This window comes from Mytilus galloprovincialis, chromosome 13 (assembly GCF_965363235.1).
Source record: "Mytilus galloprovincialis chromosome 13, xbMytGall1.hap1.1, whole genome shotgun sequence".
NCBI classification, from domain to species: Eukaryota; Metazoa; Mollusca; class Bivalvia; order Mytilida; family Mytilidae; genus Mytilus; species Mytilus galloprovincialis.
The window spans coordinates 76294-148382 of NC_134850.1; the positions used below are offsets into that span (position 1 = coordinate 76294).

At 33.0% G+C, this 72089-nt stretch overlaps 1 protein-coding gene across 1 annotated transcript; it reads right to left on the bottom strand.

Annotated features, from left to right (window-relative positions):
• Positions 1–6893: 6893 nt before the first annotated feature.
• LOC143056641 (high affinity cationic amino acid transporter 1-like) lies at positions 6894–56332 on the bottom strand. The gene is made up of 8 exons (XM_076229799.1): positions 56086–56332; positions 23056–23173; positions 21406–21525; positions 15163–15358; positions 13583–13697; positions 12168–12305; positions 9056–10217; positions 6894–7281 (listed from the first exon to the last, which is right to left on the bottom strand). Exons 2-8 carry the CDS (start codon positions 23171–23173, stop codon positions 7169–7171), a joined length of 1962 nt encoding a protein of 653 aa, XP_076085914.1. The 5' UTR covers positions 56086–56332; the 3' UTR covers positions 6894–7168.
• Between the last annotated feature and the right edge of the window lie 15757 nt (positions 56333–72089).

Sequence of the window (72089 nt, forward strand, 5' to 3'; positions counted from 1 at the left end):
AAGAACTATCAAAAAAGGGATTGAAGGTCCTATTTGCTTTAAAAAAAAGTAGATTTTCTAACTTTCAATCCAACCCTGTTAATTATTATGCAGACTTTTTGATGTCTTAATAAGACCTGTTTTATTAAATAATAGTGAAGTATGGTTTATGGAAGATTATTTATCCATGTTTAAATCTTTGAAACGTTCAGAACAACATGGTTCTGTTTGTGATACTTTGTCGTTAGAAGATAAATTTTGCTATGAAATGATTCATTATAAATACTGTAAATCTGTCCTACGACTTAGGAAAACTGCATGTAATATTTCAGCCAAAACAGAACTGGGCAGATTTTCTATGGCTTCATTTATTAAACCACAAGTTATGCTATATTTCTGTAGATTTCATACCCATGATATTAATCCTCTGTTAAAAGAAGCCTATGAATTAAATAAGTCCCTGCATAATGATGGTTTTCATAGTTGGTATACATTTGCTCTAAATATTTTTAAAGGATTTTTAAGGATTAAATGCTGAAGAGTTTGAAACTTATGATATACCATACAATAAAATTAAATATTCCTTAAAGATGAAGTTTAAACAGATATCACATGAATTTTATACAAAAAAGTCTTGAATAAACTTTTTTCTATAACAGACAGTTCGAAATTATTTCTATATAGTCAAATAAAAACTGAGATAAAAATTGAAAATTATTTATTAAAAGAATCAAATTTTAAAACCAGACAATTAATTTCTAAATTAAGGGTTAGTGACCATAACCTAGAAGTTGAAATGGGAAGATGTAAAAATGTACCCAGAGATCAAAGGTTATGTAAACTTTGTAATAAAATTGATGATGAATACCATTTTTTTCTATATTGCAAACTAAACTCAACTTTAAGAGATTGCTTATTTTTAAAGATTAATAATATAAATCCTGATTTTACAAATTATCAACCACTTTTAAAGCTAAAACAACTTTTAAATCCTAAATCTGAGCTTTTGACAGAAATTGGTGACTTTATAAAGCAATCTTTAGAATTGCGAAAATGAGGTCCATGTCCATCAAAGGTTACATTAATTACCATTTATAACTATGTTTTTTTTTTATGTTTATATTTGTAATTCTTCACTGTCTGTATTAAATGTTGTATTTGTGTTTGCTTGACCCATATGGGTGTATTTTGCAAATAAATTATTATTACTAAAACGGGGCCTTAATACTAGTGTAAAGAGTACGAGTTCAAAGGTAGCCAAGTTGGCAGGTAATTGTTGTTTAATGTGACAAATTATTGTGTAGTCAGTAAATAATTATGAACAGGTGACCTCTGCTATTATGTTACCACCACCCATTTAACAATTATCCTCAAATCTGTATGTGCACCGAAATTTCGGCAACACAGGTAAATAAAAAAAAATTGACGTTCACAGTTCGAACTATTTGTTCCAGTCGGTTCATTGAACACGTTTGTTTAAAACACTTTATTCTACTATCACGTGGCAATCACCAAGTTAATTATTATTCTGACATGTTGAAATGACCACATACAATATTTCTTGGTAAAATAATGTGAAACTGTGTGCTGTACATTCTATATACAATGAGGTTAGGGACCGGTCAAAATTTATCGTCACATAGGACCGGTGCAAAAAATAAAAACATTTAATAAAAGTTACAACCCTATGGCTTTCTGACTGAAAAAAAAAATTGTCATTACATGTAGTTAAAAATGCATAACTTTATTGACATTATTTTTTTAATTCAATTTATTAAAACATTAATAACATGTACAGTTATTCCAATTATGTTAATAATTCTAGTTTCATTAGATAGTTATATCTTCTTTTACATTTATATGTTATAGACTGTTATTTCAAGTTTTGTTATAATGTTAATAACAATTATTTCAAAGTAATCGTTTGAAAAAAAAACTAGTGTCCTATGGATATTATCTGTGAAAAAAGTGATGTTCCAACAAAGGCGATTCCGGAAAAAAGTATCTCTCCTACTGCACTTTCCACCGGTCATATGTGTAGATAAATTTTGACCGGTCCCTTAGATGCGTCTACCGTAATAATCCTCACTTTCCGGTCCAAACTTCTCCATTTTCCACCACATATTATCTCTATTGTTTTCTTCTTGGTACTGAACGTTTCGCATCGAATACTCATAAACCTCGGTTATACGATCAAAGTTTTAAATGCGTTCTCAACCTTTTATTTAAAAATGTAGCTAAAATAGTTTAATGTTGTTTTACGGTCATCTAAGGTAGGAACTATTTTATTTTCGTGGGAGAGGGGAGGTGGGTAAGTATTTTTTTCCGGACAAACTTTCTATTTTTAAAACAAACAATCTATTTGTTTGGCGACAAGTCGAAAACATTTTTTTTTTCTTTCAATCTTAGCATTAAATATAGTGGCAGCTGAAGGTGGTTTTTTTTTTCAGGGTAAAAACATGAAAACAAAAATAACTAGAAATGACTTGTTGATGTTGCCTTGAATATCTGTATTGTATTTTGTTTCAGGATGAAAACAGGTATACGTGCATACGTGTCACCACATTTGACACTTGAAAATCACATTGAATATGAGTTTCAAATATATAGTTTAAATGATTATCCGCATCATGAGTGGTAGCGGTTCTAAAAATCACAACAGACTTATCTTAAAACTAGACTCAGTGACCAGAATAGCCAAAGAGGGAAAAGATGAACTCTTACATACAGACCGTGACACATTAATGGACATGTTTAAGGGTTAGGGTTAGGTACTGAAGCTTCAGTGAAATCAAATGAGAATATATCTGAATATGTCTCTATTGATCGAGGAGTGAAACAAGGGGATAATATGAGTCCAAACTTATTTAATGTTTACATCACTTTGATGACAGTCTCATCAAATTCTGTTATATTTACAATGATACGTTAACTAAACAGACACAATAAATAAGATAGTCAAAATATGGGAACAGCAGTTATCATCGTGATACAATTTTATAAGGAACAATAGTCATCAAAAGTACCAGGATTTAAATTTCAGTATGTCAGACGCGCGTTTCGTCTTCATAAGACTTATCAGTGACGCTCATATAAAAAATATTTAAAAAATATTTATAACGCCAAACAAGTACAAAATTGAAGAGCATTGAGGATCCAAAATTCCAAAAAGTTTAAAAGAACACAAAAACATCTATCTACAAACACATTCAGTGATTTGCGTGTCTGACGTCAGAAAATTTCATACGTCACATATATTTGTCGTTCAATGTACATAGTTTACAAACAATTTTTAAATTTCACATAGGCAAGGTTAGCATACAGGGTTAAATATCAAAAGTATGTAAGAATAGATTTCCGAAATAGACCGAGATTTAAAATACTCCAAAAGTTATATATAGAATTTATAAGAATCCACAAATAGCTAAGCGATGGAATGGTTTTGACGTTTATGGATCAACGCATTTAGTAATTCATAATAGAAATATATCATAATGACATGAATTAGAACAATATCATACTGACGGGATCTTATAAAGTACAGAGTCACGTTATAAGAACCAAAGAAACACAAAAAGCTGCATATACAAATATGAAAGACACTTAAAACACATTGACGGGATGTATAAGAACCGAGCCACGTCAAATATTACATAAAACAATCCAACAGAAAAAAAAGTAATATTGTTGATAGATTAAATACAAATGAAAGAACAATAAAACAAGTTGTTAAGATGATAAACAACATCAGTACGCAGAATCTATACATCAAGACCATCATGTATTATTTGTGAAGTTGATACGGAATATTTATCAACAAGGTCTTTGTACCTTCCGATGCACTTTTTTAGAAAAAGGACGAGACGTTCTTTGACATACCCCTGGTTCATCAACTCTCTACTCAGACACTGATGACTTTTTACACAGTCTGAGTAGGAGCTGTAAGCTCCTGAATATCGAATAAGTTTGGAAATATATATCTCATATGCAGGTGAAGTTGGTATATTACTACATAGGTGGGGGAAATTTATTATTTCAAAATTAAAATCGTCTCGTTTGTCATCAATTCTGGTACTGAGATGACTGTAAGTCAAATTCGAGAGATATAATGGTGATTTTGTCATTCTTCTTGTATTTATAAACCTTTTCAAGCTCGTTTTTCATTGATATATAGTGTAACTCGCTTGGTATGAATTCCTTTTCCTTATGAAAATTTAAACAGACGTCAGAGCTACATGAAATAGTTGCCACTGCACGTTCAATCAATATGTATTACCCTACTGACAACTCAGATTACATTGAGGGGTTTTCCCACAGACAATTATGCATAGAATTATCTCTTTGATTGCACAATCGGAAAAGTCATACTCTTAAATGTAACGAAGGGTGTTAACCAGAACATTTTTTTCTAATTTGGTTTACTATACAATTTTAACTTCCAATGCATTGATAATGTTTTCTACTTTTATGTCCAATGCGTTAATGATCATACGCAACGTCAAACCATACTATACCAGGTATCTACTGTTGAACGCTACAGATGCGTTTTGTCCTGACCTTGCAGGAAAAATTTCCACTGGACGTTAAGCAACCAACCATTGATCAATCTAGTCCTCTTGTGCAGAGATGTCTCACAGGCAATTATACCACATCTTTTTTTAAAAGAATCCCGTAGTATATTTAGCATAAACTTGCCGATATCCAGTGTTTCTTTTTTTCCATTGACCGTCTACATTTCCTGCCCCAAGGTTGACTGGGGAATACGAAATATGGTCACTTGGGTCTTCTTCATACCGGCAGTAAAACGCTTGCTAAAGTGGGGCGTCCGTTTTCCTTTGCGGAATGTATCGTGTTTTCAGCTAAGTCCGGTCCGAATGAAGACGTTAAATCCGATGCCTCGTGTAAAGAGAGTACCACGATTTGTACACGTTAAGAAACTTTGCAACAACTCTTTGAGGGGTCCGTAGGTGGCCTGTTCCAAGGTAAAAGTTCTGTCCCTAATCTAATATACCCTGATTTTCAAGTGGCAGTCCTAATGTCCCGACCATTATCAAGGATGACCTCTATTATTACAAAACCTAACTTTTATATTTTTTGTTGACTTGTTCTCGTCCTGAATGTATGTATAATTTGCCACTACACGTTAAGCATCCGACAATTAATCACTCTTCAGTTTCTGTCCTTCATCATCTTTCGCCGGCATTACCGAATGTGTTGTAGAATCGGAGTACACCTCCGCAGGAAATGAGGTGATCATTCCCGGTTTTTTATGCCCTACCTACGATAGTAGAGGGACATTATGTTTGCTTGTATGTGCGTCCGTTTATCAGTTCGTTCGTCTGTCCCGCTTCACGTCAAAGTTTTTGGTTGAGGCAGTTTTTGATTAAGTTGAACTCAAATTAGAGTTTTGATCCCGATTTCACGGTCCCTCTAACATAGAAAATGACAATGGGAGTGGGACATCCGTGTACTTGGGACACATTCTTGTTTTTTATGTTGCATCTATTTACTTGCGAAGTGATATTAATCTCAAGTAGATTCTAAAAAGTCAAAGAAGTTCTGGATAATTCATTATCCGATTTTTCTCTGAAATTCATTTTATCAAAACCTTTTTAATCTGTCAACCACCATTCCCCAGGAAAATTGAAAAATCGGCCGAAAGAAAAATGTACAATTCTTTACAATACAAATATTCATTTGTTACTCTATGATACAATACGGGATATTTTGTAAATAAATACCTAAAAGGTGAAACATGCTACACAGAGGAACCAGTGACCAGTATCCTGGAGTTTCTTAATAACAACATATTTATTGAATTTGGTAGAGTTCTTCAACAAAGTGTCAGCATTTCTATGAGAACGAATTGTGCGACTCTCCTTGTCAAACTCTTCTTATTTTTAAACGAGTCGGAGATTCGACTGACCCTTGTGAAGAAGTAAAAGATCAAATAAGCAAAAACCTTTAATTTTACATTCAGATATATATTGATGATATTCTTTCCATGAAAGATCTATACTTTTTCTAAACGAGTTCCATTAATATTTACTCCAAAAGTAGAAATTAAAAAAAAAAAAAAAATACCAAACAACGGATTCATGTTCATTTTAGATTCATACATTGAATTTGACACAACGCCATCTCAGTACCAGAATTCATGACAAACCAGATGATTGTAATTTATTAATCCCTCCTAATAAAAAAGTTCTTCGCCTTAAGATACCAAGATCTTGTTGATACATATTCCGTATTAACGTCAAAAATAATATAAATATATACATTCTAGGTACTGACGTCGTCTATCATCTTATCAATAGACCTGTGAATTGTCAACCTTTTCTGTGTAGTCCATTTTTTTGGTAATATACTTTCGACGTGGCTCGGTACTTATTCATCCCGCCAATGTGTTGTTCTATCGTTATTTTTTTTTTTTACTTTCATGTTTCATTATCTGCTTTTCCTATAATTTATTTTGTTTTCCTTCTTGACTCATTTGTTTGAACCAATGGTGTATAACACGATGTTGACGGCTGTACCCCTATTGTAACCATTTGTTTGCTTGTCTTTGTTTTGTTTATACATTGCGGTAAAAGGAATTTTATACAAATGTACAGCAAGTGAGAGATTAGGTGTGCTATATCAGGTTTAATCCACCGTGGTTTGGATATGTTTCATAAAATAAAAGGCTAACGTTGATACAAGTATCTTGTCTAAGAGGAGGGATAAATTGTACGGCGTAAACAATGACTCAAACAAAACAATCTCTGAAACTGACATTATCAATGTATATATGTCATACAATCTAAGCTACTAACTCCCGCACTTCAGTCTTCCTCGAGACCGCCTCATTTGAATAAAATAGGGATCATTAGCAATGTAAAAGTAATATGACGACATAACAATTAGAACACGTATCAGGTTATTCATGAATTTTTATTGTTTATTTAAATATTCACACAACCATGCTCCCAACTAATGTTGTTTATTTGAATTAATTTGCTCAATCTTATTCATACTTTGTAATAAAATAAACATGAGTTCAATTTATGATAATCATAAATCATTGTTTTTCGGCTAAGGTATCATAGCTTGTTTTGGATATTTCAGAATAAATTTAAACGATGTTCTTCTTATTCTGTGACCCTTCGTCCCATCTCTGCTTATAAACGTAGAAAACTACAACTTCTAATCACTTAATTGGTGTCCTTTCTTGGTCAGTTATTTCATAAAGTACGACTTCTTGATCGTCTATTTCAATTTCTGTACTGTGTCGTATTCCATATATAAAATAAACTATTAATCCTAAAAATAAAAAGTCATGATTTAAACAAAAATGAACTATACCCGAGTCAAGAGCCTGTACTTCAGCTGAATCGAGTTTTGCGTTTTGGTCAATCTTTTTTTCATTTATTGTTTGAACATAAATCAGCCGTTAGTTTTTCTCGTTTGAATTGCTTTACATTTTTCAGGGCATTATATAGCTTGTTAGGTGGTATAGGTTTTGCTCATTGGTGAAGGTCGTACAGTGAGCTATATTGGCGAATTATTACGATATTGGTCTATGGCGGGGAGCTGGATGGGTTCAATAACTTGTGCTCTTCATTGATATTCAAAGAAAAATCAATCAATTTTGAGAGACGATCAATGTATAGCTTCACATCATGCTCTATAATTATTCGATGGAAAAACCAATGCAGAATTCTGTATTTTTCTTTCTTCAGACTGTTTAAAAATTGCAGTGTTTATTTGATAGAACGCAATAAACATTTGTGAGAAAACAATAATCATGAGTGAAATATTTAGTATTTGTACAAAAATTAACAGAAGTTAGCACGAAACTAATACATGTTATATTGCTCGAACTAAATGTACTTTTGACATTTGTTTGAAAGCAATTTTCATTAGTTAAAACGCAATGTTAACTGGCTGGGCCACGTTGCTCATTATTTAAACCGCAATTAGGTTTAGGCAATGATCATTAACTTATTAACACAATATGAAAATGAGAACATGTGGTATTATTGCCAATGAGACAACTTCCCATTAATGACCAAATGACGTAAAACAACATGTTCATTTGCTAGAACTGTTTTTCTTTAGATAAAATATTCACCAGTTAGACTGAGTTGTTTATTATCTTAGCTTTAATGTCATGTATTCTACATGTTCTAGCTGGAACGCAATGCTTATTATCTTAGCTATAACGTAATGCATTCTAGCTGGAATGCAACGTTTACTAGCTTAGCTATAATGTAATGTATTCTAGCTAAAACGTTAAATTAAAATATTACCCAACTAAAACACTAAATTATTAATTAGCTGGAATGCTAAGTTCATATGTTAAGATGCAATGATCACTAGATTGGACGCATGGTTCACTGGAAGAAACGCAAAATAAAAAGTTAAGTATTGGATCAAATACAAAGGTAACAAAGAAACAGGCCGGTAACAACCGTTGTCGGATAGTTTTTCTGCACGAGTAGTCAGGTCAAGATCCGAGGCGATAGCCGAGGACCTTGATCTGACTATAAGTGCAAAAAAACTATTCGGCTGGTTGTTACCGGCCTGTTTCTTTTGTTACCTTTGTTTTTTTTATCTGACTTGTACGACGTTTCAAGAAAGTAATAATACATTTTGCAAGACTAAACATTTGAGAAACTTAGATAGCCTTAAAGGAGTAGTAGAAATGTAAGTTATTGTAAAAACACATTTTTTTCATTTCCCTTCAAAAATAAAATCATGAATCTAATAATTTGATAAAAAAGAACCCTTTTAAGTAAAAGATGAATGTTGTACACATTTAAGACTTTTTAGAATGCAACTTCGTAAAAAAGTAATATATTAAAGAAATATTTTAGTGGTAAGTAGGATAACTTTTGATTTTTATGGATAAAACGGAAAGCGAGGAAAAAGGGAGGGGGTGATATTATTCATTTTAAAATAAACAGGCTGTGATCTTTATTTTTGATGAAAAATGCAGAATGTGGCATTCCATCCCCCTATTCCCCCTTAAAAAAAATCGTAAAAATCGCGCGTTTGTTGCCAAATATGTATCTTTATTGAGAGTTAAACTTACCAAGAAAAAGCCAAATACTGAATCGTAACCAAGCTTTATATGATAGTGATGACATCATTAACATGTTTATGAAAATCACAAGCAACGGCACAAATGGTACATACGGAGTTTTAAAAAGTAAATTGGTTTGATTTTGCGGCTGCTTAACGATGACAATAGTTGTTACAATTAATGTTATCACAGAAATTAAAAAGCAAGCAGTCGCCCACCACGAACCAGTAAACAATGAATTACTAGCAAATATTACTATGAAGGAAAAAACAGTTGTTGCTATAATGAAGACAATAAGTGCTATTGATGACGTCATTGACGTTGTATTTGAAGGTTCTATGGCAACTCCTGGAGGAACTTGAAACAGACTACTCTGACTTCCACTTGGTGTGTCGTTAATTACACTATCCATTTTGTGATACGTGCTGTCACGTGGTTTGTCGGTCATAATCAACTGATTTTTTGTATCTTTTGACAATCGGTTGTAAAATCCATTTTCGGATTTCTCAATGAAAGTTTTACTCAAGCCGTTATTAGTTTTTGGATTAAATAAAGTTGGATATACAAAATCTGTGCTCTGAAAATATTTATCTTCATTTAAGTCTTCATATTCCTGGAAAAGCCCAACGTGTATTGGTTGATAACGGACATGTAAAACACATACTGCTACACAAGTGTATGAAATCAAAGATCCCAATGCTAACATTTGTATTAACATATTCAATGTAACAAACATTGACAATATACAGGCTATTAACAGAGGAAATATTGTTAATTTAAACACTCCTCCAGTGTCGGGATTGAGTAGGCAGCACGGATATAATAAACGATCCATTTTCATAGAAAAGAGCAATCTTGGTATTCCATGTATACTGCTAATCAAGGCAGCGGTTAGGCCTAATAATCCGCCAATCGCAAAAACATAAAATGATCCATTTACTCCTTTGTCTTGATAAGCAGTAGGTATAGCAATACTGTCTTGTAAATTATACCAGGGATATGACAATGTGACAGCCAACGTCACACATAATATTATAACGAACGTCAGAATGTTGGAAGTTATGATTGCACGTGGAACAGTTTTAATTGGTTCTCTTGTCTCTTCGCTCGATGAACACATGGAGTCTATTCCAGTAAAAATACAGAAAAGTGTTCCAGCACCGGCTATTATCTGACAATAGAAAAATATTTTTAAAATATATTGTCATAATTGATTAAAATTAGATTTACATTTATAATAATCCTAACTAAAGACAATGATTAGAACGAGAGAAAAAGGACATGCTTCAATTTTATGTATGTTTATCTGGCAAGTGCTCTGTTAATGATGTTTATTTAGTACGTACAAACTTTTAACAAATATTAATCTAGAATTGGTGGACATCTGTATTGCTCATTTGAAAGCAATATTAATGTTCATGAATTTAGAAAATTCGATAAATATGACTGATCAAATTTTCCGTCGTCATAAAAATATGACCGATGCTACTAGATGAACAGAAATCAATGAATTCACCATAAGTGTTTTACAATCTAGTCGCGTTTACTACTATCTTTTTGTGATGCTTTAAATTTTGTATTCAGATATTCTTCAAAGTCTTTGTTTCTATATAATATGTTTTGATTCGATAGTATCAAAAACTGCTCAATTTCTGATACACACAAAATGTGAAGAATAAAGATTTTGAAACTAATAGCATACTCGTAGTTCGATGTTTTCTGTTCATCATAGTGTGTGCGTTGTTCAGTGTTAAGTTTTGTGTAAAATATATATTTTGTCTTTATCGTATAGTTGTAGCCTTTGTATTGTCGTTCTTTTAAAACCATCATAAAATAAGTAATACATTTCAAAGCATTAATAAAGGATTGAATAAATCCAAAACACAACGTCGTATCATTTTGTGAAATCACGTGATATTTCATCAATTATTACGTATGCCATCTTTCTTTGAAGTTATAAATTGAACCTATTTATGTATCGATCGACGTCTCTAAATTTGTTATTACACTGACATTATGTTTAAGTGAAAAATGCGTTCATTAATTATCTCTGGCAAATATAAAAATAATGAAAGCAGGGCAATGGACAGCTATTTCTTATCTTGAGAACAGCACCTATAAATCTTTACCATATTATGACATGATCTGCTCTTACTAGAATCGTTTAGCTGATTTCAACATTATCTCCTCGTAAATGTCAGGCTGTAATTTAATTAATGGATTTATTTAGTGAATCTTTTACTTTGACTGTAATGTACAAAACACGGAAGAGTTTATATCCAGTTGATATCTCAATTGATGCCGTTTACAACTACATCAGATCACGAAAAGAGTACCTAGTATGTAATAATAAAATGATTTAAAATACAAGATATACCATATGACATAAAATCATTCAAAGAATATTGATAAGCAAATTTTTAAATAATGCTAAAGTCAACTTCAGAAAACTAACACATGACACGTCATCATAGATACCGGGTTTAAATTTTATATTTACGCCAGACGCGCGTTTGGTCTACAAAAGACTCATCAGTGACACTCGAATCCAAAAAAATAAAAAAAAGGCAAATAAAGTACGAAGATGAAGAGCATTGAAATCCAAAATTTCGTCTACAAAAGACTCATCAGTAACGCTCGAATCCAAAAAAGTAAAAAAAAAAAAAAAAAAAAGCCAAATAAAGTACGAAGTTGAAGAGCATTGAGATCCAAAATTCCTGAAAGCGTTGCCAAATACAACTAGGGTAATCTATGCCTGAGGTAGAAAAGCCTTAGTATTTCAAAAAATTCAAAGTTTTGTAAACAGTAAATTTATAAATATAACAATATCAATGATAATTCATGTCAGAACAAAAAGTGCTGACTACTGGGCTTGTCATACCCTCGGGGAAATAAATCTCCACCAGCAGTGGCATCGACCCGGTGGTTGAAAATAAACTCATCATAGATACCAGAACTAATCCTTGGTCGCATGTTTCATTGTTTTGCTTTAGCATGAAACAATACCAGCAAATGAATCGTCATTTACTTACTCGAATGGCGGTCTTGAGCCTAACTTTATTGATAAATAAACATAAAGTTTGTTTTAAAAAAGTATAAATTGTAACTTTAAGATACGTACCCCTGTCAAACCAAACGGGAAAAAGCCTGGTGGGTCCGTCCAATTCTCATGTCGCACATGGAAGATACCAACACATATAATGCAAATAATGACTAATCCATTCATTGTAGTTAGGATAAAGGATAACAGTGTGGACGCCTAAAATAATAAAAGAAATGTGCATAATAAAATGTCTTGTCTCTTGATATATGAAGATGTGGTATGATTGCTTATGATACAACTCTTCAAAGATACTACAGAACTAAACAACTGTGTGTCACTGTTCATTAAGTCTCCCTAAACACCATTGATAATCTGTTTGTTTACAGAATATGTAAAAGAATGAATATAACATTCTTCGTGATCACGTACAAGAATAAAAGAGCAAAAAAGGTATATCGTTCTCTTTCACTTTTGATCTATTAGGAGTTTATGAAAGTTGTCAAGGAATAAATGAATTGTTCAAGAATCGTTTTCGTGATCAGGGTAATGTTTAAAACCAATGCGTGTCTTCCTGTTTACGCGTTTCATTTCTTGATTAGTGTAGGTGATTTTACAAGTTTCATAAATTGTGATTTAGACATTACATGACCTAACAGTAAAAGACATTTAGTAAAAAGTTAAAATCACTTAATATTTATTTTCTACTTTCTAGTTATAGTGCTTTTGGTATATGTCGCCTCTCTTTTATTATTATAAGATAATCAAAAGCAAAAATTGTAGTAATTATTCATGCATGTTGTATTTGTTTGATTATAATAAAAAAATGATTATTCTTACTAAAAAAATTTTACAGAAACTCATAACTGTAATGTATATTCATATGAACAAACTGACAAAATTAAGTGCTTTAAAAAGTGGATCAAGTGAAAAAAAACTGTTAATATTCCTGACTTGGTACAATCATTTTGCTTCGGCAATAGTCGGTTTAACCTGATTTATCGCTTGTTATACCTTCCAATTGTATGACACTTGTTTATAATTCCGTTCTGTTAACAACCTACTATAATAAACAAAGACATCTATTATATGTTAATGTGACAACCCGTGTAAACATGCATCACAGACTGATTAAAAAATATAACTAACATCGTGGATCCATTAATCGGTGGTCTTAGCTACAGTGTATTATCTAAAGATTTATATATATATGTTTTATTTTTGTCGTTTTGTATTGCCATGATGTGAATTACATTTTTTAGTTTATTGATATTCACATAATTACCAACTTTCTTGGATTGAGGAAAACTTGCTCATCAGGAATGTTTGATATCGTGATATTGTCAAAGTCTACATATACTACATTACAAAATGTGTAATTCGTTGGACACTGGAAATTGTGGTATCCAGATTATTACGAAATCCACGAAAGTTGATATCCAACGAATAATATTAATCCATAGTATCAACAAACTTTGAATACAAAATATAGTTACCTTTGCGTTACATAGGAACAGGAGTGAAGTTATAAACAAGATACCACATGGTAATATATCTGGACAGTCGGTCAAAAATTCATCTCCCGTCCATTGTAAATGATCAAGGGTATGACTGAAAGCAACAAAATAAAATATATCTTTGATGAAAAACATGTGCAACAATTCATTCCAATAAGTCTTGTTTTGTGTTGTATCATTGGTCATAATTATAAATTAACTGTTCACAAACATTTGAATTTTAGAAATACCAATGCTTGTTTGCCTCGGGAATAGATTACCTTAGCTGTATTCCACAAACATCTTAGGAAATGGTGTCGACGCTCCTCAACTTCGTATTTTATTTGGTCTTTTTAACTTCTTATTTTCGAGCTACACTGATGAGTATTTTGTAGACGAAACGCGCGTCTGGCAAAGATACAAAATTTCAATCCTGGTATCTATGATGCATTTACATCAATAATGTGGTCATTTTTATAAATTTCCTGTTTACAGAACTTTGAATTTTTCGAAAACTAAGGATTTTCTGATTCCAGGCATAAATTACCTTAGCCGTATTTGGCACAACTTTTTGAAATTTTGGATAATCAATGCTCTGCAACTTTGTACTTGTTTGGCTTTATAAATATTTTGATATGAGCGTCACTAATGAATCTCATGTAGACGTAACGCGCGTCTGGCATACTAAATTATAATCCTGGTACCTTTGATAACTTTAAAGTAATACATAGGGGTTTTCTTAAATTTTAGATGAAACAATAGTCAACACCAAAAACACCGGGTGTACATTTGTATCAAGGTAATAACATTGTGTAGTAGAGTATTCAATATGATATATGTGCGCCCGTGTGTTTTGTTCATTGTGAGTATTGTTTGATATGCTGGTAAAACTGGTAAAACTAAAACTTTAAATGTATTTGACTGCATTTATGTCTTTCTGAAGAATGTTCAGATCAAGGACTAGACTTTCCAACCTATACGCATGTTCTTATGGAAACTTGATTCGAACTACAGACGATGTCTTATTGAAATGCGATTCTAACTGCAGACGATGTCTTAATATGATAACGTAATTCGAACTGCAGACGATGTCTTCTGAAAACGTGATTCGAATTGTAGGTGATGACTCATGCAAACGAGATTCGAACGGTAGACGATGTCTTATGGAAACGTGATATAAACTGGAGACGATGTCTCATGGAAACGTGATTCGAACTACAGACAATGTCTTATGGAAACGTTATTCGACATGTACACCTCTAAACGACAATCTATTATTTGACCTGATGACCTTCAAAGTATGACTCGACCTGTAGACTTTGAACAAAAAATGATAATTCAATCGCAGCTTTGATGATATTGCAATCAATCAATTCCTAAGATTTTCTAGATTTACTAGAACCTTAATCCAGAACGCTAGTTTTATTCTATTAACAAAGGATGTTTTATTGCAAGTTCCAACTTATGTTGTTTCGGTATCAGATTACATTCTACTTTATTTAACATGACTTGATAATTAAAAAAAAGGTATCAACTCAAATTTTGATAACAATTTCGTTAATAAATGTAGTGTTACGAACCTATGTATTGTACCATTTAGTAATCCATCAAAATATTGACCCCATGCTTTAGCAGTTACTGCAGCTAAGACAATGTTCTCTAGTATCATACTCCAACCAATGACAAAGGCGGACAGCTCACCCAAGGAGGCATATACAAAAACATAGGATGACCCGGCCTGTGGTAGACGTGTGGTGAACTCTGAATAACAGAAACCTGAAATAGAAGAAATTATTTCTGTAGTTGGCTATGTAGAACGCATTCAACGACAATAGCACTCTTTCAAACATATATGATTGAATCATGCAGCTTTGCATGACTTGTACATTATAGCTATGCATGTTTTGTATTTTATTAGTATTTTTTGATTTACACATATCATAGTTAGTATCATATATACGAATTTTAAAAAGAAAACGAATAAACTGTTTATTTTTTCCATAATAACCATAGTATTGAATTGATGGAAGTATATGATTACCCATTGCGGTGGCCTAATGTCGTACATGCTTTGATGAGATATACCGCATAGTTGATTATTTTCGCGGGTGCAATACTTTATTATTTCATCAAATAAGGTATAGAAAATATTATTGCGGATTCAAAATCTTTACCAATACCTTGCATATATGCTTTTAAATTGGCTGAATTTATTTGGCGATTTTGTTCTATCTGCGAAAAGAACCCGCTGTCCAGTATTGTAAACAGCAAATGGGTTCTTGTAGTGTATGAGCTTGTATTTAATCTGGAACGCCACAGCTGTCTTATGTGGAATTCTGATGACATTACATGATGTTTTAATATAACTTTATGCCTCTGTGTCCTATAGGTACCATGCACAGTTGTCATCCATTCTTTTAATTATTCAGTTTAGGTTATTGCAGGAGAAAAACGAAAATAATGGCGTCCAGATATTGTTTTCGTCATTAGACCCATTTTTAAGTCATTGACAGGACTTCCGGATTTAAACTTAATATGAGTACTCGGGTACAGGACAATTAAATTTTATCTCCATGTATACTATGATTATACTTCTAAAATATATAGTGGGTCTGTAAAATATAGCATGACCGCCATTGAAAAGAAACTTAGAATTGACAGTTTATAGCAAATGCAATTTATTATGTTATACGTATGTTCATAGTATACATAAACGCGTAAATAATGGAATTTAACAGAAAACAAAAACATAACGGACCTCGGAAAAAAGTGAGAGGGCTGAAAGTACCTATGACTTTTAATACCTTTTCTTAAATTCTCTAGACCATTACAAAATTTTATCTAACAACAATTTTACATACTTTCAACCAAGCTCTAAATGTCCGCGATTTTGATTTCGCGGGTTTGTTCTATTGGTTATTACATAAGTACATGTATATCTTCTTATAATTCTTAACGGTTCTTTTTTTTTATCAATTGGTAAATGTAAAATAGGTATAACATGCGTTTGGATTCACGTGTTGAACAGTTCGTTTAAACATGTTTAATTAAAATTTGATCTCATCCAAGTGACTTTCTTTTTTAAAATTTTCCCAAATTCAGGAACTTGTAAAACAGCGGTTGTCGGTTGTTGTATGTCGTTTTAGTTTTTGGTTTATTGTTTTGTACGTGATAAATCAGACCACAAGTTTGCTAGTTAAGATAAATTCATCGTAATACTTGACCGTGTTAAGGTTATATATATATATATATGTTGATGTTAAACAGTCCTCCATCTGATAATATTACTAGAATACGCCATTAACCTGATTGAAGTTTTAGGCAATATTTTATTGCTCATTTTGTTGCAGCCGGAGACAACGTGACTTTAAACTATGATATATGAATTGATGGAATGCTTCGTTTATTACTGTTCACAGTCAGACTGGCGTTTAATCACCTTAAAATTTATAAATTTTCTGCAAAAGCATCCACATGTGTGTCATGCATATCCTAATGGAAAACATGTGTTTGGTTTTTAAAAGTTGACACAAAAAATGATATTTAGAGTTTTTATGTTCAAAATATTATGCATATTCATATCTGCATATTTTTTAATCAACGTAAAACAATGTAGGAATTAATAGTGTAATTTCTGAACTTGTTTCATACAACAATGGAAAAATATTTAAGGTACCACTGTTTTACGATAATAAAAAGAGAAATGTATAACTTGTTAAGAATATATAGCAACATATAACTCAACATTTAACACCATATTTCGTAATATAGTCAAAAGCGATACTGTACCCCTGACAGTGAATAGGACAAGAAATATAGTGGATATGATTTTCCTCCGACCGGTAGTAAAATCTTTTTCGGAAATGGAGCGTTCATTTGGCACTGCGGGATGTACAAGTACACAACCACATCATGTCAGAATTTGGAAGTTTAATCCGATGCCTCGTTGAATGAGAATGTCACGCTCTTTCAATGGTCCGTTGGTAGCTTTTTGTAAGGCTTAATTATATTCCCTTTCCAATACACTCTCGTTTTCACATAGAATAAATTCCCCAACTTCATTCCGGACACACTCTATTTCAGGACGTACATATTGTATCTATTGAAAATATCTTCTCGTCCTGATCATGCATTTATGGAACTTTTGACACTAGACATAAAGACATCAGCAATCAACATAAACGATACAACAAAAAACAAGTTATGAAAAGAAATCTATAAATTAGGAAGTATAAAGCTAGGGAAAATGAACAATATAGTAGTCTGGAGAATTGTCCTATTGGCAATCATACCAGATCTTCAAAATTTTAATAAATACTATAGGTTGCACTTTGTAAATACAGCTGTTTCTGACAACACGCCTCTTTTGGGGAGAAATAGAATATTCATAGAAAATTAATTTTGTTTACATACTGGTTCCCAGTTATGCTCTCTGTGTTCCATATCGCAGAGACAGAACTGGGGAATGTTACCAGTAAATAAACACGTGCATATTGTTTACATTGAAATCTGTGGTAACCTTTCATTCGAGGTAGGGGTAGTTAAGAAAATTAGTGTAAGTTTCAACTCTGAGAAGTTCGGGGCATATAAACGTTGAAAATATGCCGCACAGCCCTATATTTTTACCTTTGAAAAAAATTGTGGTGCAAATGAACTTTCAATTCTAGGATAAGATTTTTTTCAAAACTTCATAGTAAAAGTGGTACAGTTTTAGCTGTAAAAGGAGTTCCTATGGGAAATTGCATTGTCAATATTTACAGAAATGCAACCTATATAGGGTGAAAAAGGGGAACATTCAGAATTTAACCAAATTTGCTTTATTTCACAGATTTTAAAGAAATTAACTCAAATATGAAGTTTTATAAATATTTAATGAAGATTGATAGAATCCTGGGCCTTAGATATGATGACTCAGCATAAATTCACAGTTTACAGTATGCATAGTTTACTTAAAGTCCTGGATACAAAATTAATTCATAACATTTGCATATTTGTAAGTTAAATTGTTAAAAAGTGCTTATATTTACTCTTCGCAGTCATTGAAACTCATAGATCCTTCCTGAATATTATTTATGGAGTATTTGTGTCCTTTTGATAACCCAAAATTAAGCCGCAACACCTAATTCTTCTTTTTTGTCACCACGGCATAACAAATACAAGCTAGAAAAACAAAAATATCTCAAGAAAACTTACAATAGTGTGTTCTATCCTGAATATGTACTAAATATTTCAAATTGCTAGAAACAGCAGATTGATTTAGGAAATTTGAGGCCCAAGGGGCAAAAAACATAGAAAATTGCCTACCCCCTGGGTCATAAAACAAATAATTTAACTTGTAAATGCTATGATTTTCTGATTTTAAAGTTCTTGATATAGAAACAATAACTATGTTTGGAAGTTATGCAAAAATCAGATGTTAGCAGTCATCTCTACAACATTTTAAGTGAATTTATATCTCAGACTGGTATCTGCATACATACAACTATTGCAAATATGGCTTTGTTTGAACACTTCTAGTATATATAGTAGCTAAATTGTGTCAGATATATGGTTACAGATGATACTGTTGTGACAAGAATTCTAAATTGACCATTTGAGGCAGAAAATGTGTTCTTTAATTGACAAATAGGCATACAGTAAGATGTGGACTGGAGACAGAGGCTGGATTGGATACTTTATATAATCTTGAATGTTGTGATGATTGACTGCTAAACATTACATTTATAATATTATGATATGCTTTCAATATGTTATCAAAACAGTTTTTAACAGGTTTTAGGCATTTTTTATCAGAAAATATGTAAATAGGGTAAGCTGGCAATAATTAAAGTCTTGTTTTCAAATTCTTTAAAAAAATGCAACAGGGGAGGGGGTATAAAACGTATAGTAAAGAAAAACTTAGAGTATACACAGTGATTTCTTTAAGACTATAATTCTGATAAATGAGTCATAATGTGAGAAAAACTGATTTTAGAGAGTTTTCTATTTGAATAAATGTCTGTATAGGTTGCACTTTGTAAATACAGCTGTTTCTGACAACACGCCTCTTTTGGGGAGAAATAGAATATTCATAGAAAATTAATTTTGTTTACATACTGGTTCCCAGTTATGCTCTCTGTGTTCCATATCGCAGAGACAGAACTGGGGAATGTTACCAGTAAATAAACACGTGCATATTGTTTACATTGAAATCTGTGGTAACCTTTCATTCGAGGTAGGGGTAGTTAAGAAAATTAGTGTAAGTTTCAACTCTGAGAAGTTCGGGGCATATAAACGTTGAAAATATGCCGCACAGCCCTATATTTTGACCTTTGAAAAAAATTGTGGTGCAAATGAACTTTCAATTCTAGGATAAGATTTTTTTCAAAACTTCATAGTAAAAGTGGTACAGTTTTAGCTGTAAAAGGAGTTCCTATGGGAAATTGCATTGTCAATATTTACAGAAATGCAACCTATAATGGGGGAAAGGTGAATACATACAAATCTTGTGTAAATGAATTAAAATTAAGGTTGCCAGTTTTTATTGCTCGGCGTGCTCATTTTTACAATAAATTCAATTAAGGACTTGCAGAAATACAGAAGCAGCACAGAACAATGGTTCCTTCTAGAATATACTGTTAATGATTGCAATTGAACAGCCTATGTACCGATGCGCTTGTTCCTGATCTTGTGGTTCACATCTAGCAATTGAGTATCAGTTCAACCAAAATAAAACCGAGACACTTGCTCTTATTCGTACGGTGCCATTTAGGACTTTCAGTTCAACAAAACATGTACCGAGGTACTGGTAGCTAATGGAATTGTTCAACCGTGGACCTATGGTGCATTTAAGCAGCAGGAAGACACTGGTTTCTGTTTGTTTGGTAGTAATTACGGTTTACATAAGTAGCTTGAATGGTCAGATAGTGGGATCATCGGTTATAAGAAACTGCACCGTGACATTTTTCTGGTTAAATGCTTCCAACAAAGTAGTATTGATATAACTATATTGATTACCAACATAATACATACCATACATACTGTTACAGCTTTTTTTATTAATGGATAGATTGAATTATTACGCTAATAAAATTTCTCTTTGCCTATAATCAGAATATTTTACATGAACAATGCATTGCCCTGTTTTAAGCTATTTGTTTGTAAATGGTTTTCAATAAATTTATTGTTGTAACGGGACCAGAATTGATCATTTTGTGGAACAAATTTCCGGACATAATCGTATGTAATAAAACAAAATGTTGGATAATAATGTTTCACTTTTAAACTGTGCTTGCCAGTTTGTTATCATTTATTATGTGCACAACCTTTAAAATTTTGTTTTGTCTTCTTTAAAGGTAATAGTATCCTCACCATGTAAGTGAAAATAAACTAACAAATTTAATATAAATTGTTAATATATGATAACGTGTTTGCTTGGATTCGATGAAGCATTACCAGATAACAACATTTTCAACAGACAACAGTGCTGATGGACCGGCTAGATGTTTAATCACATATGATATTACTATATGCATTTCTTTCTAGATAACAACGCTAAACACCTGCTACTAAAACAGACAACACTGCTGATGAACCAGCTTGATGCTTAATCACATAAATTATTATTATATATACTACTTACCAGATAACAAAGCTTCAACACCTGCTGTTATAACAGACAACACTGAGGATGGACCGGCTTGATGTTAAATCACATATGACATTACTATATATACTACGTATCAGATAACAACGCTGCAATACCTGCTGTTATAACAGACAACACTGCGGATGGACCGGCTTGATGTTTTATCACATATGATATTAATGTATACACTACTTACCAGATAACACAGCTGCAACACCAGCTATTATAACAGACAACACTGATGATGGACCGGCTTGATGTTTAATCACATATGATATTACAATATATACTCCAATTCCTAATGAACCACCCATACCTGCAATGATTATGATATATATAAATATATATATATATATATATATGGTAGGATAGTAAAATTATACAGATCTAAATTTTCATTTTGAAAAGTATATTTTCAAACAACTTTAAAACACCGCCTTCGGTTCTGTCTTTTATTTTTATCGCAATGGTATTCATACTTTTTTTTATTTTGATTACAATGGTATTCAGTCTTTGTTTTTATTTTGAACACAAAGGAAAGCTGCAAAACGTGTTCAACCCCCCGCATTTTTGCGACTGCCCAAAGTTAGAACACTTTGTCCTTTTTTATTCTTGTATTTGTACATTGTTTTTGTCGTTCATATATCTGTTTCGGAATTTAGTGTGACGCACATTTTCACAGAACTAGTACACATATTTTTTTAGGGACATAATTTGTTTTATTTTTATTACATAATATGCAGCATATGCAGTCATTCAAAGACATATTATAAAATTTACGTGTCTCGTTCATAGTTTTTCTAACTTCTTAACAGCAATAATAATAAGTGTGTGTCATACATGTATTATAGAAGTAAATCTGGTATTTACATCACTTTAGAAGCAACCAACCGAAAACAAAGGGATATTTTTAGGCGAACTTACAGTTTTTAAGTATTTATTACAGTTTGTTTACATTTACTTAAAACCAAGTGATTTAAAATTTATGCATTTTTATTTTTATGTATATTGTTTTTTAACTTCTCTGTTACCTTTGTACTTTAATGGTTTTTATGAGAATAAACTATCAAATCATATCATTCATCAAACTGAACTCTTGTAATAACAAAAAGATTATTTATTTTTAATTTATTGTTCTTTTGTATCAAAAGAATTAAAACAAATAATAATGATCTGCTTTCAAGCACTTGCGTTCAATCTCTTCCCGGTGTTTGGTGGAATTAGTATCACTAGTCTATTGTTTTTTGTGACATGCTTATTGTTGGCACCTCGGCCTCTTACGTCAATTATCGTGTGTTTTCGATAATACACAACAAACACTTGTTTTCTGATTAGTATTTTCCTATTGTCTAATGTCATTCTGTGGGCGCTTTGGATTATTGATAAGTTTAATTCCAAATTGAATCATAGGTACTTTGTATCACACTAATAACTGTTGTATTACTTTCCCGTATTGGTAAATAAAGTCAACATAGATACTAGGATTGAAATTTTATATTTACACCAGACGCGCGTTTCGTTTACAAAAGACTCATCATTGACACTCGAATCAAAAGAAGTTAAAAAGGCCAAATAAAGTACGAAGTTGAAGAGCATTTAGGAACAAAATTCCTAAAAGTTTTGCCTAATACAGCTGAGGTAATCTATTCCTGAGGTAGAAAAGCCTTAGTATTTAATAAATTCAAACGTTTTGTAAACAGTTAATTTATAATTATGACCATATCTATGATAATTCATGTCAGCACAGTAGTGTTGACTACTTGGCAGGTGATACCCTCGGGAAATAAAAACCCCACCAGCAGTATTTACATGTAGCATTACTTAAATGATACGTTTATTTACTCACCTATTCCAATAAGGTCGAAGATATTTAAATTTCTTCTAAAACGACTGACTAACAGATTCTTTGGATCGACATTCTTCCTTCGTCCAAATGCTTGAAAAATCCTCTTACACTGTTCCATCTGAAAGATAAAGTGTTGAAATTACAATTAAAGAACATTGTTGTTATTCATATTATTTTTGTCACATTTTACAATTTACAAACTTATGAACATCCTTCGGATTCTTGGGAAAGTGTTTCGCGGCACGGACAAATTGTCAAATAATCACACTTTTTTCTTTTAAATTATTTTCAATGTGCTTGTACGAATATTATATCATTAGTTAAAAGTATGTTGTTTATAAAAAAAATATAAGAGGGATTGTCTGTAATTATTAGATCAGTTCTTTCAAGTTTTGTCTTTAATGTACAACTGAATAAGCTTAGTGGGTATAGAATTCATGATTAAAATGAATGCATTGTATGTTTCAAACGATTTCACGAGTTTTGTTTAATTTGTGTTGCCTATAATCGAGATCAACGAATATATTCTTTTGTTGTCGTACATGTCTTTATGCTTTTTTATTCTTAATTAACATATGTGTACGTTCTAATAGTGAATAATTCACCCCATCCTAATGGGAATATATTGCTTGCTTTAATTTTGTGAAGTTGCCGTTGTAGTTATTCGAGTAACCTTTCGTAGGGTTACGATTTTCCGAAAATTATCGATAGTCCTTCAAAACATTAGTTGGATTTTAAGAAAATGAAAATGAACATTGATCCAACGCTTCTGTGTCAAATATTTCTACATTATGTCCATTAGTTAACGTGTAGAAAGTTCAATTTTAGAATAACGACCAAAATTTGATCTTTTGATTTTTACGGAGGACTGTCCGTTTTGAATTTCCATCGGAATTCGGAATTTTTGTATTTTACTTTTTGCAAGAAACTTATGTGTTTTACCAGATTAAAATAACATACGTTCAATGAAGAATATGTGACGATTGTATGTTCATTTCATTGAGTCCCATCCACGTAATCAAAACATGTATAATGCATATAATAGAAGTAGTTGAATTTATAAATAGCAACACTTTAAGCAGTTAGCAGTAACAACGATATAGATACACTGAATGTTAATTGATTACAAAAACAACCAATGTATGAAGGAAAATAGAAAGAACTACGAAAAGACATGTTTGATTAGTTTCATCTTGCATACGTTGTCAATTATTGATTACTTAGGTATACACAGAGGAAATCATCAATTAAACATAAGACCTACTGTAAGATGTTATTTAATATCTCACTCATCAAGTTTATTGTTTTATAAAGTCGATTCAGTCGTAACCAGATGATCCGCAAGGCGCAGCTTTATACGACCGCAGAGGTCGAACCCTGAACGGTTGGGGCTAGTATGGACTCAACATTCAAACTGGATACAGCTCTGAATTTGGATTGTGATTAAATAGTTGACACAGCATAGGTTTCTGACACAGAATGAATGTGGTCTAATGAACTTAAAATGTTGTTGTTTTTTGTTTTTTTTTGCTTTTGAACAATTCACTATGGTGTTGAATATTAATCCTTTGATATTTGAAGAAATTTTCTTTTTCATTTCTGAAATCTGAAATAAGAAAAAATGTACCCCACCATTTTTTTTTTTTTGTTCACCTCCCCCTTTCCTTTGAAATGATCTCAATTCAAATTTCTAATGGAGTTTTCAACAATAACTACTCATTTGAATACATCATAAAATATAAAATGTCATACAGTCATGATTTAAAGTTGATTTAACTACTATTCTGGACAAAGAAAGATAACTCCAATGCAACATTTTATATTGGCAAATTTCCAATGAAGTTTATTAAACTAAAGTTTTTGGCAAATTTCCAATGGAATTTATCAATAACAAAGTTTTTGGCAAATTTCCAATATACATAGTTTAAGAGCAGTTCAGAAGCCTGTATATTCAGTGGTTGTCGTTTGTTTATGTGTTACATATTTGTTTTTCGTTCATTTTTTTTACATAAATAAGGCCGTTAGTTTTCTCGTTTGAATTGTTTTACATTGTCTTATCGGGGCCTTTTATAGCTGACTATGCGGTATGGGCTTTGCTCATTGTTGAAGACCGTACGGTGACCTATAGTTGTTAATGTCTGTGTCATTTTGGTCTTTTGTGGATATTTGTCTCATTGGCAATCATACCACATCTTCTTTTTTTATATATAGGTGAGCTATTAAAATGAGTTTTTCGATTACCAACCTTACACTGCTTTTAAATTATGTTTTGTACTTAAGTAATTGTCCATTAACCTGGAAACCCTTTCCCCCCTTTTTGCACCTTATTCCTTAACGGTTTGAGCCATAACTCCCACAAACAATTCTTACCATCCCTTTGTGATATTCCAATATCCAAAATCTAAATACATGGTTAGATTCTCCATATCAGATAACCCCAAGAATTCAATTTTTGATGAAATCAAATAAAGTTCAATTTTGAACCCTTTATACCTCAATGTGGACCAATTTGATAACCGGTCCAAAATATAAAAAATATAAATACATGATGGTTAGATTCAGCATATTGAAGAACCCATATATTGATTTTTTGTTGAAATCAAACAAAGTTTAATTTTGGACCCCGATTTGGACCAACTTGAAAACTGGGCCTATAATCAATAAACTAAGTACATGTTTAGATTCAGCATATCAAAGAACCCAAGAATTCAATTTTTGTTAAAATCAAACTAAGTTTAATTTTGGACCCTTTCGACCTTAATGTAGACCAATTTAAAAACGGGACCAAGAATTAAGAATCTAAATTCACGGTTAGATTCGGAATATCAAAGAACCCCAATAGTTCAATTTTGATGAAATCAAACAAAGTTTAATTTTGGACCCTTTTGGGCACTAATTCATTGGAATCAAAAATCCCAAAATCAATCCAAACCTTCCTTTTGTGGTCATAAACCTTGTGTTAAAATTTCATAGATTTTTATTAACTTATACTAAAGTTATTGTGCAAAAACCAGGAAAAATGCTTATTTCGGGACCTGTTTTTGGCCCCTAATTCCTAAACTGTTGGGACTTAAACTCCCAAAATCAATCCCAACCTTCCTTTTGTGGTCATAGACCTTATGTTAAAATTTCATAGATTTCTGTTTACTTATTCTAAAATAATTGTGCGATACCAAGAAAAATGCTTATTGGGGCCTTTTTGGCCCCTAATTCTTAACTGTTAGGACCAAAACATCCAAAATCAATCCCAACCTTCCTTTTGTAGGTTATAAACCTTGTGTTTAAATTTCATAGATTTCTATTTACTTTTACTAAAGTGCGAAAACCAAATGTCTTCGGACGACGACGACGTCAACGTGTTACCAATATACGACCAAAAAATTTTCAATTTTTGCGGTCGTACAAAAACGAGATCGAGTCATCGTATTGACTTACTAGTGCTTTCTACATTACCAATAACTGGATTGATTTATGTTGACAAGATACGGTCTGATTGTCTGGAGATTAATACAAACAAGGTTTAAAGTTATAGACACACATGAAGTGACAGAACAAAAGGGATTATTACATATAAGGGCTACAGTAATAGACACACATGAAATGACAGAACAATAAGGACTATTACAAGCAATGTCTACAGTTAACGACCCATATGAAGTGACAGAACAAAAGGGATTATTACAAGCAAGGTCTACAGTAATAGACACACATGAAGTGACAAAACAAAAGGGATTATTACAAGCAAGGTCTACAGTAATAGTAATAGACACACATGAAGTGACAAAACAAAAGGGATTATTACAAGAAAGGTCTACAGTAATAGGCACACATGAATTGACAAAACAAAAGGGATTATTACAAGGAAGGCCTACAGTAATAGACACACAGGAAGTGAGAGAACAAAAGGGATTATTACATGCAAAGTCTACAGTTAAAGACACACATGAAGTGACAGAACAAAAGGGATTATTACAAGCAAGGTCTACAGTAATAGACACACATCAAGTGACAGAACAATAGGAATATTATTAATAATTTAATAGCAATGTCTACAGTTAATGACACATATGAAGTGACAGAACAAAAGGGATTATTACAAGCAAGCCTACAGTAATAGACACACATGAAGTGACAGAACAAAATGGATTATTACAAGCAAGGTCTACAGTAATATTAATAGACACACATGAAGTGTCAGAACAAAAGGGATTATCACAAGCAAGGCCTACAGTAATAGACATACATCAAGTGACAGAACAAAAGGGATTATTACAAGCAAGGCCTACAGTTAAAGACACACATGAAGTGAACAGAACAAAAAGGATTATTACAAGCAAGGTCTACAGTTATAGACACACATGAAGTGACAGAACAATAGGGATTATTACAAGCATGGTCTACAGTAATAGACACACAGGAAGTGGCAGAACAAAAGGGATTATTACAAGCATGGTCTACAGTAATAGACACACATGAAGTGACAGAACAAAAGGGATTATTACAAGCAATGTCTACAGTTAACGACCCATATGAAGTGACAGAACAAACGGGATTATTACAAGCAAGGCCTACAGTAATAGACACACATTAAGTGACAAAACAAAAGGGATTATTACAAGAAAGGTCTACAGTAATAGACACACATGAAGTGACAAAACAAAAGGGATTATTACAAGCAAGGCCTACAGTAATAGACACACAGGAAGTGAGAGAACAAAAGGGATTATTACATGCAAAGTCTAAGTTAAAGACACACATGAAGTGACAGAACAAAAGGGATTATTACAAGCAAGGTCTACAGTTAACGACCCATATGAAGTGACAGAACAAACGGGATTATTACAAGCAAGGCCTACAGTAATAGACACACATGAAGTGACAAAACAAAAGGGATTATTACAAGCAAGGCCTACAGTAATAGACACACAGGAAGTGAGAGAACAAAAGGGATTATTACATGCAAAGTCTACAGTTAAAGACACACATGAAGTGACAGAACAAAAGGGATTATTACAAGCAAAGTCTACAGTAATAGACACACATCAAGTGACAGAACAATAGGAATATTATTAATAATTTAAAAGCAATGTCTACAGTTAATGACACATATGAAGTGACAGAACAAAAGGGATTATTACAAGCAAGCCTACAGTAATAGACACACATGAAGTGACAGAACAAAATGAATTATTACAAGCAAGGTCTACAGTAATAGTAATAGACACACATGAAGTGTCAGAACAAAAGGGATTATTACAAGAAAGGTCTACAGTAATAGACACACATAAAGTGACAAAACAAAAGGGTTTATCACAAGCAAGGTCTACAGTAATAGACACACATGAAGTGACAGAACAAACGGGATTATTACAAGCAAGGTCTACAGTAATAGACACACATGAAGTGACAGAACAAAAGGGATTATTACAAGCAAGGTCTACAGTAATAGACACACATGAAGTGACAGAACAAACGGGATTATTACAAGCATGGTCTACAGTAATAGACACACATGAAGTGACAGAACAATAATGAATATTACAAGCATGGTCTACAGAAGAGGTGACACATGAAGTAGCAACACAAAGGGAATTATTACAAACAACTTAAGAATGGAAATGGTTCACATTAAAACAAATTGAGTTATAAGTCATTAAATTTTCCTGAAAGTCTCTTACGATATGACTAGTTAATTTATAATTTTATTTGAATAGATTGAAATTTACGGTATTTCGCGTAGAAGACATCAATAATTTGATGTGTAATGTATTTTTTTTTTAAAAAAGGTGAAGCTACGCATGTCTATACTGTTAAGAATAAAGAGTGGGATCTGAATAAAAGAAGTAGTGAGATATTCATGAAATTCAATGTTCTAAAAATAAACAGCATCCTCCAAAAACGATGTCAATAGATAAAAATAACAACACACAATAATGTGATCACACGGATGCCTTACTCGCACTATCATAGTACACGGATGCCTTACTCTCACTATCATAGTACACGGATGCCTTACTCTCACTATCATAGTACACGGATGCCTTACTCGCACTATCATAGTACACGGATGCCTTACTCGCACTATCATAGTACACGGATGCCTTACTCTCACTATCATAGTACACGGATGCCTTACTCTCACTATCATAGTACACGGATGCCTTACTCTCACTATCATAGTACACGGATGCCTTACTCTCACTATCATAGTACACGGATGCCTTACTCGCACTATCATAGTACACGGATGCCTTACTCGCACTATCATAGTACACGGATGCCTTACTCTCACTATCATAGTACACGGATGCCTTACTCTCACTATCATAGTACACGGATGCCTTACTCGCACTATCATAGTACACGGATGCCTTACTCGCACTATCATAGTACACGGATGCCTTACTCGCACTATCATAGTACACGGATGCCTTACTCTCACTATCATAGTACACGGATGCCTTACTCTCACTATCATAGTACACGGATGCCTTACTCGCACTATCATAGTACACGGATGCCTTACTCTCACTATCATAGTACACGGATGCCTTACTCGCACTATCATAGTACACGGATGCCTTACTCGCACTATCATAGTACACGGATGCCTTACTCTCACTATCATAGTACACGGATGCCTTACTCTCACTATCATAGTACACGGATGCCTTACTCGCACTATCATAGTACACGGATGCCTTACTCTCACTATCATAGTACACGGATGCCTTACTCGCACTATCGTTGTCTATGTCCAGTGGACCATGAAATAGGGGTCAAACAAAAAACATCAGGTGAAAAAGTTAAGCCCTTAATTGCGCCTAGAATGAAAAAAAGATTAAAAGTAAAAATACTGAACTTCGAGGAAATTGAAAACGGAAAGTCACTAATCAAATAGAGAAATCAAAAGCTCAAACACATCTTTCAAATGGATAACAACTGTCATATTCCTGTGTTTGTACAGACTTTTTTAATGTAGAAAATGGGGGATTGAACCTGGTTTATAGCTAGCTCAACGTCTCAAATTCCATTATATTGACAACGATGCGTGGACAAAACAAACAGACATATAAGGTATAGGTAAAAATGTAAAACATACAGCAGCCAACATTGTGTTATAATCTTGATCACTTAAAAAACAAACAAATATGTAACAAAGAAGCACACAATGGCATATAGACCAAGCATAAAATTAAAGACAAGCATACACAACTTTACCATAGTAGAATTACACACTTACGGGATGGATAGGTACGAAGTCACTTCATACATGTAAAAAAGAATCGTAATTGATTTCTGATATAATATTGACTACCTTTACTGTTCAGTTATTATTGAAATATTTAATAAAAGGTTTCAAAATTACATAACTTTACATAGTATCTGCTTCTTATTTCACCTCGTACATTTAATTACTACCCTCAGGAACTAAGCAATGAGTTGTACATTTGTGATTATAATTACTTTCGACATCGTCCTGTTGCTTTATTACAAAAGAAGCAATAAGCAGCACGTTATTAAAAAGTAAAACCAAATAAAAGTGATACTTGACTTGTCACAGCAGCTAGGAAAATATAACCTCGGGGGAAATACAGAAGAATTATTACCTTTAACTGTTCATTAAAGTCACATAAAAAGTGAAATGAGGAATTTCCTCCAGAAATTTTATCTGTTGAGTAGGCAAATATCTCTGATAATAGTTAATTAAACGCGATAAGACATTACTAACCGGATAGGTAACATAACAGTAATAATAATAACAACATTAATATTATTAATGATTAGTTCTTTTATTTCCATATAATAACAGAGAAGTCTTTAGCGGAGTTACTTTAATTACTTTTTAAATTCAATAACGAGAGTTGATATCAAGCAATATCCAATTTGAGTTTGTATACATGTTTCTCTAACGGTAAACATCTTTGTGTCTAGCAGTAAGATTTGTGATGAAAGAAATAGCATATCTCCGTTGTCATATAGGAACTGTAACTGTATGGCCTTTGATAGGCCTATATGATCTAACAATTTGCTAATTAAAATGTCGCAATAAAATCGGAGGAATTTAGGATCGCCAAAGTATGAGTGTAGGATACGGAATACATGTAGATCATAGGTTCGCCATTGAATGTAGTATCCCTGGATCGCAGGCTCGCCAAAGGATAGCTAGTATACAGAATCGACATATGTATGCAGGAACGCTAAATCACAGGCTTGACAAACAGATGTTGGATCGCTTAGTCGCCGACTCGATAAAGGCGTGTCAGATGGCGAGGTCACAGGATCCAGAAAGGAGTATATGATCACTGTGTCACAGGCTTGACAAAGGAATGCCTGATCGGTAAGTTGAGTCGCCGACTCCACAAAGGCATGTCAGATCGCGAGGTCACAGGATCCAGAACGGAATATATGATCACTGTGTCACAAGCTTGACAAAGGAATGCCTGATCGGTAAGTTGAGTCGCCGACTCGAAAAAGGCATGTCAGATCGCGAGGTCACAGGATCCAGAAAGGAATATATGATCACTGTGTCAAATGCTTGATAACGCGAGGATTCAAACATAAAGCTGAAAGGTATCATTATTCTAGGTATAAAACAAGAGTAATAAAACGAGTTGTACCATACATTAATTACTTGCCTATTATTTTTTCAGCAGGTCGTGCATGACATATTTGCCACTGGACAGGAAACAATAATCAATCTAACTATTCCAACATTTAACTGGAGTAAATATTGGCACTTAGAATGATTAGTCATTCAATATTGGAATTGTTTATTAATATTTTTTTTAGATTCATTATATTTCTTTGTTTGTTCTCCTAGTGCCATTCTATGTTTGACTAGTGTTCTCCGATGATCAATTGCGCTTTCTGATATTAATTACTCTTTTGTGCATCTATAGAAAAGTATGTTATATGATATATTGGAAAACTATTACTTTTGTCATACGTCAATGAAATTCAATTAAACTAATAAAATATAGCTAAATCAAACTTGAAAGACACTAAATCGCTAATTGTATTGAACAATGAGTTTATATATCCGTGCCTTTGTTTCTGCTGAAATGCATATCAGATCTAAATATCAAATACAATTCATTGTACAAATATAACTCATTTGTTCAGTTTTACATAAATAGCTGAATAATTCGATTTAAAATCGATTTTGGTTTCATTTTTTCTAACAGCAATTTGAATTTCTGAAGCTCCTGAATTCTTCTCTGGATTAAAATGACATTAAAATGCAATCAACTTACAATGACATCTATATGTAACGTTCTTTATATTTATAAATTGTTTTAAAATGACTTCAAAACCAGTTCGGTAAGTGAAACGTAAAGAACGTAAAAATAAAATCTCGGGAAAATACTGGAAAAAGATACAGGAAACACAACAGTTAAACAGATAAACAAAAAAGGATCACAATAAATAGAGATGCTTTATATGTTTCAACGAGACTGCAACACAAAATTCAATCGTCTTACTGCGTAACGTTCACCTCTTTAAGATATTTTTTTATTATTCACTTATCACAAATATCACATTTTTCCTGGTGACGTCATAATCAACTACAATTGTGAAAATACTGTTGCAGTTAAAAACAATAATTGGTATAACAACTAATGGCTTTGGAAACGCATACCATTGTTAAATGTAGATTTGCTTCACTTTTGCGACATTTCTACATGTTTCCTTCATTTTTTCGAGACTTTAGAGAGAATTTAGAGAATACTGACGCTCCATTTTTACACCATCTTCTTTTCCATTACGATTGCATAAAAGTTTAACACTTTAATGTATTCTTATGACTTTAACACATTAAGTCTATAAAACTCATCCAGTTCTTTTCAGTTATAAACTAGGTAAAATTATAATAAAATAGTATTTCACAGTTTAATAGTGACTTATTTGGTTTTATTTTTGTTGTTTATCAAAACTATAAGGAAACCTTTAGTGATAAAAAAAAAGAAGTGAATTGTATTTTATTTTTGATTTTGCAGTTATCTTGTGACATTTTCATTCGTTATAAATGCATATTATAAATTCATTTTATGTTATTAATGATGTAACAATGACTACCATATGCTAAGTCAAAATGTCATTTTGTAATTATCTCTTAATTCATCGATTATTTGTTCAACGGTCATCATGTTAGAAATCCGAACCATACACGTATGATTGGACCTTATTAGTATATACGCATATCATAAACGCATATAGTCCAAATACTCATATGGCTTGGAACATAATTATGCTTGCGTTCTGTTTTTCAACGTCAGTATGAAATAAGAATAAAGCTCAAGTGTATTTATTATAATATGAACCATACAGAAAGAGAGTTGTATACGAAAGGCCACGGGAACCAAACAAAAAAAAAAACCGTATCGACAATGCAATAAAATTCGACATGCGGGTCTTCAACACTAGAATGTTGCCTTTATAGTATAGGTGTCATACCACCAATTAAAAGTCCCTATCTGTTCAACCAAATTTTGCAATTTTCACTGCTTTCTATATATTTTACCATAAGTTTAACTTCATAGAAACCAGTTATATCCTAAATCGTACATGTATCAGCTTTCTACATGCCAATTTTCAACAGATGTTTAAAGTCATATAAAAAAAGGCCTTCCGAATAGAGATACCACTAAAAATAACCCCTGGTTTTCTGGAAATCTTAAATTTCTAAACTATGGTGTGCATTAATCCTCAATTTGTAATACAAACTCATAGACAAGTAAATTTTAGCTCAAAATGGTCTTAATACATTTCTCTTTCACCAAAAGTTTCATTTCTGCCAATTTGTTGGTTAGTTTAAGTAAACAATGACATCAAATGCACTATTTTTTGTCCGAGTAGGCCTACTTTCACGTTCTAAATTTGAGGGAGTAATTTGTGGTTTGACACCTATATCTCCCTGACGTAAAAATATAGAATATCTTTACATTTAAAGAAACTTTAAAAGATATGTCAGCATCATGTAATCCCCTATCTCACAAAAATACTAAGATATGAAAAGAGACAACCATAACCTCAAGTTTTTGATATGCACATGAACATTCTCAACCCTCCGCCTCCGAATATAGTCCGGGACAATCACAACTTTCGATGTAAAACGCAACAAAACACATAAACATGTGGAATGGATTATACTTTGTTTCTCAACACGTGCTCTATATGTCATAACATGGAGTACCCAAGGGTGACTGACTAGGGAATCAAAATATGGTCTTCTTCTAACCGACAATAAAAACCCTTGCCAAAGGGGTCATCCGGTTGGCAGTGCGGGATGTATTAAGTACGCCTCGTGTAGAGAGAGTGTCACGCTCTCAGCATGTGAAGAATCATTGTAACAAGTCTTTTAAAGGGTCTATCGGAAGCCCGTTGTAAGGATGAACTTCGGTCCCTATTCAATATACCCTCGTTTTCCCGTGGCGGTCCAAATTTTCCCGACATTTAACCCAGTTGACATCTATTACCTGTCGTAACTATTGTATTTATTGTTAATTTGTTCTCGTCCTGAACATGTGTATGAAACATTTGCCACTGAACTTTAAGCAATCGACAATTAATCAATCAATCATAACATGGGTATAGGACAATTGCTTATAATTACAAGTTTAACGTTACCTGTGCTCTAAACAAATAATTTGAATTGTTAAGTGAGACATTATCTCGTATGTGTGGAGAAAATATGTCGACCAAGTTTCTATCCCGAAAAAAAGACAATAACTAGAAGTTAACAATTATTGTGAAAGTTATTTTATGTGGAATTTATTACCCAAATAGTGTATCAACTACATGAATCGTAAAAAATGGATGGCAAGAAAGGTCAGAAAAGAAGGAATTCAAAACCCGAAAACGATAGCTCGGAGAAACCAAGTAAGAAACAACAAAGTAGTACTCACGATTCAAACATGAGAAAGTAAAGAAACCGAAAAAAAGTTTAAAAAATGAAACTATCGATAAATAAATATGTCAACTTACGGACCAAATATTGATTCCCCTATCCTACCTGGAAAACCCAATATACCACACAACAAATGTCAACTCCAAACTTTACTTCACCAACGGACAACTATCCTTATGGACCCAACCTATTCCAAATATTCACCCAGTTATGCATTCAACAATGAATATGGGACACGACACAAACATCAAAATAGACAATCTTTACAGAAAGATGGAAGAAATGTTGACAAAATTATCTATGCTTGACTCTTGTGGTGAAAAAATGACAAATTTGAAAGAAGTATGCAAAATTTTCAAGCAATGTAGGAAAAATTACAGATAGAGTAGGATATATAGAAAAGAGTTTGGACTTTATAAACTCTCAGTTTGAAGTAAATAGAAGTGATCTATGCGACATGAAATCTGAAGTTACTGCTATTAGATCTGAAATCAACGAAGTGGCCGAAAACATGCAAAAAGTACAGACAAATTTTGATGAACTACAAGAAAAACACCTAGATCTTCAGATTCGGTCGATGCGTGAAAACCTAGTGTTCACAGGAATTCCTATGGCGACAGAAAATGAAGAAAGCGATACAACGGAAGGAATTTTGAAATTATTCATGAAAGAAGACATGAAAATGGAAACAGAGATTGATTTCCACAGAGCTCACCGATTCGGACAGCTGAATGAGAGAAAAATTCGAGACGGAACAACATTTAAAACAAAACCAATTGTATGCAGATTCAAGAGCTTTAAGGACAGAAAAATAGTACGCAAGTCTGCAACTTATCTTAAGGGGACGACCTTTGGTATTGCAGAACAATTCCCTAAAGAAATCAACGAAAGAAGAAAATTGTTGTGGCCTCATTATAAGGAAGCTCGAAAACAAAACAAAAAAGCTCTTACATGTATCAAACGAGACAGACATTTTATTGATGGAAAAGAAATTAAGCCTCTACCATCAGATATACATGTAGCCGAAAATACTACACGACGGGACGAAAATACTACACGACGGGAATTTCAATCACAGGGAGCACGTCCAAAGGCTAAACGACGAAACAGACGAGATGATATCACTTCGGATGAAACCGAAAGTAACGGAAGATAGGTGAAGCAAAGAGGGCAAACAAACTCAGTCAATAGTGACAATTCTAACGATTCGGATGACTTTCACGGATCAACTGGCCATACTGTGAACAAGAACTCAGATATCAAAATATTATCTCTTATAAATGTATTTGGTGTCAAGCATCGATTATTTTATCCCGAATTCCAATGTTTGGCTGACGTTATTTTGTTATAAGCCCATAGACATAATTTAGTCATGTGACCGTGACGTCATCAACGTTTTTTCGTGGTTTTCTACGGTTTAAATTGAAATTTAGCATTAAATTATAAGGAATGACTGTAATATTTTTTCTGTCTATTCGAAATAACATAAAAAATGTGGTGCACACTGTTAAATAACCCGCTACGCGCGTTATTCAGTGTGCACCAAATTTTTTATGTTATTTCTTCATAGACAGAAAAAATATTACAGTCATTCCTTAAATAAATAAATTTGATATTGTTTGTTTTCAAGAAACAACGCTTGATGATATAGACATTATTGATTGTGAAAACTTTTTTTTCAAGTATAAAAATAGAAAGAAAATTTCAAACTACAAATTTGGTGGTATTGCTATATGTTACAAAAAATATTTAGAACATTACATTACTGTACTAGAATCAGAATGCCCTTTTGTTTTCTGGTTTTCTGTTAAAAAAGAAATTTTTGATTTCTAAGAAAATGTTATATTTGGTATAACTTATATACCCCCAGAAAATGCAATTTATGCGTCAGATGAAGCCTTTTCGGAAATTGAATTTGAGTTTCAAAATTTTAGTAAGAATAATGATTACATGTGTTTACTTAGCGATTTCAATAGTCGAACTGCAACACTAAACGATTTCCATGAAATCGAAGATGATGATGATACTCAATTTAATGATATATCAAATATAAATGTATTTTGAGATATATGTATACTATCAAGGTGTAGAAAAAATCCAGACACTATTGTAAATAAGTATGGTAGAAAACTTTATTGAATTTTGTAAATGTTTATCCTAATGGTAGATTTGGGAAAGATAGTATTGGCAGAAGGACTTGTAAAAATAAAAGTGTAGTTGATTATATAATATGTACATGTAATTATCTCGAGAATATACTCGACTTTGAAGTACAAGAGTTTTGTAGACTTTTTTCAGATGTTCACTCATCTCTCTCACTTACTTTGAGCTGTAAAAATAAGAAGCATTCAGATTTGGAGACAAATAATTTTACACCAAATATTGGTAAATGGAAATGTGAAAACACTTTGGATTTTAGAGATAATTAAGATGGAAAAATGATTGAGAAATTATTTTTCAAGATAAATCTTTACAAAATGCAAAAGAAAACGCACGAAAACCGGAAGTAGATGAAGTAGTTTTTGATCTTTGTAATATTTTATTGAAATCGGCAGAAACTACTTTCGATCTCACAGGTTACAAAGCACACAGACATTCAAAAAAGCAATTGTTTGATCTGGAATGGTTGAAAGCAAAAAAAGAATTCAGAAAATCGAAAAGACTGTGTAAAAATATGGTTCAATTATATTTAAAGAAAGATTAAGGATGAGTGAACTTTCCTATAAGAAAACTATGGATAATGCTCTTGTGAGATTTAATACTGATTTTCGAAACAAATTGAAAAACATGAGAACAAAAAATTCAAAAGAATTTTGAAAACTTTTTCATTGTAATAGGCAAAGAGATACCTTTGCAAACTTTGGTTGACTTTTTTAAAGATTTAACTACAAACAAAGATCATTCAGACGATTTTGTTATTACAAACGAGATAAATTCAGACGAAGTAAATGAGATGATTAACAAGGAAATAACTGCAGATGAAATAAGAAAAGCAGTAAAAAAAAAAGCGAAAAATAACAAGTCTCCAGGTGATGATTTAATTATTAATGAATACATGTCATCTTCATTGGATTCTATGATTGACATAATTTTATATGTTTATTTATGCAATTTAATTTTGATACAGGTATTGTACCAGAGTCGTGGCTTTTTGGTAATGTTTTACCTATTTTTAAGAATAAAGGGAGTAAAATGGAAACAAAAAATTAAAGACCCACAACACTGTTATCTTGCATTGGAAAGATTTCACATCTATTTTGAATGATAGATTAAGTACATTTTTCGATCATTATAAGATTTTACATGAGAATCAAGCTGGATTCAGATCGAGATATTCTACTAACGACCATATTTTTTCTCTGTATGTATTGTTTCAATTATTGTTTTTAAAAAGAAACAGACTTTACTGTGCGTTAGTAGATTTTGAAAAAAAGCCTTTGATTTTGTACATAGAAACTCTTTATCTTTCAAACTTCTACAGAACCACATCAATGGTATTTTTTTTTTAGAATTGTACAAAATGTGTACATGTATCAAGATACGATAGTATAGTACATAATAATGAAAAGTCTGACTTCTTTGCTTGTGATATAGGAGTTAAACAAGGGGATAATCTCTCTCCTATATTGTTTTCTTTATGTCTAAATGACTTGCAAGACTTTCTAGAGACTATAAATGCTAAAGGTTTAGAAACTATTAGTAAAGATATAGAAAATGAACAAATGGTTGATTTCAAAATGTTTATTTTACTGTATGCTGACGATACAATTTTGATGTCAGAATCAAATGAAGACTTACAATTGATGCTTAATGAATTTTGTGATTATTGTAAACGATGGAAACCTAAAGTAAATGTGCAAAAAACAAGTTATGGTATTCTCAAAAGGTCGATTGTCAAAGAATTTAAAATTTTATATTGAAGTTTATGAATTCGAGATAGTAAATGAATATAAATATTTTGGAATTATTTTTTCAAAAGGGCTCTTTTTTGAAGACAAGAAAATATTTATATGGAAAAGCTACAGAAGCAATGTATGGATTGTTACAAAAATGTAGAAAAAAAACAATTTGTCTATTGAATGACAATTAGATGTGTTTGACAAAACTATTTTACCAATACTTTTGTATGGGGTTTTGAAAATTTAGAGTTACTCGAAAAATTACATTTGCGATTTTGCAAACTTATATTACATTTGAAACAATCTACTCCAAATTTTATGATTTACGGAGAGCTGGGAAGATATCCCATTTCATTTCACGCAAGAGTTCGTATGGTAATGTTTTGGTGTCGTCGTTTACATGGAGAAGAATGTAAAGTCTCTTCACTTTTGGAGAGTAAATGGTTATGTTTTATAAAAAGCACATTAGACAATTGTGGAATGTCAAATATTTGGAATCAGCAGGGTACTTTTTCTGTTCTGTGGATTTCTAAATGTGTAGAACAAAAACTGAAGGACCAATTTATACAGAAATGGTATGAAACTATGAATTCTACCTCAAAAGGTATATGTTATAGAAGATTTTAAAAAGAATTTAAATTTGAAGAATATATATCTATTTTACCATTGAATTGAATTGTATGTTTATGTTTTGTAAATTTAGATGTGGTAGCCACCGTCTACCAGTTGAGACAGGGAGATGGCACAATTTGTCGAGAAATCATAGATTGTGTCGTATCTGTGGCTCGACTAAAATCGGTGACGAGTATCATTATATTTTGTCTTGTAAATCTTTCGTTAATGAAAGACAAAACTATTTACCGTAATTTTGATGGAAAAATCCAAACACCTTGAAATTATGTAATCTGTTTTCCTCAAATAATATTACAGTTTTAGAAAAAAATATGTCGATATATTAAAGCTGTTAATGTGAAAGTCTCTCCTCCTGGTTAATGTATATCATTTTTCTTCATACATGCACTGTATATTATATTGTTGTGCATACTTACTGTCTCTAAAACTATTTCATTAGTTGATGAGAATAAAATTCATTCATATAAAAATTATCTAGAATAACTCTCAACGATTGAGTATCTTCAAATATTTTACTATTTAATAACTAAACAGTTTTTTATTGTTGTCCTGGTTATTAGAATTTGATTGTTTGAAATTATCCCTGTAGGCGTTCTATGTATACTTTTGTAAATGATCCTACTCGAAAAATATAATTATCAATATAAATGTAAATAAATATAACAAACATCACACAAATAAAGAAAAAAGATAAATTATTCATCATTTGTCAGCTTTTACTATAATTTGAAGTTAAATAATTTATTCTCTTGGCGACTTCATCAATGATTTTCCAATCTACGGGAACCAACTCCATGTCTGTTCCACGGTCTGTCACCTTAACAATCGAAGCACAAGCCGGTTAATGTAGTACGTATATATGTATTGGCTATATGGTTTCTACTTTAGTCAATTCACCAGTCACAGTCCGGAACTAATAAATCAAACTCAAGAGAATACAGAAACATTTGTCAAGGTTCGCTCAATCTTGTCTGGTCCTTCAAGACACATTAATTGAATTTCTAAGATTAATTATAGTGTTTGATAGTTGTGCGTTGTCTCGGTCTTTGTATCTCTTATTAGTTGTAACTGTTTCATCTCTTGTTTGTTCTAACTGTTTAAGTCATTCAAACTTCGTGTATTACAGATTATTTTCCCTAAAATTGTCCTTTTCACAATCCTTGATAAAAAAATCTAAATTGTTACTCTAGTAAAATAAAAGATAAACAAAGCAACTTAAAAAAAAAAATACTAGAACAATCCACATTATACCACAAGAAAGGCAGCCATGTCAGGTATTGTTTCTAACGTCAGTCAGCCATGTCAGGTATTGTTTATAACGTCAGTCACATCATGCATTGTTTCCATCGTCAGCTATCCATGACATGTTTTGTTTATAGCGTCAGGCATTCATATCATTTATGTTTTATAACGTCAGTTACGTCATGCATTGTTTCCATCGTAAGCCACGTCAGTTAGTGTTTCTAACGTCAGCCATCCGTGGCATGTATTGTTATAACGTCAGTCACGTCAAGTTTTGTTTCTAACGTCAGCCATTCATGTCAAGAATTGTTTAAACGTCAGCCACGTCAGGTTTTGTATCTAACGTCAGTCATTTATGTCAGGTATTGTTTATGACGTCAGTCATGCCAGGTAATGTTTCTATCGTCAGCCACAACAGGTATTGTTTCTACCGTCAGCCACGTAAGGTAATAATTATATCGTCAGTCACTTCATGTATTGTTTCTACGGTCAGCCACGTCAGGTTTTATTTCTAACGTCAGTCATTCATGTCAGGTACTGTTTCTGACGTCAGTCACGTCAGGTTATGTTTCTATCGTAAGCCACATCATATATTGTTTCTAACGTCAGCCACGTCAGGTAATAATTCTACCGTCAGCCACGTCATGTATTGTTTCTACCTTCAGCGACGTCAGATATTGCTTTTGCCGGCAGCAAGGTCAGGTATTGTTTCTTACGTCAGTTACGTCAGGTATTGTTATATCGTCAGTCGAGTCAGGTCTTGTTTCTGTCCTCAGTCACTTCAGATATCGTTTCTATCGTCAGTCACGTCAGATATTGTTTCTATCGTAAGTCATGTCAGGTATTGTTTCTATCGTCAGTCGAGTTAGGTATTGTTTAGGACGTCAGTCAAGTCAGATATCATTTCTGTCGTAAGTTACTGCAAGTATTATTTTTATCGTCAGTCGAGTCAGTTATTCTTTGTGACGACAGTGAACTGAATTTTTGGACAATAAATGGTCAGCCCGTGTTAAGAGAGACCCATATTGCTTGCACGTAGAATACACCCTTGTAGATTTCGAAAAAAAGTAGGCTAATGACGCTACAAGGCACCACTGGCACCCGCAAATGTGAAAGGAATTAATTTAAGTTACAATTAATTTGTTTCCCTATCCTCTATAAATAAATATGTTTAAACTAGACAGATAATTTTGCAAACGTAAGTCACAACACGTATTGTTGCTAACGTTAGCCAGCCATAACAGGTACTGTTTCTAGTTTGATTTCCCCGAATCAAGCTAGAGTGTCACTAACAGATGTAGTTATGGAATCGAGTAAGTAATTAACCCTAACCATACAAAGAACGTTGAGTAAGTAAGTAACCCTAACCCTAACCATACAAAGAACGTTGAGTAAGTAGTTAACCCTAACCCTAACCATACAAAGAACGTTGAGTAAGTAAGTAATCCTAACCCTAACCATACAAAGAACGTTGAGTAAGTAATTAACCCTAACCCTAACCATACAAAGAACGTTGAGTAAGTAATTAGCCGGCATTCCCAAAGTTTTTACACATAATTTAGGAGTTTACTGTATTGTATTTTGGCCAAGCTTAAAAAAGTTGAGAGGGGTTAATATAAGTTGCAATTAACTTGTTTCCCAATCCTTTAGAAATAAATATGTTTAAACTAGACAGGTATGTTTTCTAACGTCAGCCAGCCATAACAGGTACTGTTTCTATTTTGATTTCCCCGACACAAGCTAGAGTATCATTAACAGATGTAGTTATGAAATCGACACCACTTTGCAAAAAAAAATTACGTTGAGTTAGTAATTAACCCTAACCATACAAAGAACGTTGAATAAATAATTAACCCTAATCCTAACCATACAAAGAACGCTGAGTTATTTATCAACCCTAACCCTAACCATACAAAGAACGTTGAGTAAATAATTAACCCTAACCTTAACCGTACAAACAACGTTGAATAAGTAATTAACCCTAACCCTAACCATGCAAAGAACTTTGAGTAAATAATTAACCCTAATCCTAACCATACAAAGAACGCTGAGTAATTTATCAACCCTAACCCTAACCATACAAAGAACGTTGAGTAAATAATTAACCCTAACCCTAACCCTACAAAGAACTTTGAGTAAGTAATTAACCCTAACCCTACAAAGAACGTTAAGTAAGTAATTAACCCTAACCCTAACCATACAAAGAACGTTGAGTAAGTAATTAACCCTAACCCTAACCATACAAAGAACGTTGAGTAAGTAAGTAACCCTAACCCTAACCATACAAAGAACGTTGAGTAAATAATTAACCCTAATCCTAACCCTACAAAGAACGTTAAGTAAGTAATTAACCCTAACCCTAACCATACAAAGAACGTTGAGTAAGTAAGTAACCCTTACCCTAACCATACAAAGAACGTTGAGTAAATAATTAACCCTAATCCTAACCCTACAAAGAACGTTAAGTAAGTAATAAACCCTAACCCTAACCATACAAAGAACATTGAGTAAGTAAGTAACCCTAACCCTAACCATACAAAGAACGTTGAGTAAATAATTAACCCTAATCCTAACCCTACAAAGAACGTTAAGTAAGTAATTAACCCTAACCCTAACCATACAAAGAACGTTGAGTAAGTAAGTAACCCAAACCCTAACCATACAAAGAACGTTGAGTAAGTAGTTAACCCTAACCCTAACCATACAAAGAACGTTGAGTAAATAATTAACCCTAACCTTAACCGTATAAACAACGTTGAATTAGTAATTAACCCTAACCATACAAAGAACGTTGAGTAAGTCAGTAATCCTAACCCTAACCATACAAAGAACGTTGAGTAAGTAATTAATCCTAACCCTAACCATACAAAGAACGTTAAGTAAGTAATTAGCCGGCATTCCCAAAGTTTTTACACATAATTTAGGAGTTTACTGTATTGTATTTTGGCCAAGCTTATTATAAATACACCAGTTATATCCATTCTAATGCAGCATGTTAAAATAGATTCTATTGGGTACATATTTAGGCTTAAAATGACATAAATGAAAAAGTCCGCAAAACTGTTGCATAATCTTTATAATTAGCATCTAAATCATTTGAAATAATATGTATACTCACGATATCAAACATAAACACTAGACGTATTCATACCTTTCGTACTCTTGGGAATGCAATATGGTTTCAATGTTGACAAAAAGATGCAACTTTTTAAATTATTTTGTGAGAATTACATGCCTTAAAAAATCGGAATTCAAAGTAGAACGCGTGGAATCTATCCCTTCAAAATATTTGTCAACGTTCAATGAAAATTATTGTTACAAACCAGTTACATTGGAATGACATGTTTACTGCCCCCCCCCCCTTTTTTTACCCCCTTTTTCTGTGGTATATCGAATGTTACTTATGATCTTCTTGATTATTATAATTGTTTATTATTGGAGGAATTGATTTTTATTGGTAAAAAGACATGACTAGAATATTAGATGACGATCTCTCCGTTGTTAATAACAAACATCAATCGGACGTATTAATTGATTTCTCGTGTCTATTAATCAAATTAAGCTGTAATCAATTTAATATTTACATAGTTATGTTTTACATAGTCATGTTTTACTTGCGATTTGTTGATTGCAATGCTATTTGTTGTTTGCAAGCAAATATTTACTGAAGATATAATAAGCAATTTATTTTGAGTTGGAAAAATATTCAAAATTTATTGGAAATTTAATTTATAGTGTTATAATTAGGAAATACATGCATGTGTCATATGTATGGTAATAGTCGAAAAGTATGTGTCTCTGTAGTTGGCTAGTGTGAGGTTTAAAAAAGGGACATTTCTGAAATAGTTGGAGGTTTGACAGGAGGGTGGGATAGTTGGATGTTTGACAAAAAAGTGGGATAGATGGAGGTTTGACAGGAGGGTGGAATAGTTGGAGGTTTGACAGGAGGGTGTGATAGTTGGAGGTTTGACAGGAAGTGGAATAGTTTGAGGTTTGACAGGAGGGTGGGATAGTTTGAGGTTTGACAGGAGGGTGGGATAGTTTCAGGTTTGACAGGAGGGTGGGATAGTTTTAGGTTTGATAGTAGGGTGGGATAGTTGCAGGTTTGATAGTAGGGTGGGATAGTCGGAGGTATGGCAGGATGATAGGATAGTTGAAGGTTTGACAGAATGGTGGGATAGTTGGAGGTTTGACAGATGGGTGGAATAGTTTCAGGTTTGATAGGAGGGTGGGATAGTTGGAGGTTTGACAGATGGGTGGAATAGTTTCAGGTTTGATAGGAGGGTGGGATAGTTGGAGGTTTGACAGAAGGGTGCGATAGTTGGAGGTTTGATAGTATGGTGAAATAGTTGGAGGTATGGCAGGAGGATTGGATAGTTGGAGGTTTGACAGAAGGGTGGGATAGTTGGAGGTTTGACAGGAGGGTGGAATAGTTTGATGTTTGACAGGAGGGTGGAATAGTTTGAGGTTTGAAAGTAGGGTAGGATATTTGGAGGTTTGAAAGGAGGGTGGAATAGTTTGAGGTTTGACAGGAGGGTGGGATAGTTGGAGGTTTGACAGGAGGGTGGAATAGTTTCAGGTTTGATAGGAGGGTGGGATAGTTGAAGGTTTGATAGTATGGTGGGACAGTTGGAGGTATGGCAGGAGGATAGGATAATTGGAGGTTTGACAGAAGGGTGGGATAGTTGGAGGTTTGACAGGAGGGTGGAATAGTTGGAGGTTTAACAGGTGTGTTGGATAGTTGGAGGTTTGGCCGGAGGGTCGGATAGTTGGAGGTTTGACAGGAGGGTGGGATAGTTGGAGGTTTGACCAAAGTGGAAAGGTATACTAGTAGTAAGATGAGGGTGAGATGGTTGGAGGTTTGACACAAGGGAAAAGGAAAGTTTGGGGTTTGACACAAGATGAATTGAATAGTTGCGTATTTGAAACAAAAGTTATGGGATAGTTAGGGTTTGTCAAAAGATGAATGGAAAAGTTTGGGTTTGACACAAGAGGAAAGGGATAGTTTGGGGTTTGACACAAGTGGAATAGGATAGTTTGGGGTTTGATACAACAGGAATGGAACAATGGGAGATTTAACACAAGACGAATGGGATAGTTTGGGGTTCGACACAAGTGGAATAGGATAGTTTGGGGTTTGATACAACAGGAATGGAACAATGGGAGATTTGACACAAGACGAATGGGATAGTTTGGGGTTTGACACAAGTGGAATAGGATAGTTTGGGGTTTGATACAACAGGAATGGAACAATGGGAGATTTGACACAAGACGAATGTGATAGTTTGAGGTTTGAAAGAATATTGGTTAGTTTGAGGTTTGACCCAAAAGGAATGAGATAGTTTGGGGTTTGACGTAAGATGAATGGTAAAGGTTGACGTTAGACTTAAGAAGAATGGGATAATTCGAGATTTAACAGTTTAATAATGGGATAGGTTGAGGTTTAAGAGAAGGAGTGACATTTTTGAGTTTCGACACAAGAGAAATGTGATAGTTGGAGGTTTGACACAAGAGGAATGGGATAGTTGGAGGTTTGACAGGACAATAGAAAAGATGGAGGTTTGACACAAGAGAAATTGGATAGTTGGAGGTTTTAGAAGTTGAGTGACATATTTTGAGTTACGACACAAGAGGAATGGCCGGATAGTTGGAGGTTTGACAGAACGTTGGAATAGTTGGAGGTTTGACACAAAAGGAATGTGATAGTTGGAGGTTTGACAGGACAATGGGATAGGTGGAGGTTTGACACACGGGAAATTGGATAGTTGGAGGTTTGATACAAGAGGAATGGGCTAGTTGGGGGTTTGAGAAGAGGAATGGGGTAGTTGGGGGTTTGAGAAGAGGAGTGACATATTTTGAGGTTTGTCACAAGAGGAATGGGATAGTTTTAGGTTTGGCAAGACGGTGGATTAGTTTTAGGTTTGGCAGGACGGTGGATTAGTTTTAGGTTTGACTGAAGGGCTGGATGTTAGGTTGTTAGACAAGAAGGATTGGATACAAGACATTTTATTGGGCAAATAACATTTAAAAAAGCGATATCAATTATTGAGATGTTATGTTGGCTAATACTACTCAGTCGATTTATTTGAGTTATAAACTTTAATGCATATTAGTTTTCTCGTTTGATTTGTTTGACATTTGTAATTTCATTGCCTTTTATAGCTTATTATTCGGTATGGCCGTACGATAACCTATAGTCGTTAAAGTCAACGTTATTTTTATTTCGGTTGGGGGGGGGGAGGTGTCTCATTTGCCATCATGATACAGAATCTACCAAATTGTTATGCAGTCAACGTTCTACCGAAAGCTGTATTCAGACCTTCACTCAAAAAGCCCTTTCGGAATTTGGACTGTATGTGTCGTCTACGATTATAAATAGCGTCACGCTCTCTGCAATGTCGGAATCCTTGCAATAATTCGATGATATGCAAAGCTTAATTTCTGATAGTTTTTGACATCATTACTTTGATTGGCATTTTAAAGTTCATCAATACCCGTCGATCTGCTATACAAAACAATCATATTGAATTTGTAGTGTATTAGTTCTCGTCCTGATATACATCAAATATTTGCCACTGGAAGTTAAGTTAACAATAATCAATCATTTAACATTCAATAATCATTACAGAATTCAATCTTTTTAAGTACTATAAATCACAAATCATCTTAATTGTTGATCACCCCAACCTTTCTTTGCAGTTTTTTGTGGGTTGCGAGTTTTTATTTTCCCCTGTTTTATATTTAGTGTCGAATGGACGGTTTTATTTATTTTTTATATAATTTCCTGGAGCCACAGTTACTTTGTATGACGAGTGTAACTATTGCTGTAATATTAGAGCCAAATCATGATGACATTAACAAACTTCAAACTACATACGTAAACTGCGTACACTATACCTCTAGTTTATTTCATAGATACTACATCATATTTTGATAATTCGTATTTCCAACACACTTGCACTCACACACTCACTTGTTATTAAAACACTTGGTTAACTAGCGACAGTCTCTCTTCATTTGAAAATGCTAAAAATGCATAAAACATGAGTAAATATTGATTTATATACCTATAATATTACACTGCTGTATGTCACATAAACTTTAATAGTATATTGTAGTTTAGACTAACTTTTTTTAATTTAGAATTCTTACGATTTCCGAGCCAAAGCAATGTTTACCTTTCGATTAAATCTAGAATGCATAATTGTATAAACTTGACTAAGCACTATTACATTAATCTTTAATAATAGCAAATGCATTTATTATGTAGGAGTATTATATATGCTTTGTGTGCCTAAAGTTTTGTTATTAACCAAGGAGTTACAAAGATAATATATGTAGATGATGTCGCTTGTATCATAGCAATACAGCAAGAAATTTAGTATTACAGGTGGATGTTTAATTGACATTGCAACCATTATGCAGTTTTTTTAGTTCACTGTTATGAAATCCATTTTAACAATTTAATCTCCACATTGAAGATTATCATTTTCATTCATCGTCTATGAAAGCTGTCAATGAAAGTCATTACCGGTGCAACCTATTTAATTTTTCCTGTATAATTTGCGTGTTATTATACTTATCTAAAGCTCCATCAATTTTAAAGATAGTCAATAAAGTGATTAGCTTGAACAGAACCCGGATCGGATTTGCTTTCTTAATTCAATACAACAGATTAGCTGTATGACATACGTTAGCTGTATGACATACGTTCAATGATACATCAGATTAGCTGTATGACATACGTTCAATAATACAACAGATTAGCTGGATGACATACGTTCAATGATACATCAGATTAGCTGGATGACATACGTTCAATAATACAACAGATTAGCTGGATGTCATACGTTCAATGATACATCAGATCAGCTGTATGACATACGTTCAATGATACATCAGATTAGCTGGATGACATACGTTAGCTGTATGACATACGTTCAATGATACATCAGATTAGCTGTATGACATACGTTCAATGATACATCAGATTAGCTGGATGACATACGTTCAATAATACAACAGATTAGCTGTATGACATACGTTAGCTGTATGACATACGTTCAATGATACATCAGATTAGCTGTATGACATAAGTTCAATAATACAACAGATTAGCTGTATGACATACGTTCAATGACATACGTTCAATAATACAACAGATTAGCTGTATGACATACGTTCAATGATACATCAGATTAGCTGGATGACATACGTTCAATGATACATCAGATTAGCTGTATGACATACGTTCAATGATACATCAGATTAGCTGGATGACATACGTTCAATGATACCTCAGATTAGCTGGAGGACATACGTTCAATGATACATCAGATTAGCTGTATGACATACGTTCAATGATACATTAGATTAGCTGGATGACATACGTTCAATGATACATCAGATTAGCTGGATGACATACGTTTCAATGATACATCAGATTAGCTGTATGACATACGTTCAATGATACCTCAGATTAGCTGGATGACATACGTTCAATGATACCTCAGATTAGCTGGATGACATACGTTCAATGATACCTCAGATTAGCTGTATGACATACGTTCAATGATACATCAGATTAGCTGGATGACATACGTTCAATGATACCTCAGATTAGCTGGATGACATACGTTCAATGATATCTCAGATTAGCTGTATGACATACGTTCAATGATACCTCAGATTAGCTGGATGACATACGTTCAATGATACAACAGATTAGCTGTATGACATACGTTTCAATGATACATCAGATTAGCTGGATGACATACGTGTATGTGTTGTTACTGGATTTAACATTCAAAAACTTTTTATAGAAAGCTTTTGAAGCTATATTAGAAGACGAAACAGTTAAATATAACAGAGAGGTTAATAAATATTTTGTTGATTCGTTTAGCCATTCTTTTAATTTATTCAACTTTTCCTCTTACGCAATTTGGCGTTTTATAGGCAAACAAGTATGTTTGTATAGATATACTAAACAGCATAACTAATCGCCATATTTTAATATACAAAAGTAAGACCACGTATGACGATAAATAATTATAAAAACCATCCACGATAAATAATGTTTTGAACACTCCGCGATAAATAATGATAGGAACAGTCAATTATAAGTAATGATAGAAACAGTCCAAGATAAACAATGATAGGAAAAGTCCACGATGAATAATGGAAGAAACAGTCCACGATAAATATAATGGTTAAAACAGTACACGATAGATAATTAATAGTTATCCCATAAGGACGCGGTGTGTCAGTGTAAGATCATACCGATGGCCGGAGGCCAGAGGGTGATCTTACACTGACACACCAAGTCCGAATGGGATAACTATTTTACATCCCAGCTGTTTTAGATTAGACGAAAAACCATTTACAATTCATAAAATCTAGTTTAGAACGCCACACAACCATTATAATATACTTTATATATTACTATATGATGTATACCCTTTATGACCCCCTAACACGATGAGAAGATATCAAACAATGTCAACTCGCCCCACTGGCCAATCGGCCCACACTATATCGCCACTTTATGAAAAAATCGCCCCACTCTTGTAACCGACTCGCCCAACTTTAAAAAAGTGTAAAATCAAATTGAACAATCAGTCTGACAACTCATTTATTTAACGAAAAGGTTTTAAACCCCACTGAGTAAAGGTTTGCCAACTCGCCCCAGTTACAAAAATATCTTGCTTCTTTTAAGTATGTTAAATTTCTGATAGTTCGTATCCAGTCGTCCTGGTGAAGTGGTATGTGTCGTGGCTTGATATGCTAAAGGTCTTGAGTTCGAATCCCAGCATATACACTGGATTTTTTCTACATGAATTTTGATAGATAGTCTTCTCCGTATAATTAATTATAAGTTTTATACTGGATTTGACATTCCCGCCAAAATGTTACAAAACAAAGGAAAGCATGCATAACAAAGAAACTTAAACTGGGGTGATCTGGTTGGGGTGATCCGGCTCAGATCACCCCTGTTAGAACAAAGGAGCTGGGATGTAATGGTAGAAACAAACATTAAATCATTTATGTATAACCGGCGGTAATTGGACACACAATATTGTGAAAAATATCACTGTACTTGTTCGGCGTATGAATTATTTTATACATTTTTGTATATACAAGTCAACAAAAGCAACGATAAACAAATTTGAACTCCAACTTATCATAAAATATATAAATAGAAAGACTGTTCAATTATCTAATGAAAAACAGTTATTTGCAATGCCAATGCATATGATTAAATGAATCTCTTCGAAATTGGAAAGTGACAAAATACCGTGAATACAGATGTCAAATTTATTTTGCGGAAAAATGAAGACAAACTTCAGCACTTAATTTCGAAGATGAGATTTAGGTATTCAAATATCTGAAAAAGCATACAAAAGAAGACTCTATCTAAGTTTAAAGTTTAATTTCTAGTATACATAAAATTTTGAAATTTAGGGTGAAAATTCGAGTTTTTAAATAACAAGAATTTCAAAAAGAATTGAGTGTTTTAAATCAATGATTTTGATAAGAAAATGCCACTCTGTAAATATTAGATCAATTGGAATGGTTAGTTACCTTGGTACAGTTCGGCATATATTGAAAATATATTGTCTTTTATCATTTCTTAATAGTTGACTAGTATATGTATTGCACGTAGTTGCTACATATATATGTAAAATGAAAGATCGTCATATTTGTGCAGATTTCATAATTATCGAATGTTGATATGTTAAATACTTGATAGATAACTTCCAACTTTAATAGGCGTATCTGTTTGGCGTGTGGTCTCAAATTAGGGTACAGTAAAAGGAGGGAAAGGTCTGGACTTAATAAATGACTTCCAACCTTAGGCGTTACTGTTTGGTGTTTGGTCTCAAATTAAGGTACAATAAAAGTAGGGGAAGGTCTGGACTTAATAAATTACTTCCAAATTAGGCGGTACTGTTTGGCGTTTGGTCTCAAATTAAGGTACAGCAAAAGGAGGGGAAAGTCTGTACTGAATAAATGACTTCCAACCTTAGGCGTTACTATTTTGCATGTGGTCTCACATTAAGGTACAGTAAAAGGAGGGGAAAGTCTGGACTTAATAAATGACTTCCAACCTTAGGCGTTACTGTTTGGCGTATGGTCTCAAATTAAGGTACAGCAAAAGGAGGGGAAAGTCTGTACTTCATAAATGACTTCGAACCTTAGACGTTACTATTTGGTGTGTGGTCTCAAATTAAGGTACAGTAAAAGGAGGGGAAGTCTGTACTTAATAAATGACTTCCAACCTTAGGCGTTACATGTACTTTTTGGCATGTGGTCTCAAATTAAGGTACAGTAAAATGAGGGGAAATCTGTACTTAATAAATGACTTCCAACCTTAGGCGTTTATCAACTGCATCTATTATTCAGTTGATAAACAGCTAAGAGAAGAGAAAACAGGATTCCGTAACGGTAGAGGGTGTATTGATCAAATCATTGCATCGAACAATGTACAGAATGGCAAAGACAGCTCTACATCAACTTTGTGTATTTTCAGAAGGCTTTTGACAGTATCAACAGAAAGACCTTGTGGCGCATACGCAGATCATATGGAATTCCAAAAGAAATAATTGAGCTCATAAAAAGTTTCTACAACAATTTCACTTGCAGTGTAGGGCAAAGCAACATCTGGTTTCTGTTCTCCTTTTCAATGTCGTCATTGACTGGGTAATGAGAAAAACAACGGAAGATGCTCCAAGAAGAATAAGATGGAACATTAATTTTCATCAACATTGGAGGATCTTGATTTTGCTGATGATCTTGCTCTTTTATCGCATACCCACCACCATTTACAAGAGAAGACAAACCGCCTAAATACTTTTGCTAGTCAAGTTGGACTTACAATCAGCCAAACCAAAACTGAAGTCATGACCCTAAACATCAATAACCCAACTCCTATCCTAGTAGATGGAAAAGATCTCCACATCACAGAAACATTTACATACCTAGAAACGATGGAGGTGCAGGAAATGACATCATGAATAGATTGAACAAAGCCAGGAATATATTTAAATCATCACAGTACAGTAAGAAGACCAAACTAAAACTGTACAAGAGTTGTGTACTATCTACTCTGTTATACGGATCAGAATGCTGGAGGATGACATAAGTCGATCTTAACAAACTGTCAGTCTTCCATGCCAAAAGCTTAAGAAGAATCCTGCGCATTTTCTGGCCAAACAAAATATCTAATGAAGATCTTCTAAACCAGTGTCAGCAAGATAGCATGGGTACAATATTAGTGAGAAGGCGATTGAAATGGATTGGGCATGTGATTAGAAGAGATAGTAATTCCATCACTAGAACAGCATTACATTGGACTCCAGAGGGAAGGCGTAAGCGAGGAATACCAAAAAAACATATGGAGACGTACTGTATAAGGAGAACTGAAGACCATGAACATAACATGGGGAACAGTAGAAAAGATTGCCAAAGACAGACAGACAGAAACGAAGAACATTTGTTGCTGTCCTACATGCCGATGGCATACCGGGCATTAAGTAAGTAACCTTAGGCGTTACTGCTTGGTGTGTGGTCTCAAATTAAGGTACAGTAGGAGGGGAAGGTCTGGACTTGATATATAATTTCCAACCTAGGCGTTACTGTTTGGCGTGTGGTCTTAAATTAAAGTAAAGTAAAAGCAGGGGAAAGTCTGGACTAAATTAATAACTTCCAACTTAGGCGTTACTTTTTGGCGTGTAGTCTCAAGTCAGGGTACATGAAAAGGGGGGGGGGGGAGTCTGTAGAATGAAAACGTCGAGTTATTTCACGTGCGAGATAATAGATGGGGAAATTCATATAAATCACTATCATCTATGTTATAAAAAAGTGGAATAATTCTGTTTACAATTTTAAGAGCTTCAGACAAATGTGTTTCGGTCACCTCTCTTTCGGCTGAATAAAATTTACAAAAAGAACTGCAAAGCGTCATGTAATGAGTCTTAAACAAAATGTTGTATATTTTATTTTATTAAATATTCACATAACATGGATTACAAAAAAATATGGTATTGTGATAGATTCCGATTTTCACGTGTTTTAAAAGTGTAGATCATAGTAACTGTTATTATAGTTAAGATTCACATAACGTCATGGGGTAAAAAATGTAAACCAAAGTTTTGAAATTATAGATTAACACAACATAGATTAACTATAGTAATGTCAGAATTATTATAGAGTCACATATAGCATGTGCTACATAAATTATAGTTATATGATTGTAGATTCAAGTTGTATAGGTTAAATGAATTAAAGTTAGAAATCTGATATCAAAACTTAAATGTATCAAACATTTTAGACAAAAATAAAAATGAAAAACGAATAAAATATTAAGTATACACATTAATGTTATTCATTTTCTTTTAATGGGTATTTTCGTTGTTCGTCGACAATTTAGAATGTATATAGGAAGATGTGGTATGAGTTCTACAGAGATCTTTCGTTTTAAAATATCTTTGAAAAATAGTTACTGTAACAGGCGTGATACTATGAAGCGCGTTATACTCCACTATAGAATATAATGAAAAAGGCACGTTTATTATATTTGGTAGACAGGATTAAATTCGAGCAGAACAATAACACTCATTTATAGACATCGAAAACCTTGACAATGTGAAAGTCATTTACTGATCAAGTTTTACACCTCAAAACGGCAATTATCTTTGCATGTTTCATTTTAATATGGTAAGGTTTATTAACTGACACGAAAGTTGATTTGAAACCGAGCAGTTGTAATTGCCTTAAGAACATTTCAAAAGCAACATTTATTTTGACCTTCTTCCGAGTGACAGTTATAATTTCCGAATGACAGCTATAATTTGTACTTTGAAGCAATTCCAAGACAATTGTATTTCAAATGTGTTCTGCAGATTGTCGTAAAAATGTCCAGTAGGCGACATTGTACATCTTTATTCTCTCTGATTATAGAGATTTACGGCATGTAACGACATATAAAGTACTTCTTATTCTCACCACACATAAACTACTATATCTAGAAATCACGGAATTCTCTTTTCTTTTATGGTTTTGAAACAGACATGTTTGGTCTGTACTTATGAATTATAAACACCTTGCGCTTGTATGTTCAGAGAAATCATATTATTCTAGAATACTAGAAAAAGTGAGATATTATTTAGACACTTGTTTATGTCAACAGAAATCTACTGTATATGTATCTCTTTTTACACATATGTCATAGTCATTCTCATGTAGACACTTTAGTTAATTTAATTTCGACAGGAATTAATAAAAATTGGAACGAAAACATAAAACATATTAGTCCCTTATTGGGCGTCTTCCTTTAAATAAACAATTTTAAAACAACATTTTATAAATATTATGAGTCCGACACAACTTTCTGGTTTTACCCTTATCAGAAATTCTCAAATGAATATCTGAAAGCCATGAATGTATAGGAACTGCAACAGTTGAAGAGGTATATCACCAATGTTGCTATACTAACTATCAGTATGATAATAATTGATTCTTATATCTAATGCATTTGACTTCTGTCCTATTAAAAACTTATAATTGTGTACTCGGTAATGTAAAGACGGCATATTCTCTTCTGTGCTTGGTATTAAACGACATTCAGAACATAGTACACTCATAAACACAGACATACATGCCAAATTTATTATATTATAATTTAATTTTGGATGTAACGCGTCTTCTGATTGGCTGACGTTATTTTGTTATCAGCCCATAGACATAATTTAGTCATGTGACCGTGACGTCATCCACGTTTTTTCATGGTTTTCTTCGGTGTAAAGTGGAATTTAGCATTAAATTATAAGAAATGACTTTAATATTTTTTCTGTCTAATCGAAATAACATAAAAAATGTGGTGCACACATTTAAAAAACCCGCGTTATTCAGTGTGCACCAAATTTTTTATGTTATTTCTTCATAGACAGAAAAAATATTACAGTCATTCCTTTAATATAAAATGTTTGATTTTTTTTTATATTTCACAGTTAATCTACACTTAATATTTTATTATTAATTTTTTAAATGTTTACTGTATATTTGTAATACTAAAATAATGGTTTTAAATTTTATATATTATCTTCAGAATATGTATAATTTTATTATCAGTATCAGACTGATAGTTGAGTCAGTAGTCCTGTCCTAATATAATAATATATCCACGGGATTAATGTAACAAGTGCTTGCTTGTTATATAGCAAATAAGATAACGTTACACGTACATACATACAATTTTATTAGCCAATTAACAGATATTTGTTGTTTAATTGAAACGAACTGGTGAAACGAGCCGATGTTTAATCTATAATAAAATAATTGTCCTACCTTGTTGTATCCTGGAATGTGATCCTTGGTGTTACTGATAAAGAATATTGTTGATCGAACTAATCACTTCACTCCGTGTGAAAAACACTCATTGATTTTCCTATAAAATGGTTTTGAATGCAATGCATCAGTTTTGGTACAATGAGAATGTTCGATCAGCCTACTTTATGCATCTTTTTCTGATAATCAGAATGTCCCGAACCAATCACCGCTATCTTGGAGTTTAATATCCGAATCTATTTCTTATGTTGATAGTCAATAAATATCAGGCATTATTTTTATTCACGTTGTTATTAAATTACGAGTAGAGAAACAGATTCCAATTAAGTTTTGTGCATGAGACAAATAGAAGAAAACAAACTCAATAATCGTTGAACAGTCCTTGGATGTTTTATTAAGCGAACAAGTGGCATGTTATATTGTCTGAAGAAACTTAATTATTCTGCTTGATGTGGAAGAGACTTGATGCAAGTCTTCTACAAAGAATAAATGTAAACGTTTTAAAGAATAGAATTATTTAACACATTATGTAGTGAGTGAGAGTCCTAACTTCATTCTAGAATTATATTTCTGTAAATATAAGAGCTGTTTGTATTTTATTATATATGTTCCCAATAAGGGCCGTTAATTTAAATAGGGTGAGACTCATATTTTGGATTCGTTTATAATATTTAAGTTCTAAATATTATTTGGATTTATCGTTTTATTTCAATGATAAACTATTCGTTTATTCTGAATTTTTGTATTAGAGAAGCGAAAGACACAAGAGGGATATCAAAACTAATAAGTAGAAAATAAACTGGCAATACCATGGCTAAAATGGAAAACATACAACCAAACTGTACACAATACACAACATAGAAAACTATATACTTAGCTACACGAACCCCACCAAAAACTGAGTTTGACCTCATGTGCTGAATTTTAAGATACATTTTCAACACAATGCCACCATATATCGATAAGGTGATACGCTTGTGCTGAATATGAAACGTTCTCAATACAATGCCACCAGATATCGATAAAGTGATGAGCTTGTGCTGAATATGAAATGTTCTCAACACAATGCCACCAGATATCGATACGATAAAGAGCTTGTGCTAAATATGAAACGTTCTCAACACAATGCCACCAGATATCGATAAGGTAAAGAGCTTGTGCTTAATATGAAACCTTCTCAACATAATGCCTCCAGATATCGATGAGGCGATGAGCTTGTGCTGAATATGAAACGTTCTCAACACAATGCCACCAGATATCGAAAAAGTGAAGAGCTTGTGCTGAATATGAAACGTTCTCAACACAATGCCACCAGATATCGATAAAGTGAAGAGCTTGTGCTGAATATGAAACGTTCTCAACACAATGCCACCAGATATCGATAAGGTGATGAGCTGGTGCTGAATATGAAACGTTCTCAACACAATGCCACCAGATATCGATAAGGTAAAGAGCTTGTGCTTAATATGAAACGTTCTCAACACAATGCATCCAGATATCGAAAAAGTGAAGAGCTTGTGCTGAATATGAAACGTTCTCAACACAATGCCACCAGATATCGATAAAGTGAAGAGCTTGTGCTGAATATGAAACGTTCTCAACACAATGCCACCAGATATCGATAAGGTGATGAGCTTGTGCTGAATATGAAACGTTCTCAACACAATTCCACCAGATATCGATAAGGTGATGAGCTTGTGCTGAATATGAAACGTTCTCAACACAATGCCACCAGATATCGATAAGGTGATGAGCTTGTGCTGAATATGAAACGTTCTCAACACAATGCCACCAGATATCGATAAGGTAAAGAGCTTGTGCTTAATATGAAACGTTCTCAACACAATGCCTCCAGATATCGAAAAAGTGAAGAGCTTGTGCTGAATATGAAACGTTCTCAACACAATGCCACCAGATATCGATAAAGTGAAGAGCTTGTGCTGAATATGAAACGTTCTCAACACAATGCCACCAGATATCGATAAGGTGATGAGCTTGTGCTGAATATGAAACGTTCTCAACACAATTCCACCAGATATCGATAAGGTGATGAGCTTGTGCTGAATATGAAACGTTCTCAACACAATGCCACCAGATATCGATAAGGTGATGAGCTTGTGCTGAATATGAAACGTTCTCAACACATTGCCACCAAATAACGATAAGGCGATGAGCTTGTGCTGAATATGAAACGTTCTCATCACAATGTCAAAAGTGGGATAGAAACCGCGGTGCTATTAAACAGCATGTGTTAGTACTATTCGTTGTCTAAAGTGTCGATGTCAAACCGTATTCGGCTTTCCGAACGATTGTTTTGTTGTCCGTATTGAGGTTATCATACAGAGCTGAGCTTACTGGAACGATTGTTTATTGTCTGCATACGACGATACCATACAGAACTGGACTTACTCGAACGATTGTTTTGTTGTCTGCAGTGATGGTGCATGTACCACACAGAGCTGAGATTACTCGAACAATCGTTGTCTGCATGTGACAATACCACCGAGAGCTGGACTTACTCGAACGATTATATCATTGTCTGCATGGGACGATACTATACAAAACTGGGCTTACTCGAACGATTGTATCGTTGTCTATATTAACGATACCATACAGGGTTGGGCTTACTCGAACAATTGTATCGTTGTCTGCATGTGACGATACCATACAGAGCTGGGCTTACTCGAACAATTGTTTTGTTGTCTGCAGTGATTGTACCACACAGAGCTGGGCTTACTCGAACTATTGTATCGTTGTCTGCATGTGACAAAACCATACAGAGCTGGGCTTACTCGAACGATTGTATCGTTGTCTGTATGTGACGATACCATACAAAGCTGGACTTACTCGAACGATTGTTTCGTTGTCTGCAGTGACAAAACAACACAAAGCTAGGCTTACTCGAACGATTGTTTTGTTGTCTGCATGCGACGGTACCATACAGAGCTGGGCTTACTCGAACGATTGTATCATTGCCTAAAGTGACAACTTAATTGTTATTAACGATATTGAATGATAATGGATGTATTCCAAATTACTTTATCGTTGTCAGTTGAGGCGATATCAAATAGAGATTGACTTATTAAGAACGATGGTATTGTTTTCTTGAGTGACAATGTATAGCAATAGAAGGCTTATTTAGAACGATAGTTTTGTTTTCTTGAGTGACAATGTATAACAATAGTGAAAGTGGGCTTATTCAGAACGATAGTATTGTTTTCTTGAGTGACGATGTATAACAATAGTGATAGTGGGCTTATGCAAAACGATAGTATTGTTTTCTTGAGTGACAATGTATAACAATAGTGATAATGAGCTTATTGAGAACGATATTATTGTTTTCTTGAGTGACAATGTATAACAAAAGTGATAGTGGGCTTATTCAGAACAATAGTATTGTTTTCTTGAGTGACAACGTATAACAATAGTGATAGTGGGCTTATTCAGAACGATAGTATTGTTTTCTTGAGTGACAACGTATAACAATAGTGATAGTGGGCTTATTCAGAACAATAGTATTGTTTTATGAGTGACAATGTATAACAGTAGTGATAGTGGGCTTATTCAGAACGATAGTATTGTTTTCTTGAGTGACAATGTATAACAATAGTGATAGTTGGCTTATTCAGAACAATAGTATTGTTTTATGAGTGACAATGTATAATAATAGTGATAGTGGGCTTATTCAGAACGATAGTATTGTTTTCTTGAGTGACAATGTATAACAATAGTGATAGTGGGCTAATGCAAAACGATAGTATTGTTTTCTTGGGTGACAATGTATAACAATAGTGATAATGGGCTTATTGAGAACGATAGTATTGTTTTCTTGAGTGACAATGTATAACAAAAGTGATAATGGGCTTATTGAGAACAATAGTTTTGTTTTCTTGAGTGACAACGTATAACAATAGTGATAGTGGGATTACTCTGAACGAGTGACAATGTATTACAATAGTAATAGTGGGCTTATTCAGAACAATAGTACTGTTTTCTTGAGCGACAATGTATAACAATAGTGATAGTGGGCTTATTCAAAACGAGTGACAATGTATAACAATACTGATAGTGGGCTTATTCAGCACGATAGTACTGTTTTCTTGAGTGACAATGTATAGCAATAGAAGGCTTATTTAGAACGATAGTTTTGTTTTCTTGAGTGACAATGTATAACAATAGTGAAAGTGGGCTTATTCAGAACGAAAGTATTGTTTTCTTGAGTGACAATGTATAACAATAGTGATAATTGGCTTATTCAAGACGATAGTATTGTTTTCTTGAGTGACAATGTATAACAATAGTGATAGTGGGCTTATGCAGAACGATAGTATTGTTTTCTTGAGTGACAATGTATAACAATAGTGATAATGGGCTTATTGAGAACGATAGTATTTTTTTCTTGAGTGACAACGTATAACAATAGTGATAGTGGTCTTATTCTGAACGATAGTATTGTTTTCTTGAGTGACAATGTATAACAATAGTGATAGTGGGCTTATTCAGAACGACAGTATTGTTTTCTTGAGTGACAATGTATAACAATAGTGATAATGAGCTTATTGAGAACGATAGTATTGTTTTCTTAAGTGACAATGTATAACAATAGTGATAGTGGGCTTATGCAGAACGATAGTATTGTTTTCTTGAGTGACAATGTATAACAATAGTGATAATGAGCTTATTGAGAACGATAGTATTGTTTTTGAGTGACAATGTATAACAAAAGTGATAGTGGGCTTATTCAGAACAATAGCATTGTTTTCTTGAGTGACAACGTATAACAATAGTGATAGTGGGATTATTCTGAACGAGTGACAATGTATAACAATAGTGATAGTGGGCTTATTCAGAACAATAGTATTGTTTTCTTGAGCGACAATGTATAACAATAGTGATAGTGGGCTTATTCAAAACGAGTGACAATGTATAACAATAGTGATAGTGGGCTTATTCAGAACGATAGTACTGTTTTCTTGAGTGACAATGTATAGCAATAGAAGGCTTATTTAGAACGATAGTATTGTTTTCTTGAGTGACAACGTATAACAATAGTGATAGTGGGCTTATTCAGTACGATAATACTGTTTTCTTGAGTGACAATGTATAACAATAGTGATAATGAGCTTATTGAGAACGATAGTATTGTTTTCTTGAGTGACAATGTATAACAATAGTGATAGTGGGCTTATTCAGATTGTGTGTTTTCTGGAGTGACCATATCGAACTTTAATGGACTTATTTTGACGGATTGTATCGTTGTCTTTAATGAGAAACAGTAATGACTTATTCTTAACAATTGTAGCGTTGCATATTCTTCTTTTTTTTAAATTCCAACGATCAATTATATACCTGTTTCGCCGGGGGAATATTATGCAATCAAATATGTTTTATTATCATAAACATTTGGCTTCAATGGTTAAGCTACGAAACAGCTCATTTGAGATATTATTGGAAGTTTGTAATTAGCAGTTAGAATTAAATGCCTGTGTTTCAATAATTTTTCAAGGAAAATAAAATAGCTGAATTGATTGTTCTGTATTATAGTAATAGCAAATGAAAAATTTCCAGATCAATAAACACAGAGTTCCCATCTGTAATAAAATATGTGTAGGATAACTAATCAAAGAAAGTCGAAAAATATTCAAAGAATGACCGTTCTAATTAATTATTTAAATGGCGTGTGAAGTATTGCCGTACGTGTACTTATCTTCATCAGCTAGGCAGTTAACCCTGACCGAGAGGATAATGAAAGAGCAAACCAGCTATAATATGTATTATGCAAACTATATAATAAAATAAGCTTCCAAACCCTAACTAAGCTAGGGCAAACGAGCTATAGTATGTACCAAGTATAAAACTTACAGTGTTCTCATATAAGTAGGCAAACCACAAAGCTAAAGTAATCCAACTATATATAATACTCTATTTCTCTCTCTGTCTCGATTGTATAAACAGAAAGGTTGATAAGACTTACTATTTAGTATTTCATCTAAAAGTTTATTCATTCATTTGAAGTTACGAATTTTATCTTAAATAAAGACTGTGTTTATTGCAATGTGTTTTGAAGTTCTCTAGACTTTTCGATATAATCCTATAACGTGTGGCGACAACCTACGTAAGAGGTTCATAACTTTAAATAGTTTTTATTGTCCCATCAAAGTTTTAATGTATGCCTGCAAATAGAATTCTATCTTTTAGTACATAGATGGTAATTGTAAGAAACATATTCAATTAGACGTACTAAATGACGCAAGAAGGAAATATGTTACATCCAATGTAATAAAAGCAGACTTTCAAAAAATTGTTATAAAGGGTAAAAATTAAATATTTTTCTTTCATTTTATCGTTTAGATTGAAAGAATGTTGTAGTTTAGAGACACGTATACATGTAATGCGTACATCAAAAGGAATACTTGATTTCCAAGAAACATTAACCGCAATGCGTCTGTTGTTACTCACCAAACGGACCCCAACTAATCAATTTTGGAACAGTACAATTAATAAATTATATCTATAATTTCTATAGCAACTTTTAATTCATCAGTTAAAACATAAATATCAATAATGGCTATATCATATGTAAATATTGAGTAATAAATTATGTTTTATGTTCGTATGGCTAATCTTTTATCACTCCTTGGAGAAAATCATTCAACTTTATTAATATTTATTAACAATATAAACGTTATTACATTTGACAATGATTTCCACACCAATATTGAATTACTTATTTACACTAGAATTTACTGACTCTTTATCAGGTTTGCCCATTGCCACACGCCCTTGGAAAAGGAAATATATTAATATCTGAAGCGCATTGACTTTTTGAACTTAGCTATATGTTAAAAGTGTCAATGCATCATTCTTTTACTTTGTTTTAATTTTGTTGACAATAATTATTCTATCTGCATTTCAGATATTTTGAGAACAAGACGAGAAAAACGAACACGTTTCATATGTAAACGGATTAGTATTTTCATGAAGTGTTGGTCACTGGACTTACTTAAAACTAAATCTATAAGTTCTTTAAAAGACATCTCCAAATTATGTGAAATTAGGAAAACAAACGGCAAATGCCAGTACTCTAGTAAACTTTAATAAACAACAACAAATTGAAGTTGGGTCATCATAATTATTCTTAAATACGATATTAATGGGTTTTTTTTTATTTAAAACATACTGGATTTTGTTCGATCAGAGCAAAAGAAACAATTCGGGTTTTTAAAATATTTGGTTTTAGGTGTTAACGTGTTGACCGTAGTATTTATATATAAGTCTGTCTAACATAACTGTTTGGTGTGTATTTAAGGAATATTAAAGAACGTATTGTATGACCCCTGGGATTAGGGTTAGAGGTGTCTGTTTCAGATAACTGATGTTGTTCGATTATCGATCTTACTCATTTGATGAATTACTCGACATTATATACTATTCCAAGCGATAATGAATCTAATGAATAGATAACGTAATCTTTCTCGACCTCGATTCAACATATTAACCTTGTCAAATAATTTAAGTTTATAAATTAATATTCACTTTATCCATTAAAATTAAATTCCATGCCGTGAGGAGTACACACAGTAATTATGAGACCAAATTCTTCACTTTTCTACATTGATCACGATTCTGTGTTTTTTACCATCATACTTCCCTTCTCATAGTATGTAGAAACTTTCTTACGGAAATTGTCTCAGATTCTTGCGTGTTCTTGTAATTTAAAGGGAAGATAGTCTCTGATTAATTGAAATTTCAGATTGAATTATGTTCGCTCAATATTATTGCGCAATACAACATTCCACCCTGACAAGGCCATGATATATTGTCCTTTTTTATGTCAATTATTTTTTTTTTAACTAAGATTGACACCTTTATACATTTCAATAAAAATAAATACAAATAAAAGGGGTACACGTAACTAAACATGAGTTTTGTGTGGATGTAAGAACAACAATCTGTTATGTTTTGCCCTACACCAGAAACTATAAACTGTGACCTTAAAATGCAAAAAAAGTAAAACCAACGACAAGACTATCACAGCATCATCACATTACTTCTATTAAATAGACAGAAGTTTATGCAGACCTTCGACGTTGTGCAGAATAGACCTTTGGCGAATAGTTTAGTACTAAGCAAACGATGTTTTAAGAAAGCAGAACTTGAGCTTTCCTATATTTCGATTTTTTTTTCAAGTCAAGCGTCACATATTTCATGTTTACCGACAGAAGTAAATCTATTTGTTTACCGACAGAAGTAAATCTATTTGTTTACCGACTGGAGTAAATCTATTTGTTTACCGACAGAAGTAAATCTATTTGCAAATCAGATTCTTATTATTCAGTAAAATAAAAAGTTTCATAACAGATTTTTAAAATATAAATTTAGATAAAAAGACGGTATTGCGCTATCAGACATTTATTTTGATAATTCAAAATTTAATTAGATTTTGTTATTCCAAGCAAATCTAGTTTGTCTTCTTTACCAACAGTTCGAGGATCTCTGTGTTTTATTGTCCGCCTTGACTATTATGTTTCACCATGTATGATCTGCCTACTAGTACTCACATATATGAAAATTGTGTATCATGTTTATTCACAAGAAAACAGCTCCTTTAATGTCATGTTTCTCTTTGAATGTATAAATCTTATACTAAGAACAGTTACAAATGTAGCGGAGTCTGTATACTATTAAATGAGAAGAACTTATTTTGTGTATCGCTTTTCTTCCTTCCCAATAAATTAATCATCATGCCTCTGCGTCCTAAAGGTGCATGTACCATGCATACATTTGTAGTCGCATTTGTCGTCCTTTCATATTTGGATTATATTGGGAGAAAAACATCGAAAAAGGCGTCCGGAAATTATTTCCAGCATCAGACCAACTTTTAAGTTATACCCAAGACTTCCGATTTTAAACTTTAAAAGAGGGGTAAAGGGTTAATATTTGCGTGCAACGTGTTTTGCCACTATTTATTTCATGGGCATCCGTGAAAAAGGTTCGTTATTCACCGTGTTTCGTGAAATCGATAAAAAGATTAACGTGGAAGAACTTTTTAATTGTTCGTTCATCGTGAAATGGCAATTTTATTTCGTGTTCTTTCGTGCAGATACCCCCTTTTTACTCCCCTCTTTAAACATAGTTTTCATAATTACTCGGGGAAAGGACAATTATTTTCGCGTTTTTCTGCACGTATACTATGATTATAATCCCATAATTTATAGAGACTCTCTATATAATATAACAGTGACCGCCGTTGAGAAGAATCTTCGAATTGATAGTAAATAGAAAAATAATATACATTTTATTTTTATTACATGTATGTTCATCGTAATCAGAAACGCGAAAATCATGGAATTTAACTGATCTTAACAGAAAGCGAAAACAGAGAGGACTATGGAAAAAAGGAGAGGGCTTAAACTAATTGTCCTGTCTCCAAGTGCCTATAACTTCGTTGTCTTACGGAGGACATAGTTATATGGTCTTTGTGGCACCGTTAAAGTCCATAATTTATCTAAAGTCCACAACACCGCTAAAGTCCACAAACAATCGATCACAGATACCATTTGTTTCAAAACGTTTAAGATCGTTAAAAAATCATTATATAACGTCACAAAGTATATCGGTTTTTAGATATTCTAAAAATAACCGTGCAATATGCTTTTTGCTATCCGCCGTTTTCTCTCTACCTTCGAAAATGTAGTTTAACATGTGACTATTCCTAAACGAATCAAATTTGTTAAGATATACGATTTAATAATATTAAGTACTATTATCTTTTCATTTATCAAAAATATAATTCAAGCTGATAAGAAATGTTTTACAAGAACAAAACTATGCTTTTTCTTAGATCTATATTATGGAGAGTAAAAAACAGCGAATTGATCTTTTGATAATAAATAAAAAAATTTTGGACTTTAACGGTGCTTTTTTGTGGACTTTAGAGGAACTTGTTATTGTGGACTTTAACGGCGTTTTCTTGTGGACTTTAGCGGAGGACATTTTGTGGACTTTCGTGGAAAGTTTTTGGACTTTAGCGGCGTTGTGGACTTTAGAGGAGATTTCTTATGGACTTTAGCGGTGTTGCGGACTTTAGAGGAATTTTGGACTTTAACGGTGCAACAGGTCTTCATTTACGAGGATATAATTATAGTCTTCGCATGGAATGACATACATACATGTTTTGTGTGGTATACGTTAGTTTTCGGAGGACATTGATATTTTACGTCTGTTTGTTGTTTTTTTTTTTTTGTAACTATTTGGACATAGTTATATAACCTCTTACTGGGAGAACGTTGCTTAGGAAAGCCTTGTTTTGTCTGTGACTCACACTTGTGGTCGATATCGGTTCAAACAAAATGTTGTATAGAGGTTAATTAACTTGAAGATTTTTAAAAAGTTTTTAAAAGCTACACAAACGCAGAAAATATCTCTAACTTTAAATCTATAGAAATAAAAACAACTTAACAACAAAATACAACACAAAAAGTAACGCTGTGTTTATATTATTTCTTCAACATAAATATTTTAATTAAAACAAAACATTTCAACAAATTTTATCGTTCCGAACTTTATCGTTACAGAACAGTTTTACGTATTCTGTTATTGATTTCTATAATAAACTTAAGTCTACTGTTAATGTCTTGTATAACTTCTCAGTGACCAGTGGACATTAGTCATAATAGAACAGCAGAGTTCAACCACGATCAGACTAATCTAATTACTAGACACTAAATCATAGGGGAGGATACTATAATTACGGAATGATAAATACAGATTCTTCAATAAATCTCATCAGGCACGCTAAAAACAAAACCCATAAACATTAGACATTTAGGTGCATTTAAGGTCAAACATACACATGTATAAAGGTCAAACATACACATGTATATAGTATTGAACAAATATCAGATAGATATTGCACTAGAGAGGAGTAATTTGTAAAAGGTACCCAAGAGATAAGGCCGTAAATAGAGAACCACTTGATCCGAATACAGCTCCTACATGAGGGTTTGGATGGGGTTAAATGATTAAAGAATAATGCTCTTAAAAAATGAAGATTAGAGAAAAAAGGGGTTAATTTTATGAAGATTAGAGAAAAAAAAGGGTTATTTTTTTAATGATTAGAGAAAAAAGGGGTGAACATTAAATGTTTACAGAATAACAGACACCCCCCCAAGACCCTCCTACATGGAAAGCAATCACTGTGGACACGCAAAGAATCGATTGTAAACCAGGATTTAACTGTTATTTGTGTTTTTTACTGGATACGATTTGTAAAAGTTCTTCGGAATAGATTAAACATAACAAAGAACAAATTTGAAGGCGAATATAGAAAAAAAGTAACATAATTATATACACATACGATTTAAATATCGGCTACATTAATGAATTCAACACAATTGACTAAAGCTTTTGTAATGTACATGTATATATAAAAAAGAAGATGTGGTATGATTGCCAATGAGACAACTATCCACAAAAGACCAAAATGACACAGAAATTAACAACTATAGGTCACCGTACGGCCTTCAACAATGAGCAAAGCCCATATGTATGCATATACATATGTTTTTATTTTATCTAAGTTCATTTATAAATATCTTTTGGAGTTTTGTGTGACGTCCATTTTCACAGAACTAGTACACATTTTTTGTTAGGGGCCAGCTGATCCCGAATAAGTGTTCGGGATTTTCTCGCTGTGTCGAAGACCCGTTCATGGCTTAAAGTTGTTTACTACTCTTTGGATGAGTTATTGTTACTTTGACTCATTCCCGATTTCACTGTCACCTTTATATAGTAGTGTAAAATTTTCATCTTGTTTTTGTTGTTTTTTTGTTGTTTTTTTTGCATTGTATCGTTTGTATCTGCTGTCCTGTTTTCTATCATAAACTGTTTATATATCACATATCACATTTCTGTCATGTTTTATCAAGATTAGGACCAGTTCCATTTTTTTTTAAATTCTGGTGATTCCGTAGTAATGGAAGTCATTTTGTAAAGTCCGCAGTTAGAACGCAGTATATATAATAAGATATGATAGATGTGTAGTACACCAAGACGATCATATAATAATAAAACACTTCACTATCAAAGACTGATCGTATTTACATAACAGTATAAAGAAAGAAAAAGACAATTAGAAGAATGCCTAGGACTTCTATTGACATCTTTGTTTTGATTTATAATGTCTTCAACTCTTTAACCGGTACGTTCGTGTATTACCCTCGTTAATTCTTTATTCGGTCTAGGATATGACTTTTTTTCTGATTAAATAAACATCAAAAAGTCTCGTGCTATTTAATTATACATTTCATTAAAGCAGTACGCTCCTTCTTATTGTTGTTGAATATATTGTACGCAAATAATCTACATAATCCAATAGATATTTCCGTTCAAATAGAAGAACAGATGCATATTACGTAGAGGATCACTATGAACACTCCGTTCAAATAAAAGAACAGATTCATACTAGATTGAGGAGCACTAGGAACGCTTCATTTAAACAGAAGAACAGAAACACGTTAGCCAAGGAAGCTTTATGAATATGTCTTATAAACAGAAGAACAGATACACATTAGGTTAAAAAGAAATAGCAACAAACCTCTGCAAACAGAAGAACATTAGTGTGCACATTACATAGAGTGTCGATAGGAACAATCCGTTTAAACAAAAGAAAAATACATACATTAGGTTGAAGAGCTCTAGGGACTCTCCGTTCAAACACTGAGAAGAACATTAGGTAAGAATGCTTTTAAACAGAAGAACAGATGAGTATAAGTTGAGTAGCACTAAGCACAATCCTTTTAGGAATAAGAACAGATGCACATTCAGTTGAGGAGCCCTAGAAACACGAGGTCTTAAGTCTCTTATGCACGTTAAAACCGCACATGATGAGTTTACCATAGGGACAAGTGAAACATTAACAGAAAGTTTTATGTCTATCATAGACACCAATGAAACTTTAACACAACGGCATCATGCATGTCTATTATAGATACCAGTTAAACGTTAAAACAACGGCATCATGTCTAATATAGATACCAGTTAAACGTTAACACAAGGTCAGCATGTCAATTATAGATACCAGTTAAACGTTAACACAACGGCATCATGTCTAATATAGATATCAGTTAAACGTTAACACAACGGCATCATGTCTATTATAGATACCAGTTAAACGTTAACACAACGACATCATGTCTAATATAGATACCAGTTAAACGTTGACACAAGGTCATCATGTCTAATATAGATACCAGTTAAACGTTAACACAAGGTCATCATGTCTAATATAGATACAAGTTAAACGTTGACACAAGGTCATCATGTGCTAATATAGATACCAGTTAAACGTTAAGACAATGGCATCATGTCTAATATAGATACCAGTTAAACGTTACCACAAGGGCATCATGTCTAATATAGATACCAGTTAAACGTTAACACAAGGTCAGCATGTCTATCATAGACATCAATGAAACGTTAACACAAGGTCATCATGTCTAATATAGATACCAGTTAAACGTTAAAACAAGGTCATCATGTCTAATATAGATACCAGTTAAACGTTAACACAAGGTCATCATGTCTAATATAGATACCAGTTAAACGTTGACACAAGGTCATCATGTCTAATATACACGCCAGTTAAACGTTAACACAACTGCATCATGTCTAATATAGATACCAGTTAAACGTTAACACAAGGGCATCATGTCTATTATGGATATTAGTTAAACGTTAACGCAAGGTCAGCATGTCTATCATAGACACCAATAAAACGTTAATATAAGGTAATATTGTCTAATATAGATACCAGTTAAACGTTAACACAACGGCATCATGTCTTATATAGATACCAGTTAAACGTTAACACAAGGTCAGCATGTCTAATATAGATACCAGTTAAACATTAACACAAGGGCATCATGTATATTATAGATACCAATTACACGTTAACACAACGGCATCATGTCTAATATATATCATCATGTCTAATATAGATACTAGTTACACGTTAACACAAGGCCATCATGTCTAATATAGATACCAGTTAAACGTTGACACAAGGTCATCATGTCTAATATAGATACCAGTTAAACGTTAACACAAGGTCATCATGTCTAATATAAATACAAGTTAAACGTTGACACAAGGTCATCATGTGCTAATATAGATACCAGTTAAACGTTAAGACAACGGCATCATGTCTAATATAGATACCAGTTAAACGTTACCACATGGGCATCATGTCTAATATAGATACCAGTTAAACGTTAACACAAGGTCATCATGTCTAATATAGATACCAGTTAAACGTTGACACAAGGTCATTATGTCTAATATACACGCCAGTTAAACGTTAACACAACTGCATCATGTCTAATATAGATACCAGTTAAACGTTAACACAATGGCATCAAGTCTAATATAAATACCAGTTAAATGTTAACACAAGGCCATCATGTCTAATATAGATACCAGTTAAACGTTGACACAAGGTCATCATGTCTAATATAGATACCAGTTAAACGTTAACACAAGGTCATCATGTCTAATATAAATACAAGTTAAACGTTGACACAAGGTCATCATGTGCTAATATAGATACCAGTTAAACGTTACCACATGGGCATCATGTCTAATATAGATACCAGTTAAACGTTAACACAAGGTCATCATGTCTAATATAGATACCAGTTAAACGTTGACACAAGGTCATCATGTCTAATATACACGCCAGTTAAACGTTAACACAACTGCATCATGTCTAATATAGATACCAGTTAAACGTTAACACAATGGCATCAAGTCTAATATAAATACCAGTTAAATGTTAACACAAGGCCATCATGTCTAATATAGATACCAGTTAAACGTTAACACAAGGTCATCATGTCTAATATAGATACCAGTTAAACGTTAACACAATGGCATCAAGTCTAATATAAATACCAGTTAAATGTTAACACAAGGTCATCATGTCTAATATAGATACCAGTTAAACGTTAACACAAGGTCATCATGTCTAATATAGATACCAGTTAAACGTTGACACAAGGTCATCATGTCTAATATACACGCCAGTTAAACGTTAACACAACTGCATCATGTCTAATATAGATACCAGTTAAACGTTAACACAAGGGCATCATGTCTATTATGGATATTAGTTAAACGTTAACGCAAGGTCAGCATGTCTATCATAGACACCAATAAAACGTTAATATAAGGTAATATTGTCTAATATAGATACCAGTTAAACGTTAACACAACGGCATCATGTCTTATATAGATACCAGTTAAACGTTAACACAAGGTCAGCATGTCTAATATAGATACCAGTTAAACATTAACACAAGGGCATCATGTATATTAAAGATACCAATTACACGTTAACACAACGGCATCATGTCTAATATAGATACCAGTTAAACGTTAACACAAGGGCATCATACATATTATAGATACCAATTAAACGTTAACACAACGGCATCATGTCTAATATATATACCAGTTAAACGTTAACACAACGGCATCATGTCTAATATAGATACCAGTTAAACGTTAACACAACGGCATCATGTCTATTATAGATACCAGTTAAACGTTAACACAAGGTCAGCATGTCTATCATAAACACCAATTAAACGTTAACACAAGGGCATTATGTCTAATATAGATACCAGTTAAACGTTAACACAATGGCATCAAGTCTAATATAAATACCAGTTAAATGTTAACACAAGGCCATCATGTCTAATATAGATACCAGTTAAACGTTAACACAAGGTCATCATGTCTTATATAGATACCAGTTAAACGTTAACACAACGGCATCATGTCTATTATAGATACCAGTTAAACGTTAACACAAGGTCAGCATGTCTATCATAGACACCAATTAAACGTTAACACAAGGGCATCATGTCTAATATAGATACCAGTTAAACGTTAACACAACGGCATCATGTCTAATACAGATACCACTTAAACGTTAACACAAG

Coding starts and splice junctions, on each gene's coding strand:
- LOC143056641 (XM_076229799.1), bottom strand. CDS start 23,173: ATGGAACAGTGTAAGAGGATTTTTCAAGCATTTGGACGAAGGAAGAAT. Junction 21,526..23,055: donor CTTCGACCTTATTGGAATAG/GTGAGTAAATAA, acceptor TAATCATTGCAG/GTATGGGTGGTTCATTAGGA. Junction 13,698..15,162: donor CTAAATGGTACAATACATAG/GTTCGTAACACT, acceptor TGTTGCTTTCAG/TCATACCCTTGATCATTTAC.